The sequence below is a fragment of the Zerene cesonia genome, chromosome Z (assembly GCF_012273895.1).
Source record: "Zerene cesonia ecotype Mississippi chromosome Z, Zerene_cesonia_1.1, whole genome shotgun sequence".
Lineage (NCBI taxonomy): Eukaryota > Metazoa > Arthropoda > Insecta > Lepidoptera > Pieridae > Zerene > Zerene cesonia.
This window is the reverse complement of record NC_052122.1, coordinates 2049610-2121698: the sequence shown is the minus strand read 5'-3', so window position 1 is coordinate 2121698 and position 72089 is coordinate 2049610. Positions and strand designations below refer to the sequence as shown.

Here is a 72089-nt window from a genome sequence, read left to right as displayed (position 1 = left end):
AATTCGTGGCATTTTCTTAAGTAATTCTTAGAGAAATATAAAAAAGGTTTTTGAATGCTGATTGCCTACGCAAATAAAGCTTAAACCAATACACATTCTTAACAAATATATCTCAGACGCGCAAGAAGTTTCATAGTGTGAGACCTCATCTGAAATATATGAGTTAACTGTATAAAGTTAAACGCACATTGAAAACTTCACTGGTGTAACTGCTAATGTACACTTTGTCATGCGAGCAACAGGGTAACAAAAGACACCAACGGAGCCAATACGCTACGTGTGAATAAAGCTATTCGTACAAGTAAGGTTGCTTTGATCGTGTCGCGAATGACGCGTTTGTGGAGGCACGAGAATGGAGTGACACGTTTGGGATATGTTAACACTGTAAACGCTTTATCTACTTATTTAACCAAAAGCAATAGCAATTCAATTACGTATTCTCGAATAAGATTTGACAAAAATTGTAGAGATTTTCACTTCGTCCGTTGTCGCTTGAACTATGTCAACATCGTAATAGGTTATTTTATAGATGTCATATAAACAATTTAGCTAAGAATAGATTAATTTTATAACTATATGAATCCGATATTATATTTAAGTTCGCTATGAATCGATCAATTTGTTTATAAATGGCAGCAATATTATTCTGTCGAATCTATTTGGCGCAACATAATATCGTGTTTGTTATAATGTTATACCGGTTGTGTTTGTGTCAGTGTCTCGCCCAACCAAATAACCACCTTTACATATTCGCCAGAAATAGTGATCGTTGACGTTATGAGCAAGACAGCAGTGCTCGGACCGCGATAATTTGAAACATTGTTAGAGAATTTGATACATGCGGAACTGTTGCGCTCGATCCCTCGGTCGTTAAAGCAAGTGATGTGAAAGAAAAAGGATCCGGCGCCGATACTCCTTTCCGAGAATCCCTTTCTCGTTCACCGCGTTCTCGGAAGAATCGCACCGACTTTTTACGAACCGAATTCTGATTACAAAGATGCAACTGCGCTTTTAAAAGAACGAGCCCTTTGGCGATTCTCAATTTATTGAGCGTGGTACACACATTGTGTCAGTGAACCCTTCGCAAACCTGTCTCTCGATCGACGCTTGCGACGTTCGTATTCGTATAATTGTACTTAAATTGAAATTATCGTCATAATATTTATGAAAAAACACACACTGTCTATGTATATTTTGTTAAAAAGTAAAAACTAATAATATTTTTGATAAGATCAATGTAACTTGTAAATAAAATAAAAAATAAAATTGTTGCCAGATAAAATACAGCAGACTTATCAATTATTCATTGTCTGTTATTACTTTTCAATATCACTGAAAAAACAATCAAAATCCATTCTAGCTAGCGACAATTCGAGGTAAATAAACTAATACTCGTATCTAGAAATTACAAATGTTATTTAAAAAATTAGGTATAATTTAAAATAATATCGTATTTAAATGTGAATGTGTGACAATCAAAAAATAGCGTTATAAAATTTCAATTAAAAAAATTGTAGTAATTAAAGGTCGTATATTATGCTTAATTGTTCAACGGTTCCGGGTCTAAGTCATTGACCGAGCTCCGTCGGAAATAGATACTCCCCCCACTGTTCCGGTACCCAGTCCTCATTACACACATTCAGCTAACATCCTAAATCGTAAATAGGTACTTTTATTGCTGATACACGTGGATTACAAGCACAACATTACAGCTTGCATTGTGGTATGTAAAATTGTAGCGCGAAACAATTTCATTGAAAATATCTTTGACAGGGTTTGGGTGTAAATAGTTCTCTTGGATTGAATAATATTCATATATATTGGATTCATTCCAAGATAGTGTAGGTAATTTCGTAAAAGGTTACAAAATTAAAGGCACACAGAATCTGATGGACAAAAATCATAATAAAGTAATTAAGAAGACGCGTCAAATTAAACCCTGTTGACACTCGTTACAGCGCATTGGGATACCGGAACATAAGGGCTAACTCAATGTGACTATGCCGCATATTTCTACTTTATACTATTTTTGCAATCTTACTCTACTCGCTTTTACGGTTCTGTCTTATATAGTGGGTACACACGTCCGCCATTATATTAAAGAAAGCGATTAACATTCTTACAAAACCTATGTGTAATGTAAAGGTTTTTGACTTAATCATAATCTGTCTATTATGTGATTCTAATTTTGTTTTTTTTTTTTTTTAATTAAGAAGAAAATCAGCAGCTTTTGTCTTCACTGTCTTGTCTGCTTTACAACCTTTTCCTTCACATTTAAAACCAAAGGCAGGTGAACACCGAGTGACAATAAATCGCTGGCTTTTTAACTGCCATCAGACATTCTTATTTACGTTTATTAAAAAAGCAGACGAGCGCAAAGGTCAAAAGGCGTAAACAAGGGGCAGAGCAAGACAGACAGCGAGGCTGAAGGCTACAAACAGTTGGCTGCGGCTCATAGTATTTCAAACGCGGTCGTGAGGTTCCGCGAGTAGGTGGGTCGGCTGATCTCTCCGGCATTGCAATGCACATCCGGGCCGGTCGATACGGCCGACGACTTGCGCGCTACCGCGGCGTCCCTCATCGCCCCGCGCTACTATCGCGGCCCCTCACGTCTTAGAACCCCTCCACGACGACTCACATCGATTCATGCTTTTGATAATTATTGAACGCTCGTGGTAAATTTATAACACTAACCATGTTATAGGTGTGTCCACCTCGGACGACCTTGCTCTTCGTACAAGATTCATAAACATGTTGTTGTTTACTAGACTGACATTAATTATGGATATATGGAAATAAATGACAGATAATTTAAAGTAAACCGATAAGAACCGTAATATTAATACAGTAGGATAATTTATTTATACCAGATAACGTTGGATTTACATATACAAAAAATAATATACAGTCAAAGTAATTAGTAAATACATAAATTTCTTAGCTTTGATTCACAAATATTTTGTATTTCTTCAATAAATTGACTGCAGATTGAAATCAAAATATAGGTTTAATTTTGTTTGTTATTAGAAACATGCTGAAGAATATAAAACTTTTGATCATTCGTCCGCGAACCGTGCCATCGTCTCCTATTGTTAAGTCTCTATAATGTTACATCATACAAATGCGCATATCAAAACTACGTTGTATTGAAGTACTGAAATACCGTGTTCATGGGATAATATTTCTCTAACTTACTATAAAACAAATGAGTGAGAATATCAACCACGTCAGTACATAGTTCTATAAAAATCTTGTTGCATACATTGAACACTTGAGAAACGACAATAATATCTTTTATAGCGGAGGATTTATATTGCGACTGGAGCATTATGCATTTGTCTAACGCAGCTTCGCTTTGTAGAATCGTATTTGAATCGTTTCAAGTCACTGACTGTGAATGTTGAGAATTCCTACTATGCGAGGGGATGGTTAACGATACGTATCATCTGACGATAAGCATATTGTCGACCATAAGCATCCACAACCAACTTCTACGGGTCCAATACAAATAGGTGAAATTTAAACAGGACAAGAAATGAGAATAATGCATATTTGCAGGTGTGCTGATCAACACAGCAATAACTTTTAACTTTTGAACATGGCTTCTGGGATAAACGGTATAGAGAGTCTCCCAATTTAGCATGCATTATATGTCAACGATAAGAATTATATAAAACAAATAAAACAAAATGATGACATTCTATCGTTAAACCTGTGAAACTTCAAGTTTCCGGATATACTAAGGAAGAATCATTCACAATCCGCATTGACTGTAACAATACAACTCAATACAAAGCGAGTGTACGAAATATGCAAATCGAAATCGTTAAAACTGGAACAACCGCGAATATCAATTACAACAAATATTGGTATGTCGATCATTGGTGCCGATTGATTGACGATTGATATTTAACTGGAAGCTTAAATTCATTGTTTATCTGTGTTTCATTGTTATTTTATACAATGATGTAGCTATATATTCAGTCAAACAGTTACCTATAATGCTAAAATCTACTTAATATGTATTATATATAAACAAAATCAATGAGGCTTATTCATACGACATTTCGAAATTACGTGTTCAGAACGTGAAATACAAGCTTGAATAATTAATTCCTTATCCATAACAGTCTCTATAAGCAAATTGCCTCGTCGTGTTTCTAGTAATATTAATTAGTCGGTATTAGAAAAATATATGTGAACTAATTAAATATTTTTAACATTTCTGTTTTAATACTGATGTTACCAAACAAAACAGTCTATTTAGGTAGGTTTCAATATATTTTATGTTAATTGTAAACTCGCCACATTAAAATGTTCGCTCTGATATAGCAAGAAGAAATTCCATTGTTTTTACTAATTTTTTAGCTTATGCTAAAAAAAATAATATCATTCCAAATGTGTGTTATAAAAAAGATTATTATACGTCGCAACACAGCAGACGCGTCACCAACGTGCACGCAAAGCGCGAGTTTGTTGTCGGCCCTATATGTAATTTAATAATCCCCCTAATTTTCGAAAAGAGGTAATTTTAATAGAAATCATCTCTAAGCAAAAATATCCATAAATTGATCAAGCATGCACATGAATATGGTAAAAGTGGCTTATCTAGTTAGAAAATGGGAACTTTTCAAAGAATCTTATCAAAGACTTTTTTCTGCAAAGATGCTAATGTAATATTAAAATATGTAAATCACTGCCTCATATCGCTCATTTTTAAGCGATTTTCAAGATGGAATAAAAATTTCTTTTATTATTATCCATCTTTCGTACGTTAGTATCCAGATACATATAGAGATCAGTTACAAATGAAGCACTCATGAAGCACTCAAGCAGCATGGAGATCAATAATACTAAAATAGGTAAATCATGCCTAACTAAACAGTATAAAATGATATGTTTTTTAATATTAATAAACCTGACCTATAAATAAAACTTACATTAATTATTATTATTATATTCTGTTAGGTCATAAAATGTTATCAAGTTTAAAATTATGAGATACTTGTTGGTGTGAGAAATGTAAAATGAAGTTCATAGCCTGAGAGAAATGAATTTTTATAAGATGTACGTATTTATTCAAAACATTCAATAATGTATAGAATCTGCTGTATATAGAGCTAAATGAGTCAACCGACTATAGTATTTCGCTTAGTTTATCTTGATTTGCTTTTAAAACTGTGTTAATTTTTCGACCTTATTCGACCAATTGTAATGTTTAACAATTAAACATATTTTCACCTTTTTTTTTAAATCAGTACTCGCACTGTATCTATGAATCTTTAAAATCTTTAAAATATTATATACAGACGTGTCGCAAACGTAAGTAAAAGAAGGTACCACGTAAGTTAAAGAATCATTTATTGTAGTACATGACGTAAAGTTCATTCTTTGACTTTTCAATTTTTTATTTATCATTGACTATTAAAAATAATCTAAGCACAAATACGCAGTCATAGCCGACAGGTTAGTAGGCTAAACCGCACGTAGAGAGACACAATTTAATTAAATAAATTGATTACTTCTTACATTTAAAATTTTTGCATTTTACGTAAGAGTACTGATAGGCTAGGCACTAGTTACAATACATCGAAAATTCCCCAATGAACCAGAATACACTACATGGATCATTCCTTTATTTTAATTTAATCGAACTGCTCTTCGAGCACAATTCATATCTGGTATTATGTTAGAAGCTGACCAATGAGCGTAATCATCAATACCTACGAGATAAAGGGGCACATATTAAATATATACGTGTTATATATTGCTGTAAGTTTCCGAGCCGAACCGAACAAAACCACGATAGTAGGAGATGATGACAGACCATGTTGTCTAACACTTAAGTTTAATATAATTCATAACTTCGGTCAAAAGTTTACTAAACATACTTACAACACAGAATTTCAAGTATATGCACTGTGGCTATGTACATATCATATTTTGAAATAGAGCCGTTATATATACATACATACATACATAGGTACATAGGGGCAGAGAAAGCGACTTTGTTTTATACTATGTAGTGATGTTGATTTGCGAATGTAAACAATGAAAACTAACTGGCGATATGTCATGCAATTTCCTCTTTTATGGCGGAGAAAGCAAAGGAGCAGGTGATCCTCCTAATGTTGTCACCACTACACATAAACACTTGCATATACGAGTTGTGTTACAAGTGCCTTTGAGTTACATATACGTTCTTTTCCTGAAAGCCCCAATGCCGTAATTTTTCGTGAACATCGTAGGTGGTAAATCGGTCCAAAGCTTCAGACAAAGATGTTGCGGGTGTAGCAAACGATGCTGAACCGCCAACCATCCAGATGGTGCGGATGGTAGTATTGATTTTTACAGCGGGTAGCCTAATGCTGGAACTATGCGGCTGGTAATAAATGGAAGATTTTTCAGAGCACTCAAGAAACAAACATCCATATATACATCCATCCTTCCATTCTTCCATCCATCCATAGGCACTTACAAACTTTATGGAAGGATATGTACGAGATAAAGAACGTCTATGGTTTAATTGAGTTAATAATACCTTATCGGTAATTATTGCTAGAAAAGAACAGCTTGGTTTTGTAATGAAATTTATATCTGTCATACTTTTCACTTTTGATTCATTTGGAAAAACTTTCTATTCTCAATTGTTAATATTAGTAATATTTTGCATATTCAGGACTTGTCAAAGCAGCGACGCAACACCATTCAAAGGGTAACGTATTATACTCGTTTACAATACGTCTGGCCACAGGGATGTGATCGGATTGTCACCGCCGCGTTCAATGTCCGGCCATGCCGCAGTCCTTTCGATGGCCGTTCTAATTGGCGCTATGACACATTAATTAAAGTAAAAAAATGTATACCTCTGACCCTGTAACATTTGACAGGCAAAGCTCCATGCATATTTTGGTTCACGTTATTCGTTAAAGCTTTTATCTACAAGGTTCGCTTTAATGGAAAGTGAAATAAATAACCTTCATCAAAATAATAATTCGAAAGACACATGAAAGCATTCCATGTTACTTGTTATTTACTCTTCGAGCCAATAACAGATAATTTAACAAATTTAAAGAGATTTTAACAAATAACCAATTCCTGGGAATGTACAATGAATATACTTACATGTGTAACATGAACATTTTGAATTGAAGAACCATTGAATATACTGTATGCATTTTATTGCACATTTTCGAAATTAGCCTTGATTCGTTTTGATGAACTAAAGATGTCATGCGTAATTGTGACCCTTTTCTATTATTATGAGCTAATTTAAAACCAACCTTCTGTAAAATAAAATTTCGTAAATGCCGTCCCTTTTTCATACCGACGTCTTTTATTTTACTTGTCTTTACTTAGCCCTTATTTTTGCTAGTCTCCTTGTAATTTAAATCCAAATTTAGCACGAAACAAAATGAATTTTCGACATTTTTCTTGTTAACAAACTTCGAAAAATGTTTCTTTTAAATTTTGACGAATCTTTTTTTTATTGAATGATGATGAATTTGGAAATGATCTTACAATAGCATTCATATGAAAATCATATGCTTAATTCTTTACTCTTAAACACTCAACATTTTACACTAAAAACAAAACCAACAATATTTATCATCTGTCTGCTGGTGTGCAATATTTATTGCCAAATATTTGTAGAGCACATAACATTTAATGTATTTTATATAGACCAAGAGAGTCGAATTATTTTGTATAATTCGTGCCAATAAAGCAGCTAATCGTTATGGCAGCTGTTTGCATCTAATTCCTTTTGAACATTTCTGATGCTAGATTACCCCATTTACTTTTATTAAGTCATAATGAAACTATTTTTTTAGACCGCACACGTATAACTTAACTTTATAAATGCGGAGTTTCAAGCAAGCGATATATATCGAGCTTATAACATACTGGCTGCGCCCCGCCGCTTTCATCCGCGTAAATGACTGATTTTTGACACTCTCGTCTCAAAAACAGCAAATGCAACATTAACTTTAAAGATTCAAACGACTGAATACTTTACATTGTACTTTCATACATTAAGACTCATAGTCGAACTATACTTCCACAAAACGCAATGTACTTTGCTATACCTGAAAAATGAACACAGCCAAGGTCACAAGCAATAGCTACTCATCCATAATAACTATCATTATCGTATTGGACGGAAATTGGACGTGAACGAAATGATCAAGAATAGGATCGACAGTTTTATTCGCCATCCGACGGGGTGTAATGGCATCATCCCCGTCTTGATATCGTTAGGTCTATAGCGGTGTTATGGTCTAAATCAACTACAGCCAAACTGAGTAGAGAAACGTTTCAATTACACTCGACTTATTTTAAAAATGCTTTATACTAATATGATACCATTAAAACTACAAAAATTTGTAAATCCCCTTATAAAAGATGTTTTACATGCTAAAAAGTCGAATATATGACAGAAAGGATATCTTTTACCTACCCTTCTGAAATTACCACTTTGTAAAGGATGGGGGCTATGAGACGCTACATTGAAAGGTGATCTCTCTAAGCTATTGGACGACATTAGAACAAATAAAGCTATTACAAATTATGGCTCATTTCATTTTATTAGTTTGATTATAGTGGATGTTTATGTCCAAGATAGAACTTATTCAACTGGATGGATGGTTTAACTCTCAATTCCATCGTACAACATTTTTTTTTATTAGGTATATATTGTTTAGCCACGTAAAGAATGTCGCAAATACTATATTAAATGTAATATGTATGAATATGATATGTTGTATGAATGAATAAATTTTTTTTATTGATAACCAAAAATTTAAAACTGAAAATATATAATAATTATATAAATATATTGTATCACACTGCCACTGCATATGGCGCAATACTTTACCAAATCAATAATGTTATTCTGTATACAAATTAACAAATATATTATTTAGTTATGTTTATACTTAATTTTAAATTCACTTATAGGTTCAAATTATTCTCATTATTGAATGAATATTCTTTCATACTATAATAATTTTTGTCCTGCAATAACGTACGTAATTATTTTTCTTTTTTAAGTTTCATTGTTAGCTGTTTTTTTTTTTTTGGCAAATGGTTATAAGTAGTGATAGCAAAGCAATACGCATTGGTCAATAAACACGTTTAAAATATAGACATGCTAAACACAAGACATTTTATTTCTAAAATAACGGATTACAATTATCAAGACAAATATAGGATAACGAGGAGCAAATCGACTAGCGTACTATGTTGTCCGTGAACCACCGAATAGACTCGCTACAATTGACTTTAGTGTTTCCCACTCAAACAGAAACAGACTATGCAACGACTTTCTTGCATGCATGCATATAGGTTAAATATTTGTTTGTAAATGTATCAAGGTAAGATGGTTTTGATTTAAACAATTCGCACAGTCACGTCCACCCGGTAACATACAATTTATTTTATATTTGAATATGAGTATGACTAGACTTTTGGAGTTATATTTTAGTATAAATGAGTTATGCATGTTTTGCTTGGGGCAGGGCAGCTGATATTGAAATTATATTTGTATTGCAAAAAAGGGACATACGTTCCGTATATAATTTATGTGCTCGGGACTCATTAAGAGATCTCTTTAAGAGTACTGGTATCCTTACTGTGCCGTAACAGTATATATTTAATAACATTTTACACGTACACAATAACATCGACTTACATACAAAAGTAGGTGATAGACATAGTTATAACACGAGGAACAGAAATAAAATTGCAATGCCTGTTTTCCGGCTTAGTAAAGTAGTTAATTTATGGGACAAGGTATACGCTTATACAATAGAATTCCTCATAGTATTAAATCGTTTAGTAGTGCTAAATTCAAAAACTATATTAAAAATGTATTAGTACAGAGGGCCTACTATAGCATTAATGAATATATGGAAGATGACAATCCATGGAATGTTGTAGCTTAAGAACCACAGGTCTGTTCATTGGCATCATTGTTATTATGTACATATTACATAATATTATGTAGAATTAAAAATTTTATTACTTCAAAAGAGCAACTACAGAGTTTCTTGCCGGCTCCTCTCTGTAGGAAATGCCTTCCGAACCGCTGGTAATTGTTATAACTGTGTAATATTACGACGATTCAAAAGTGCTTCTATAACAAGTTAAGTTGAATGAATAAATGTTTGAGTTTGAGTTTGAGTTTATGGATAACTCAATTACGATTTTCGGAAACCTGATAGTTATGAGCGTCGTCGGTAGTGATCATTCCGACTACAAATCGTTAGGAAAAACAAGTTTGGGGGAGGGACCTAAGGTTCTCCAATACAGTGACTGTAGAATACTGGTAAAGGCACAGTATCCAAGAACATTTTCATATAATGTTATTTTAATTCCTGCGAATGTTCGATAATTTATGTTCGGCGCAATAAACATAACAATTGAGCTGTAACATTTTGTTGTGTCTTGTGTGACATTTTCTGCTTTTATTCGCTTACGTTACACAAAAAACACTCCTTGGTTTTAAAATCATGAACGCATGTTAAAAAACATCGAGATTTATGATCGAAGAGCGGTTCGATAAAATTAAAAAAATGTCGAATGTTCGATTTTCTGTTACAAGTAAGATAGGTGCATACTACATTTACATTTTCCTTTCATACATGTACATGTATAAAACAATTATTTAACAATTCTATTAAAATTATACCATTCCTAGGGAATTCCACGTCCACTTAACATACTTATTTCATAATATACATAAAAAATTATCAAATTGGTAGGTTTAACTAGGTAAAATTGTCTTTCAAGAGAATAGCTAGAGCATTTAATGATACACAACTAAATAAAGAAAAATAACATTATGTAACATATTCATTGTAATCAAATGAAACATTTTATTTACATAAAAAATAATTCCAAAAAAAACATACAATAGAATAAATAGATATACTTTGAGAATTTTTTTTTCCTGCCTCGTGATCAAATTTTTTCTATTCTTTCAAAATTTCTCATTTATAAAAAAGCATTTTAATGCTATAAAACTAAAAATTAAATAGATATACTTTACTGAACAATTCACCAAGGCAAGTCTATAAAATTTAATAAATATTGAAAAAAAAAATTGAAGCAGTTTAAACAATATATATATATGTATAACATTTTATTTTAGTATGTACATAGGAGATATTCATAAATGAGATATTTTTAAAACTTTTCTGCAAACTTTCAATATGATGTTAAAAGGTTTTACAAAAATGAATTTCACGTGAGATTCTTCTAATTTTTTTATGGTTGAATTTCTTAAAGGATATTTATTTTTGCTTGTAAACAATGCAAATTGGAACCCACCATTGTTTTCCAAGTTACATTCTTCGAATCCCCTCCATTGCATGAGATAGATGATTGAGAGATGTGGCACAACCCCCTCCACATAATTAATGGAGAGCTCCTTACAAATTTCTGATCAAATTGTTTTGTTAATACTTTTGAAATTCATTCATTTATTCATTGATTGATTTAAAAAGGTAATACTTGATGTGATACTTCTCTTTGTTTGAGAAAATATTTGAATATGAGTTTGAGTCTGAGTGACACAACTTTGTAAGCAATCCCCCTTGAAATCTCTGATCGCAAATTTTTTTTGTGTCTATATAATTATACATGTAAACAAAAACTAATAGCTACTTGTCTTATTTTTTCAGGTACGTTATAATTTAAAGTTTTCAATTAATAAATTTTTGAATACCAATGAAGAAAACAGGAGGAGGAGGAGGAGGTGGTAAATTTATTAAAATTATGAATTTTGGACAATGTTTTGAAACCCACTCAGGGTTTCAAATCATTGTTTCTACATATTAATTAATATAGAGTATTTAACTACTTACTGTTGACGATACGCAATGTAGAATCACCACTTTTTCACTTTTATTTACAATTTATTGTCATAATATAAAAAAAATCTGTTTTAAATATAAATTTAATTTTACTGCAACTTATAACAACAAAGTTCAAATTTGTTACATTACATGTTTGACAGTTGGCACTTGGTAGATTTCGTCAGAGTTGCCATGTTTGTTTATATCGTTGGGTTCATTTGTCACACAAATACTAAATGTAAAAAGTTACTTATATAGATCCTATTATATTTTATAATTTACTAGTTGTTCGCTCCGGCTTCGCCCGTGGTACATAGCCTATGTGACCCAGTGAAGTTGCAGCGAAGGCTGAAAGAATTTTTGTACCTAACCGGTTCAGTAGATATTTGTTGGTATGTAATATTTTTGATTCCAGATCAAACCAGGTGAAGCTGAATAAAGCGGCTAGTTGTAAATAAGTAAAGAATTGAAATAAAGATACAAAAATATTTGCCTTACATAACTGTTTCAAAATTAAAAGATAAAAGACAAAAATGAATAAAAAGCAGCAACGATTTGAGTTAATTACTATTTTACAAATGTATAAATAAACATGCAAAATCAAAAGTATATTTTTCTTTTTAAATGCTTGTTTTGTCTATGAATATTTTTTAACTGTGCTGGCTATTTGTGGACTAGGATTGGACGCGATATCCGTCACTGTGTTCCCCTCCATTTCGTAAGCCGATTTATGTTTTGATTTCAAGTGTATTATTATTTTATTTCGTTAGGAATTTATTTAATTTCAACATAACTATACAATAAAAATGACTTGGGGATTCGTAACGTGTGGTCCTAACGAGGCGCTTGTAGTTTCTGGTGAGTAGTAAACTAATGATGATGCACCGATAGAGATAAGTGTACCTCAATTATTATTTGTTTCAATTCCGTTCTGTTTCTCTCGTATTAGTGTTATATCATCTGTAGCGAATCTTCTGTATCAACATATATGTAAAGTATTATTATTTAAAATTCGTTTTCCAGTTGGCAATGCGAATTAATGTCATGTTTTCCTCAAATCCTAATTGGACTTATTAGCTTCTTCCATAATACATCTAGCTTCATGAGCGAATGTGAGTCATATCTGCGTAGCGAATTCATATTTAAGACTGTTTCTCTAAATAAAAAGATGTAAACATTCAGATCATGTCATATATTCTTATTATAGTTAGTAATATGTTACCTCTTAGAATACATATAAGACTGAAAATATCGTTCATATAACAAATATTCAACCTTTTTTTGGTTCTTAATATTTGTGTGATATAATTCTGAAGTATTGTCCTTCAAATATGTTAAACTTTTATAAAAAGGACAGCTTAATGTATCTCTTACTCTTATTTCTTCTTCTATATCTTTGGGATCTAATACATCAGCTTATTAAAGTAGTGTACATTTAAACATGTTCTTGATTATAGATTAAAGAAACTCAACTGTGTAGGCATTTATTATAGTACAAATTATATAATAATATGTACAACCCAAATATATTATTCTGGAAAAGAAATAGCTGACGCCTACATGGTGTCATGCATCATTCAGTTATGGAATATTGTTTCCAACTCCAACTTTCACATACTGTAAAGGTTCTAATCTAAGATGCTTGGTATAATTAAAAAACATGTCACAAACCATTTACAACTGTTGCATATAAATCTCAAAATACAAACTCTTAAAGATGAAATCAAAATCTTGATAATCATTTGAACATTGTGGCTATAAAACACGACTCATAATTCGTGGACTGAGGAGAAATCAGCTATAGATCTTTGAAATATTGAAATAAGGTTTATTTCTAATTAATTGATATAAATAAGGTAATTGAAACTTGACATATCAATTACTATCTGCCAAATGTGCTTCAAGAACAGTTTACAATTATAAAGAATGTTTTTCATATTATTTATTAAAAATTATAATAATTAAATATTCCTTAGTGTATAAACACATTTAAATAGTGGACTTTTAAACTACTCACTACAAATGAAAACATTGTAAATTTTGGTGGTTCAAATCCACCTTTCCTAATTCAGAATTGTATGTATATATTTTTTTAATATGCAAGACTACATTTTGGGTTACAAATAGCAAAATTAAATGTTATTAATACTGCAGCTTTCATCTAATCTTAAATTACATTTTAATCAAAAATAAATTTAGATATTTAGATTTTATTTTAAGTTTGTATGCTTGCAAAGCCACATTTGCGAATTATACATTTTGATGTACTGTGTGATCCAACTCGGAATAAGAGAACATCATAGCTGTTAATATGAACCAATTATCAATCTAAGTTTAGCGTAAAATTTTTATTTTAATTTAATGGTAGAAGTAAAAATATCATAATTTTTATGCACATTAATTGTAGCACATTGCATAATATGCAAATGAAAATTGAGTCTGTTACACCGTTAATAACTAAAAATGATTAGAAAATTTATTTAAAACTTTTTATACATATTGACCACCTCCTTGGTACAGTGGTTAATGTATTACCATAAGAGTTTGAATCCCGGTAGGGGCTCAATAAAATGTCTCGGTCTGGTAGAACACAGAAAGCAGCTCACCTACTTGTTCATAAATAAAAATGATCTGTGAAACAGATATATTTAATCTGCCCCATACACTAGGGTACATGGAACTCCATCTGTATGCAGATAATTTGCCAAAAATATTATAAATTATCTTAAAATATGTTACATAATATGTGTGCAACATTTAAAATTATTTACTTGCGTATGATCTGTGTGTTGGACTTGGATATAACAGTATTTAATTTTTACTGTTGGGTACATGAAATAAAGTCCCAAAATATATACAACTTTATATTAATCTCATCTTGCAGGATGCTGCTATTCGAAGCCGCTGCTCGTGCCAGGGGGACGCGCGTTCGTATGGCCAGCTATACAACGTGTGCAAAGAATATCTCTAAACACAATGACCTTGCAAGTGGAGTCGCCTACCGTGTACACAAGCCAGGGCGTGCCTATATCGGTGACGGGCATCGCGCAGGTAATTAGTCCAATGCGATAGTCATTGTGGTATTGTTCTGACCTTAATAATGGTGTCAATTAACCAACAAGTAAATGGATATTGCATAGAATAGGACAGTTGCTGTGGTTAAATGTATTAATTTAATTTGCTGCTTAATGAAGCAATTGTTACTAGGAGTGTTATATTGAGTAGATTTTCTCTTCTACTACATTTTCGACTTTAAATGCATCGGTATATAAAGCCGAAAATGTAGTTCTCTTATAGAATACATTCTGTTATAAAATACACTTAAATGCCTTTAAAATAAGTCTATTATACTGTTATTCTGAGTATAATGTGACTTGTTTAGGTGTAGGACATGATAACTTCAATTTCTTTTCAAAACTCCGTCCAGAAGGGCACAGGGGCTTGACCCACTTACCGTTATAGATTTAACAGAAAAGCAGTTTTTAAATGAGACATTTATTTCATCTCCTATACCTCACAATAGACAGCAACCATATTTCTATTCTCCCTAAGTTGGGAAGGACAATAAAGAGGTCTTGTTTAGTTATACCTTATGTTTATACATACTTCTAATATTACAGGTAAAAATACAAGGTCAGAATGCAGAGATGCTCTTGTCAGCCTGTGAACAATTCCTTGGAAAGTCAGAGCAGGAAATTCAACATATAGCCCTAGTGACCCTCGAAGGTCACCAGAGAGCTATTATGGGATCTATGACAGTCGAAGAAATATATAAGGACAGAAAAATATTTTCGAAAAAGGTGAATTCAATTTTTATGGTAATAGTATTAATCTTTAGGGTGTTCTTGTTCCGATGAGATATGATTACAAAATTGTGTAAAACATAACTTATCTTGATATGCATACATATTACACATTCTACAAATAACTCTAAAATATTAATTATGTGTTTATAGGTATTTGAGGTGGCATCTAGTGATCTTATTAATATGGGAATAACAGTTGTATCCTACACACTCAAAGATATCAGGGATGAAGAGGTAATGAAATAAGTATATTTACTATGTACTGTAGATAAATGCTTAATTTAATTTATTATTTACTCATATTTGCCATTAAATAAGGTTTGTAGAAATGTAAACATCATTTTTATAACTCAAACTTGATTTTTGAAAAATTATTTTGGCATTGCACTTAATTACAGTTTTAACAATGACAATAAATTTTAGCATTAGCCAATAGTTTATATGAACATGTATTTGTACTTTAGTTAAATATTTTTCTTTTACCATGGCATGGCATGACAGGAAGCTAAGGTATGTTTTATTTTAGTAACTTAGAAATATGCTCTTAGAATTGGGTTACATTTTAGTCAGCTGGTTCACTAACAATTTAAGCTGAAAGAGTGCATGTAATTCATTAATTTACAGTGAAGACTGGTACTTGTTAAGAAAGAATGATAATGAGAATGAAGTTTATTAATTTTTTATACATATATACAATAACTTATGATGATTGTCTGATGAGGGCCTGTAAATAAATGAAAATATCTATTCCATATATTAGCACATTAATCCTACAATGTCAATTTTCACCACATTCACAGTATAACATTTAACAAGAAGAATAATCGTCAAAAGTTATGTAAGCAATTACAACATCAGTCATACCATAAGTATAAATATTTTCCTTAGATATGACAATGTGTGAAAAAAATAAAAAAGGGCAAATCAAATAATAATTATTTAAAAAACTTGACATGGGTGAGGAAAACACCTTTTATCTCTGAGGGCACAAGAATATAAATAAACAAGTTTTTGAAGCGAATAGATGTTACGCATTTTGATACGTATGTAATGTTAGCCTAAAATTATTATTACAATTGAATCAGTATGGTTGCTTGGATTCTTTGGCAAAATAATTCATGGTTTTGCTTATAAAGTCCAAATTAAATAATTTAGTTTTATGCTTTTTTTGCGTTTTCGGTGGCATTTAGTTTCATTCGTTGCTTTAGAAATAAATACACTTTTTTTAATACAACAGAACCAATATAAAGAGATAATGGCCAAAATGTTGAGGGCTATTGCTACATCTATAGAAGAAATTTGAAAATATTTAACAAATGAAATATGCAACTTTAACTTGGTTTTCTTATAAAGCATAGAAAACTTTCAAAGAACCTATTCAAATACTCTAAAAAAATACACAGTTTTAATTAAGACTGACAACTGACATTAGCTTATTGAAAAATAATAAAATACTTTTAGAAATCTTATATATAAAATTCTCGTGTCACAATGTTAGTCTCTATACTCTTCCGAAACGGCTTGACCGATTCCTCTAAAATTTGGTAAGCATATTGGGTAGGTCTGAGAATCGGCTAACATCTATTTTTCATACCACTAAACGATAAGAGTAAGGCAGAACAGCGTTTGCCGGGTGCAGCTAGTAAAATTATATGATTCTTTATATAAATATGTATATTATTCAATGTTTAGTACGGATCCAATGTTATAAAGAAACACGATATTACCCAGCTTGCACCTATACAGAATTTAAATAAATGTTTATACTTGTAATACATAAAAAATAAAATACATATATTTTCGAATCAATAGAAAACAATATGTGCCTGAATTTTATGCAATCGCACGGTAATATTTGTAGAGAACTAGCTCTCCGCCCGCGGCTTCGCCTGCGTGGAATTGGGTTATATCGCTTAAAACTCCTATCATATTTTTCGCGATAAAAATTATCCTATGTCCTTTCCCAAGTTCAGTTCTGCCTTCATACCAAATTCCAAATAATTGTTAATGTCCAAATTCAGTGGTTAAAGAGTGAAAGCCTGACAGACAGACAGACAGAGTAACTTTCGCATTTATAATATTAGTAGGTATAAACATTATATTTATTACTTATATATTAATGAAATGGAATACTTGACAGGGATATCTAAAAGCGTTAGGTATGGCTCGAACAGCGGAAGTGAAACGAGACGCTCGTATCGGCGAAGCGGAGGCTCAAGCCGAGGCGAGGATTAAAGAGGCAATGGCGGAAGAGCAGAGGATGGCGGCCAGATTCCTCAATGATACTGAAATATCGAAGGCACAAAGGGATTTCGAACTGAAAAAAGCAGCTTACGACGTGGAAGTTCAAACTATTAAGGTGTTGTATGCAAATTTTGTTGAGCTTCAGATAAAACTAAAATATGTACTAAGTACTTTTTAATTTGTTATATTAGTTACTTACATAAATTTTTTTAAATCTTGTTATCAATATCTGATTCTGTCGGATTATTATAAGGCAATATATAAAACATTTTTCTATGCTTATCTATGAAAGTTTCAACAATTAATATACGAATAAAGGTAACATTGTATTTAAATAAGAAATATATGAAGATCTTGATTTTGTTTTTGCCTTTTGATTCAATCTTTATTATTCAAAATAGGCGGAAGCTGAAATGGCATATGAGCTGCAAGCCGCTAAAACGAAACAACGCATCAAGGAGGAGCAAATGCAAATCGCTGTTGTGGAACGCTCACAGGAGATCAACGTGCAGAAGTGGGAAGTGCAACGGAGAGAAAAAGAGCTAGAGGCGACTATACGCAGGTATTACTAATAACTTATATTTATAACTAAGGGAACGTACCCATGCTACGTAACGCATTTAGGAGGAATGGGAGAAGGATGGTTATGGAGGGGGGAAAAATAGGTCACGTAGTATGGATACGTTCCCTACATGGCTATAGAAATAATATTATACTGCATCTGCATCGATCTTCAAACGGACCTTAATCGGTTTACAGAGTACTGTTTACGTAATAAACTTGATCTCAACGTCTCCAAATGCTATATCTCCACCTACTCCAGGAAAGCCACCACTATCTCTTCCCCATACACTCTTAATGATACCATTTTAACACGTTTTTTCTCAATAAAAGATTTAGGCATAACATTTGATTCAAAATTTATTTTCGATCAACATATAAACGACATAGTCAAAAAAGCATCTAAAGCCTTAGGCTTCATAATAAGGATATCTTCTCAATTTAAAAATATTAAAACTATTAAAATTTTGTATTGCGCTTCCGTCCGTAGTCATCTCGAATGTAATTCACAAGTCTGGAATCCCATTTTTAATACATATGTAGACAGAATTGAAAACATACAGAAGAAGTTTTTAAAGTATATGCAGTACCGCTCAAAATGTTTTCTATCAGACTACACCAGCCGTTGCAAAAAATTCCACTTGCTGCCGTTATATGAGCGTAGGCGCATCGCTGACCTAGCATACTAGCTGCGCATAGTGAACGGATCGGTCGATTGCTCCGAGTTGCTAGGCGACATCGGGCACCGAAAACATCCCAACCCCCTGCGAGTCCCAAAGCTACTTTATATCCCCCCCAGTCATTCCAAATACCGTCAAAACTCCTTCCTAATCCGTTCAAATAGAAATTTCAACCTTCTAATGAAAGGAATGAATTTTGACCTTTTCTATACCACGGAACATAAATTAAGAAAACATATGGCTAATGCCTTTTTCAAGCATTGAATATGCGGGATTATAATTCAAACGACGTTTAATTACATTAATGTACAATGAAACGTAAAACAAATATATGTGAAAACTTGTAATTGGCCTCATTCTCTTTTATCATTTTACTACATTTGTACTTATAGCTGTAAGTTTTCTTTTAATTAAATAAATAAATAAATAAATAGTAACACTGAAAACCAGCTCTGTGTGAACAAAACTGCATCACGAATTGACCTCAGTTGGTTTCTTTTTCAAGGACTCTCTACCGTGCAAATCTCTTTGTTATTTTGTATCGTTATCTTTATTTCATTGTTTTATTTGCTTCTTTTTAATACTGTCCTTAAAATAAAAATATTTTATTTTCTTTATTTCTTTGTTATATAATTATATCTTTCTTTGTGCAGACCGGCAGAAGCTGAGAAGTTCAGGCTAGAGAAGCTCGCCGAAGCGCACCGGCTGAAGACGGTTCTCGAAGCTGAAGCCGAAGCTGAAGCTGTCAAAGTCCGTGGAGAGGTATGATCAGATGGGATTAAGTAGATTTTATGTCAGTGGGCAACCGAGCAAAGGCAAACGTGTAGCTCGCTCTTGAGTGAAAAGAAAAGGATTGATGGAAAAAAATTGAATGGGATGAGTGAGAAAAAGGCTATATAATAATATTATACGGGCATAGTCTTCAAACTCAAACTCAAAAAATGTTGTTATACGCTGACATCCATACGTAATAGCTATCGAAAAGAATACTATCTTTATTAGAGCAACTGATGGCAAAACAACAATTATAGGTTTTTTTTATCGTTTTATTTTTTTACAAACGAACAAGTGAATATAATTCTTATGATGACGATTGATGATGATGATGACGAATCTTTATAATATGTCAAAATCCTTCCAACAGTTTGGGCTGTTGTACGTCCGGCTATATAACATAAAGTAATAGTATATTGGTTTCTATTCAAACAGGCTGAAGCATACGCCATCAAGGCGAAGGCGGTGGCTGACGCAGAACAAATGGCGAAGAAGGCGGACGCTTGGAAGGAATACGGCTCCGCTGCTATGGTGGATATGATGCTGGAGACTTTACCACGGGTATGTTTCGAATCTTTTGTATCACAGTAAAGTTATTTTCCTTAATCTTAATTCTTCAAACTTGAAAAACAAAGAGCATGCATAGATGGTGCCTTATCCATGTTTCTATAATGGTTATAATATGTACTTTTGAAAGTACTAAGGAAATTCCATATGTCCACATACAAAAATTTGAAATTTATATCAGCACTTCTACGATGACAATTTTCTTAAAAACATGTTTGGCCTTTTATTTTTTTAGGTTAGGCCTTCTTCTTTCTTTCTTTCTTTCTTTCTTTCTTTCTTTCCTTATTTGCAAAGTGATCGTAATTGTAATTGAAATTGTTTGTTAGGTACATTGACAAATTGGTCAAGGACACAAATCAGTCTCGATGATAACTTAAATGTGTCAGACTTGTGAAATAACCCAATTTATTATAAATTCGATTAAATATATTGTATAAATTAAATTTACAAATTTCCCGCGCAAATCTTGTTTTCCTCATTTAAAACGCATTGTTTATAAATTCTTGCACTTTACGACGTATTGATAATGCATAAGATATTGGCTGTTATATTTGAATGAAGCAATTTATATAACTTGTTAGTCTGTTTTCTGTGTCCATATAACTTTTATATGGCAGTATTATGCAACCAGCTATGGTATATTTGCATTGATTTTTTTTTGTCTTTCGGGAGTTATGATATGTTAATTAATTAATACACAATATGAGGCTAGTAAACATACAAAATTATAAAACGACAATTTAAATATTGTTGTATTTTAAATGTTCGCCTATGACGTTTGTCTATTGCTTATAAAAATAAAATCCAAAATATCTATACTAATGGTATAAAGCTAAAAAGTTTGTTTGTTTCGGCGATCGCGCGTATCTCAGGAACTATTGTCCGATTTGAAAAATTATTTTATTGTTAGATAGCCCATTTATTAAAAGAGCGGGGAACAGCTAGTAATTCAATATTTCCGCTACCGCAGTCTTATCGCTTGAACCAGTATTACTCCAGTATTACGTCTAGAAATTCGTCGAATACATTCATTATCTAGTCCTATCATTAAAACAAACACACACGTTGTTGTGACTTATGGAAACCGTTCAATACGTTTACGGTTAGTTCCATAATGTGTGCGGTAAATTGGAAAATAAAGCTTAAAATATACGGCTGTAGTAAACGTTATCCGTGCGTTGTTTTGTTTCTTTACGTTCATTATAATACATTACACGTGACATACTTCTGATTAAATTTTGTCAGAATGTAGTATCGTTATCAGAGAGTTTGTGGTGGAAAATAGGATTTTTCAAAGAAAATTGAGCGTGGCGGCGGAACATTTCACACTTTTATTTGTTTTCATAAATAATTAATGTCACACAGAAAGGCTCGTGTTTTAATTTTCACAAAAATAATAATAATGCACACACGATTGCACGCTCAGTGAAGGCTACAAATCGATTAGTAAATAATAGTGGCGTTTAATACGTCACATGTTCACGATTTACACAGCTCAGATAAATTTAGATTTTCGTATTATTCTTGTGAGGTTGATGTTATGTAACTTTGTATGTCGAGAGATTTTGACGAATTATTATTAACTAAAATGTGATCTCATGTTCATAAATAAACAAGTGAGATTGTTGTGACTTTCTTAGCGTCAGCTGCTTTTTTATTGATTTTACAAAAAACTAAAGATTTTGCTTGTTTTGTAATTGCCATTTTCTTAAATTAAATGTATGTTCTTTCTTTATTGTATGTATATATTTAATAAGATACGTAGTTTTATTAGAAATGGGTTCACCTTTATTTTTTCTAATACTTAATATTATGAGATAGAACTCTTATTCTATTCTAGGTTATTAATTAGAGCCAGTATAATAATTCTCGGAAAAAATAGTACATCTATAATCTTCTATTAATATGAAAATGGGTTACTGGTCTAAGCATTCCTTATGAATAATATTTTATACGAGTTGTAAGCGGATTTGTATTATAACTACTAACTACTATTACAAACATTTTTCGAAAAACTTTTAAAAAATTATAATTTTATAAATTGCAGAAACACATGATAAAATGATTGAACACCATTCACAAGAACATATCCACAAATCCTTACTTATATTACAATTAAAAAGCTAGTATGAAATATCGCGTCGCACTATACATTTACTTACGCTGTTATTATGAACGTATCACAACAAAGATCTGATTCTCCTTTAAATATACCAAACATACAAGCCAAGACGATATGTGTAATGTACCTACTTCATCTACATAACTTACATCTTCGATAATATATACTATAAATTTATGAACTTTGTCTGTGTCGGGAATTTGTATGGAATCAATATTTATAAATGCCAGACACTTTGGCTCTAATCTTGTTTTTGCTATACAAACCAAGAATTTATTACCCTAAAAATAGTTCTGATAATCTATTATCCATTCAGCCGGCTAGTAGTAGCTAGTATTTATGTATTATTATTATTTTTTAAACATCGATGAAACACTAAGTACTCAATCTCGCCACCAGGTGGCAGCAGAAGTTGCGGCGCCACTGTCGCAAGCGCGCAAAGTGACGATGGTGTCGTGCGGCGGCGGCGAGGTGGGCGCCGCGAAGCTCACCGGCGAGGTGCTCAGCATCGTGCAGTGTATACCGGACCTTGTCAAGGGCGTCACGGGGGTCGATATATCCAAGATTAAGGTGAGTGTGCACCGACTTTTGCGGTGCAGTTTGATGGCAGCAAGGGTGAGAGTGCATTGACTTTAGCGGAGCAGTTTAATGGGAACTGCAAGGGTGAGTGTGCACTGACTTTAGCGGAGCAGTTTAAAGGGAACTGCAAGGGTGAGTGTGCACTGACTTTAGCGGAGCAGTTTAAAGGGAACTGCAAGGGTGAGTGTGCACTGACTTTAGCGGAGCAGTTTAAAGGGAACTGCAAGGGTGAGTGTGCACTGACTTTAGCGGAGCAGTTTAAAGGGAACTGCAAGGGTGAGTGCTCATTCTGGGATTGCATCAGCTATCCTATGATAATGTTGTGTACCGGACGGGCGACCTTGTGACGGGCGACGGGGGTCGATAATATGACCATGATTATTGACTTCGGTAGTAGTAAGAGCGATTTTTTTTTTTATATATTATGACGGGCAAACGAGCTACTGTTTCGCCTGCAAATGTGTTGTCCGGGTCGTATGTGAAGAGAAAAGCGAGGAAAATGATACGACCCTCTAACTCCCCCACTCACCGCACGAAACAGTAAAACTCATATTCTACCGGTTCACGCCGATCTCCTGTGGGGGTGTGGTACTGCCCCGCTGCGAGCTTGCCCAATTCGTGCCGCAACGATCAGTTCAATCTACTTTATTTATTTTCATAACAAATGAATTGCGTCCTTCAGTACTTTAGAAGATTATATTTGACCTTGTGAAGGACGTTAGGAACGTTACTAGAAGATATCGAAGATTACAAGGTCAATCTGTAGCTTATTAGGAAAATGTTATGTCTTCATTGATTAGTTCCATTTACACCATTCAACTTTCATAAACTAGATCTAATCATTATGATAAGATCTAATATTTTGCTATGTTACATTAAAGATAATACAAACAATGTTAATCTATTAATTGATTGGAGATAAAGGCTACTATAAATGTGCTGTTTTAAGGGTTTTATAATATGGGAGGATTAAAATATTCAATATTAAAGTAATTTTTAACCCACAACTAATTTTTCTTTTTTTTGCGTTTTGATTACGAATGATTATATTAATAAAAGCATATACTTATCCCAAAGTTTCAAAATACAAACAATAAAACTTGCTATAAATAGATCTTAAAATACTTTTGAACGAGGTCATGTAAGAGCTCTGAAATACATCGCGTTAATATATTGGTAGAATTATACAAATTAAGGTGAGTCTATAAATGTATTTATTTGTATATTGCATTATATATGAAAACGAGTACAAAAATAAAGATGAGTAGTATGCCTTTCCAAAAAAAAAAACTTACAATATAGGATAAATATAAGGTGAAGATAGCATTATAATATGTACTATAACAATCATCAACTTCTTACTGCAATCATAAGGTATGTATACACATTTATACGTAAACTAAAGCTATTTATAGATAACGATTATAAGCTAACAGTATAAAAAATCAATAGCACTTATCTTCCTCATAACAACGTGTCCAAAGGAATAAGTTTTCTGTAAATGAATTTGAAACGCCACACAAATCATTGGCACGTAAGAATAAACAGCGTATCTATGTCTATAAAAATGCCACAAAAAATTCTCATTGAAACAGGAATGTAGCGATCCAGTAATTATTCCTTTAACATTTCACCTTATCCAAAGTCAGTCATTGTTATTCTTGATAACAATGTAATTACAGTATATTGCGTGTATTAACAGGTTTTCCTCTACGACTTGTATAGGCTAATAGGTAATTATTTTTCGTATAGCATATCAACGATAACGAATAATACCTAGGATATTTTCTGATGTTCATTACTGTATTACAATATGAATTCTTAATCGATCTACTGAAATTTAATATTTTGCAATATTGGTAATGTGATAAAATAACATAATATCTAGAGTAAGGGTTATCGTAAGGTTGCACTAGTCGTGGACGCGAATTATATGCGGGCGAAGATAAAATGCATGCAATCGCTCGTTAAATTTCCTTTTTTTTTTTTTGATTTGACAATTTTTTGACGTGACAACGTCTTAAATTAGGTTGCGGCTCGGAGTCACTCATGAAAAAGTGTAACGCCCGGTAACGTTACGATGAGTCACCGAACTATGATCGGTCCGCCGCGCGCGCAGCACTAGAGAATTAGGCGCATTGAATCGGCGCGTGCTTGTGTCTCTGTCTCTGTCTTTTTAGTAAACAAAATATATTTTCTATAGTTAAAATTTGTGCAATTCTTATTTTCATTCAATTCCTTGTTCCTATTGTGCAATTTAATAATATTCATATCGATAAATACTCTACCGAGAAAAAGACGTTGTCACGTAAAATCTTCGCCCGTAAAACCGACTTTACAGGCAACCAATTTTCATAGTATCCTTATATAATATATATAACAGAAACAATAACGACGAAGTAGGTCCAGAGGATATAGCATCCAGTTCACACGTGATGCTATTATCAAGGGAAAGGTTTTAATTGTAGAATGCAAAAAAAAAAATCGTATATAGTTAATTAAAAGATATGTATAATTAATTGATTAGGTGGTAGTTGTAATTGTTGAATAGGTAATATTATATCGGTAGGTTATATTTATATTGTTTTTAAGTAATATGACACAGATAACGTCTTGTGTAAATGGCATACTTAATTTATTTGAATAATAAAATATGTTATTACCTACAACTACTTCTTTTATTGTTATCTAGAGTGATTAACAGGTGAAAAAAAAAATTAATCGTTTACGCAATTTTTTAAACACAATTAATAACTTCCGAAAATAAAATACTTCTTCTTTATAGTACTTAAAGCTCAATATAAGTGTCTTATTTATATGAAGCACTAGATGTTCGCTACGGCTTGGTCCTAGTTACATATAATATATCCTTTGTGACTCAGAAAAGTTGTAGCTTTCTAAAGGCGAAGGAATTTTTGAAATCGGTCCAGTTGCTTTGCGTGAACACGTTACAAACATATAAAAATACAAGTTTCGTCTTTGTTATATCAGTGTAGATATCAACTTTATTTAGACACATTAATTTATTTTCCTTAAATATTTCAGCTAGCAACATCAAAATATACGACGATTTTTATATCATAATACCGACGGCGCTCTCGACGAATCTTGATGTCAAATGTTATCTATGAAAAATCTCCTAGAGATAACCTAACAAGTGCTATTCAAATGAGAATATATGAAGCCACTACTTAAGTTCGTTAAATAACAAGCTAAGCAATTTATTTTCTTGTGTGTCATTTTTATGGACGTAGAAATGTATTTGCATTTTTAACACCTCAATACTAACTTTACTACACCAATAAACTACAGTAATTAATTTGCCAGATATAAAAACCTGAAAAAGATAATGTTAGATATAATATCTAGAGTATACTTAACATTACAATTAATTTATCGTAAAGCTTAACGACTATTTTATAATTAATTCACTTTCATTATATTTTATTCAGAAGGCAAATGCACTGTGAATAACGATCGACAAACTTTCGCTTGATATATGTTTTGGATACTACAAATTACCCCTAGTTCTCTGTACATCAGTAACAATATTATAATATTTCTTATTAATTTATTTGTGTACGTCTAACACCTCACACGGAAGCAAGCGGCGTTTACGGCACGACAAAGTCAATGTTAATTTGTCTCTATTATCTTGTTCAATTGTTCGTTAAATCAGTACGCAAACGTCGGTTGTGTTATAATATAATATTCACAAATTCACTAACGCTTGATACTAACCCGGTTGGCGGTTAGGCTATATCGGAACCGACGCCGGTGCCGACGCCCACAGCCCGCGGCGACTCCGCGAGGAAGGTCCGATAACTCAACATTGGTCACAATTAGATAATGCTCGTCGAGGTAAATATAGCAGCTAACTGCATGGATACAACTAGATATATAACTATCCACATATGAGTTTAAATATCGAACTCTGATAGGGAATCGCTGCATTACAAGTAGCGTTTTCGAACGCGTGGTAACTTTTCATCGATCTCTCTTTCTTACAAATTTGGCTAATGAGGCGATGAAAAACAATCAGCCCTAATCTGTAGATTTGGGTTGATAGCTTATATTAAAATCCGGCCATTAGTAATCTTAGTGTATAACTTTGAACGCTTGTTTGTTGATATAAGATTTCTTCATTCATTCATTCATTCGCTTGGCAGATGGCAATACCACAACAAGTACGTACGTACGAGATGAAGACTGTACGATAATCTAATATATAAAATTCTCGTGTCACAGTTTTCGTTGCCATACTCCTCCGAAACGGCTTGACCGATTTTGATGAATTTTTTTGTGCTTATCCGGTATCTATGCGAATCGGCCAACATCTATTTTTCATCCCCCTAAATGATAAGAGTAAGGCAGAACAGCGTTTGCCGGGTCAGCTAGTATGCATATAAATATCAATATATAGATATAAATTCACAGATAATTATTATTATCTGTGAGTAATTATTCAATATCAAATTTGATATTTGATGCTATCTATGATAAACTTTATTAAATAATGATCAATTATTCTTCTCTACGATTAACATGATCGCAGAATATTTGATAATTTTATTGTACAGATTTAAAGATAATGTGGATAGTTATGTATATTTTATGTGAATTTATTAAAAATTCGGTTTTGTGTGCTTTGTAATACTAGTGTCTAAATAATAGATCCATCTTATAAAATAGCTGTTGTAAAATATGTTCTATTAGAACATAGCTGATGTCGATTCTCAAAATATGTCTAGTCATACGTAGCCTACGCTTGTTCTTGTATTAGTAGCTTTGTGCCAGTGCGAATTCCCTAAAAACTTATGTAGTTGTTTCCGAGGGCAGATTTCTAATTAAATTTTCATATAAATATTGTAATTGTAGCTGTTGTTTGTTAGATTATGCCTGACCTTTTTGATGCTTTTGATACGCAATTATTTACGTAAATCGTGTAATTGTGGTTTTATCTTATGCAATATTTCGTTTAATCATCGTATATATGTTGCATTATTTTGTCGTTGTTATTTAATATAATTTTGCATGACGTACGAGTAGAAACCTACCAGGCATGCGTATTCGTTCGGACACTGATTCTTTATTGGTTTTTCCAACATGATCAAATATAAAGTAACCTTGTTGTAAAAATAAGAGGAAATCAATATACTTTCTCATTCATATAGTATGCTTTTCTGTTGTATATATATATGAATGTTTTGGATTTCCGAGGGCCGGAAGCAAAAATTGAACACAAAATATATTGCTAACAATGTTTTCTTGTTCTCAGGGTATCAGCGCCGCATAAGCAGTCTGTAAGTAGAAGTAAAGAGTGTGTACTAGCTTCGAGTGACATAAACGTACCGAAATAATATATTCTACTTCCAACGATTTAAGTGCTACTTCCTACATAATATGTACAAATAAATTATATTAAAATAGATCAGGTTATTTCGTGAATGTTTTCATTATATAAGTACATATAAATATTTTGCAGTAATGAAAACAGTACAAAGATATGGCTAAGCATGCGTTGACAGCTCGGTGGGCGTAGGACAAATGATTTGTTGAATAAATTACGACCAATCGCCTAAATGTTCTCAATGTAGTTTACAAATGACTGTTATACTAATGAAGAAAAAAATAAACTTATATTTTTTTATTTAGCTAACTGTCGTTAGGGTATTAAGACAATTTGGTGTTCATAAGAGGCAGTTTAGAAACTCATACGGTAACTGCATTTGTAGACATATTTTTGTTTAGATTTTGTAATGAGATGTACCATAATAATTATTTTTTACTATTAATGAAGTAGTGGAAAGCGCTAGTTTAGGCTATGAACTAGGTAATTGGGAAAGATCACGTTTTACGTAATCTCGTATAATATTTCAATAAAAAAAAGCTTTTATATTAGTTACACGGAGATGGCATTGCAAAATTATTACTTAGGTTTTTAATTAAATACAGTAATATCGGAAAAGCAGGATGTGATTCAGAAATGCATCGAATCGAATTTTAAATGTTTTATATTACGTGCGAGCTTTGATAGAAACTAAATAGCGGAAGATACGACACGTCCTTATATCTATATCTAAAAAGTGACAATGCACAACGTGTACGCACATACATAACTATGAGTCAATTTCAAGATGTCGACCTGACTTATATTAGTATTTATAATTATAATTTTGTCTTCTATTATTTTTTCGTGAATTGGCCGACTGGTTAAAAGTAATTCCGCGAAACTACAAGGAAATTGTGGCTGAATTTCATTAGGCGAATTATTAAAGGGTCTTGAGTAATCTTTCCATGAGTTATACCCTCGACGTGCTATCTTCCGATGTTTTGATTTTTACAAAGCGTGCGAGTGAACTAGCGCTTTTAATTCCATAATTAAATTTTTGCTAATGTAACATTTTGATGTAATAAATTTACTACTATATATTTATCATAAACTCGACGTTTTTTTCCATATTGTCGAATTCGCAGATTTTTCCTTTATTATCAAAAAAATTCTCATAGTTTGTAGGATAGATACATTTTGCTAAAATCTCAGTACTAATTAACAAAGGAATAATTTTGTAAAAAAGATCGCAACAAATAGGGTACGCTTGGTTTTCTCCTTTTGGCTATGTTTTTAAAATTATAAAAAAACGAATCTCCAAATTTATTCAACCCGATCTGAGCGTGTAACTAACCTTAATAAAAAAAATATTTGATTTCAAATGCATATATACCTACATAACAAATTGTATCAGTTAGATTGACTTATGTTCAGTAGGTATATATGGCCAAAGAAAACACGAAAAATGTTTATGACTACATGCGAATGTATGTATCTACGAGTAACTTCTTACCTAACTCGACTTTTTTTTTTAAATTTTAACTTCGCCTAAACCATATAAAATGAATTGTGCGGATACAAGCATTTTTTCGGGATCCGGTGCCATATTATGAAATATATTATTATTTATTCATTGTTATTTTTCTTTTATAGCTTTAAGGATCATTTTAATATTATATTAATTTATTTTGAGTAGCACCTGTACTTTGTTTGGAAACAAACAATTTATTGAGGTGCTCGTATTCGTAACTAATTAATATTTTTGCACAAATTGTTTTCGATTACCACCGAATGTATTAATTGAACTTACGAAATTTGTTATGCGAATTATTGTTTTCCACTGAACGAGTTAAAAATAATTTCCCAACGTGGATTGTATGCGATTGCAGGAACTTCGCAGAGAATGATGTGAGGTGGAACATAATAATTAACTTGGCGTGTAAAAAACGGTTTTGCTAAATAATTTTCCATAGATGTATGTACGGTGTTAAGTACTAAGATATTGTTGCACTGAGAGTGGCACAATTCTTATCTGTGTGTTTCACATTTTTATTCATGTGTATGGACGTGTTTTCTATTCGTATTATATTCAGCAAAAATTGCTTTTCTTTTGTTTTATTTCACCCACTCCCACTCAACCCTTGTCTCGTCATGCTATGATTAAATAAAATGTAAATTGCCAAAAATATAGATTTTATTTACATAGTACAGGTATTATATTAACATGTATTATTAATATTTGAATTATTAATTATGCAGGATAACGCAATTAAAGAAATTACATATTTTGCTTAAAACTAGTTGCACTAATTTTTTGTCTTCTACAATATGAGATTATTCACTGGTCGAATCTTCAAAAGAACTTGTATCATAATCGTTGTTCAACACCTCCTTCTAACATTAGTCAAGCCGCCATATACCTGTAAAATAAAATTGAAATTATTTACATATCTAATAAAGAAATGTATACTTTTTTACCATTAGTATGTGGATAACCTGATTTGATTGATTATAAGTTTCTGTCTAATGTTGGACAACAATAAGCTTAATAAATTGTAGTACACGATTGTTTACATTATAATTTGAAACATGCAATATAATGCGATCAGCTGCATATCGATAAATATATTGAGTTGCTAGAAGATACCTATATTATTTACGGTTCCAAAAATACCGGAATACTTGCGAATCGATCGCGGGAAATTATATCGTTCTTTATAACATTTCTTCATGTTAAATTTATAATACAAATATCTAGTCCTAATAAATATTTAAACTATGAAAATGTAAGCAGTTACATATAAGATGAATAATAATAGCCAAATGATAAGTATTTGGGATGAAGGAATGTAATTTAATTTTAGTTTAGTTAGAATCTGAAGAGTATATAAGACGTTTATTCATAAGCAACACCAAAGCAATAAACACTTATGTAGGTAACCGTAGCTCTTGCGCAAGCCAGATAGAACAATGAGCATATAAGCTAGATCACATGTATGACTAAACAATATGAGCGTGACCATTCTTGTAAAAACAATTACGAAGAAATTAGTTTCAATTTTAAACTTAATATCTTAATTAACTTTAAAGTGGATATACTTATTTGATTTGTCTTTCCAATGTCGCTAATTTGACCCTCCACCGATATTTAAAAAAATCAAAACTGACCTGACTCTAGTTAAAAGACGATTCTCTCCAGACGCGATGAAGCAAACTGCTTAAATTAAAGAATAATATTAATTGGTCTTTAATTAAAACAACTATATGAAAATAAAATATTTAATATTTATAAACTTCTACAAGGGCAGCTTTAAAGTCATTAATTAGCGGCTATTTCAGTTACCTATGGGTAAATTAATAAACCGAAAAAGAGTTGACATCAATCAACAGCAACAAAAGTTGCAGAACGGTCATGGTATAACCTAGTATTTATCTAATGTTTACACATGATATGTTAAATCACAATACGGAATGCTCACACGTAGCCACGAATGTCAGTTGAAAGAAAAATTAAAAATATTTTTATGGTTTCAAATTTATTGAAACATTCAACTTGGAATGAAATCATTTAATCTTGTAATGAGTAATACCTAATATTAACGGTTCATTAATAAAACTGTCCTTATTTGGTAGAAAATATTCACCAAATATTAATAAAAAAAAATTCTTAAGGTTTATTATATAAGACCTAATATTCAATAGAGTAAATAGTGTACATGCTACTGTTGATCTCTAAATTCTAATCTCTGAATACAAGAGGGACACGAAGCATATCATAATATAAAAATCCTCTTGTAAGTGACACTACATTACATATAGATAAAATTGTTTGATTACTAATTTAAATTTAATATTGAGCCGTATGATAACAATACTTAATTAAAATTATTCTTTGCACAGGTACATTTGAGTATCCGTTCTACAATTGAGCTACAAATGTTAAATAATTAATCCCGCCAAAATGTCAATATTGACATAAAGTTAATCATTTAAATTAAAACAATAAATATAATAAATAGTAGTTGTATATTATATATTTTTATGTTAAATTTTGAAATCCAATATCTTAAAAATAATATTAAAATTTAGTAATGTTTTGTACAGACTTAATGATCATGTTTGCCAATTTTTCATGGTTCAATTGTTTTAGTTTAGTTTTAAAGCTTCATTAAAAATTCCAGAACAAATTGTATTTCAAAGCAATTAATGTAATTGCTGCACATATTATGTACACCGATTGATAATTTAAATATTATATCTATTGTATAAAAAATATATATCCACACTATTAATATACATTATTATATCACGCTATCTATAACAAATTACAAATTTATGCTTATTAATATACATTTATGATCCAACATAATGTTTGGATTGGTGATGCTCTCCTTTTTTTTTTTCAAGGCACAAACTAGACACTAAGTCTTGTAAAGAAGGTCAAAATACATGGCTAATAGAATTATATGGAAGTACGAAAAAAAACGTTATATTACATAATGATAGCCAATTTCAAATGCAATTGAGAGATAATGATTTAATGAGATCAAATAGTAGAAATAATATTGTTGAAAATACTACAGAATGATGATTATGTAATGAAAGATTAGTTAGCAACAAATAAATATATATATATATAAGTAGCTAGAAAATTATCAATTTGAAAGTTGAAATAAACTTTCACCAAGTAGCATAATTTTAGCATTAGTTGTATAACCGGTATGTTCATATTAATTTAATTGATTCAAGATTATCTTTAATTCAAGATAAAATAAAGTTAAATATTAACAAAGAATAAAAATGAAATGACTAATGGAAAGACATTAAAGCACATAGTAACAAATAAAAATTCTATAAATGCATTATTCTTTTCAAATTAAAAACTAATCAATAAATAATTTATTTAAATTCTTTTCATTCCTAACATGATGATATTATTAATGTCAATAGTGATTTTATGTACAGAACCTGATGTTATGATCATGCATATATCTCACTCATATATTTTACTAATTTGAGATGGGCTTGATTTATTCAATTGTAAATTTATACTTTACCCCATGCATGCTTATAGCGACGTTTTCTAAAAAATCGTTTAGATAAGAAATACTTAATAACTAAAATGAGAATAAGAAAAGAAAATATGTACAGAAGGCTTAGCATTCCAATATCCAGGTTAGACAGAGGGCTTTGTGCGGCAGCTGTCGATCTTGCTCTTCTAGCGTCTTGTATTTTGTCAGCTCCATACATCCTTTGCAAATATTGATACACATTGGGTAAGTTCCAGGCGCCCCGGGTCTGTCTGCATTCCGGACACTTAGTAGCACTTGGGAACTGTATCTTGGGGTGTTCAGGATCTTCAGTGACATCTCCTGCCAACCTTAAATTCACTTCATTGTGTGAAATCCAAAGCCAAAGTACAGCTTTGTCGTTTTCTTTTACATCAAATATTCTATTCCGAGCAGCCATACTTTGGAAATGCTGAGAGCATTCTGTGCAACCAAAGAAATGTTTGACATAGCCATGCATCGCTCTCAATACTTTAGGGCCTTCTATGCCAGGCTGTTGTGCAGCATTTACGGTTAATGTATGGAACAAAGCCCACAAGCCACAAGTATACCCTCTATATTGTGGCTGGCTTCCTCTACATCCTACATATTCTAGCTCGGGTGAAAATACTGTATTATAATTATGTTCCAACCTTTTAACAGTTTCATATATTTCACTTCCACTCCATTGAGGTTTTTTGCTCAGGTTATTGCGTAAGTCTATTAGGTATTCTTTTAAATTGTATCTAGCTGGGAATGATACAATAAGCACATCCAAATAATCCAGGAGCGCTTGTAAAGGTTCACCACTTAGTACTTTATGTCTAGTAATTTCGGTATGTAGACTCGTCTTGAGTGTTTTCTCTAAGTCTGTATAGTAAACAACATCAGGATCTTGGGCTGGATTATCTTTAGATATGAAGTTTTCATTGTTGTCATCAATTTCTACATCTCTAGCAGGCAATTCATAATTTTTAGACCTTAAAAATGCATTAACAGCCTTTAGCAGGGTTTGTCTAGTAGGATTCTTAGGTGTGAGCGGAGTTGGTTCTAGAGTTGATCTTACTGCAACTAATCCAGGAAATCTTGTGACACCTGCTACTGTGGCCAATTCACTATTTTCCTGAACTCTTAGAACCTTTATATGCTCATAGTCATTAATGTCTAGAGCCAGCTCTGAACCAATAGTAGAATTCTCATTTTCAAAAACTAGGAAAGTATATGTGACATCATTGGGCATAGTACTCAAAGCAGTAGTATAAGAATCATAAGAAGCTATATTGAGACGAGGAGCTGATGATAGACGGCCTAAAGATTGTTCAGATTGCATTTTAGCAATCAATTGAGTTCTTAGCTTATCTGCTGTATCAGCTAGCTGAAACTTTTCCCCCACAAAGGCATTTCCTTTTTTGTAAAACTCATGTAAGTAGCGTAAAGATGGATATGCCATTACTTCAAATTGCCTACATATTTCATTATTTTCCTCCACAGAACAATCTATGACAGCCAATTTTATAATGTTTTTCCATGCTGAGACGTCAGCAGCTAAGTTTTTAAATTTCGGTGCAAATGCGCGGCAGTGTCCACAATAGCTATTGTAAAACTGGACTAAGTAAGCATTTTTTTGGCCATAAACTTTTCTATTAAAGTTTTTGTTGGTTAATACAGTTACATGGTCCGACTTACTATATAGCCCTTGCTGCTCTACATCATTACTTTCCGGTACAACAGCCCCATCAACAAATATCAGAAGAAAAACACCTATGAATAGAAAACACCAGTAGTTCATTTTTAAGCACCGATATTTTTATTTTTTTGCAAAACTTTCAATTCGAAACGAAACAAGTTCACCGCACGTCTGTATAGTTTGAAAACTAATTTACTAATTTATCAACACCAATTTATATTTCCCTCTTTTCATCCGTGTTAAATTAATACGTCACAGCTAGTTTACTATCGCACCATTTATGTTTTTTGATACCTAAGTGAGTCGTGACACAAGTCTGAAGTCGCAAACGTTTAAAAACGAAAGACCACAGATTAAGATGTATGAAATCCAAAGCCAATGTACAGCTACACACAGACAAGCAAGATAAATAAAGCTAGGACATAAGACCCACAGCGGAGGTATGAACTAGTTACGAGCTGCTCACTGTGACTTAAACCCTATGGAAATAATATAGATTATTTACATTTACATATAAAAATATTACACGTAAACAATTCATCCCCCACTAACAGGTCTGTAGCGACTTCGTCTAAATAACTCTTAAAAGGCTTTTATTTATAATACAGTAATTTTATAATACTTGTTATTTATATTTTTAATACTTTAGCGTAAAATATATAAATTTAATATACTCAGCATACAAGGAAGCGACATTTCTTTAACACTTCAGATCGCGTCTACAGGGACCAGTTTTGTGGCGGTGGTTTTTAAATATTTTGTAGATTACTAGCTGCACCCGGCAAACGCTGTTCTGCCCTACTCTGATCATTTAGAGGTATGAAAAATAGATGTTAGCCGATTCTCAAACATAACCGATATGCACACAAAATTTCATAAGAATCGGTCAAGCCGTTTCGGAGGAGTACGGCAACGAAAACTGTGACACGAGAATTTTATATATTAGATTTAGCTATAGGTGTTATAATACTTTATGATGTACCAAATAGGGCGCCACATATTATGGTGCATGATTTAGGTGCATATATGGTAGGTACATGCACGTTGGATGCACTTATGAAAGGGTTCGAGCGTCTGACAAAGAAAAGAGAGAGTCGTTGATCACTCTTTATTGTGAGAGCACGTGGCACAGCATGGAGAGACAATTGGCACAATAAAACAGTGAGTACAACAATAAGACGCACGCGGATACACGTGGTAGCTAGCGTATGCGCAGTGCACTACATTGTTACGAGGGTTGAACGCGGACTACAGAGCTGTAACATCAAACGACGCGCATGCGGTAGCCTACCTTTGAGTCGCGCCGGCAAGCAACCACGCGATTGGCGAATGGGATAACGGTTGGCTATACTGTATATTTGCCAAATACGTTAGACTCCCCATTAATTAGACTTTGCACTGTGCAATACTGCAAGTGAATTTTTAGATGCTTGAGAAAATTAGAGGACTTTATGCACACACATGCATGTGCGTTCGGGCAGCGACTTGTTGTCACGCACACACAACGAGCAAACAACTATAGAAGTAATGACGCTCGTTGGTCTATTCAATCTCAGACAGATTTTTTATGCAGTTACATTTTACAATTTTACATACAACATAATATAAACAAATATAATTTAAACAAATTTTAAGTACAATAAGTAGCGCTTACTGGCGACCCAGTGGGAATGGAGCTGCCATTGTCGATGGTAACAAAAAAAAAATTAGAGGAAATATATTCTGTTTTTTTTTTACTTTTTTATAATTAATAATCTTATAACTACCTAAGTCATGTTTGGTAAAGGAGCTCTTTTTCTTGCCTTGGATCGCCTAGGTTTCCATAGAATATGGTGAGAATTAATGAGGGGAATATGGGACAAGACTAGGAGAGGCCGGGAAAAGTACACGGGTCTACCACACAACGAATTCACCGTATGAAACACTTTTACATACATCGATCATTTACATACGTCGATCAATACATCGATCGAGTGTAGAAGATCGACGTGTAGTAGCCTATTAATAGTGGCCTATTTCATGTCGACGCATGTTCAACTCCCACAATTACTTAATCGAATTAAAAATGATAATTGAAAGTAGTATTGTTTACTTAAATTACCAACTGAAGTATGAAATAATTATTAATAAGTAGTAAAGCAGATTATTACATACACAGGGGGTGGGGATAGTCTGGTATTACATGGGTGGAACTCATGTGGGACTAAGACTGGGACACATGCGTAAACCGTAAATAAATTGGGTACTGACGTTGACACTTGACATTAGGTACATTATTGATCCCGAGTTGGTGTTCAATAAAAACTGTTTCGGAATTCTTGGTTTTATTAATCTGCTCATATAAATTATATTCTGTATTTGATCATTAGGGATATTTTTAATTGATTATGTGAATCTGTGAATAACCCAATTTCAAGTATCGTTACTACTGGTCAAATTACTAGAAAGCAGCAGCAGTCAAGTAAGCTTATTTGAAATTCCATGTTTTATAATATATATTTTAAGGCATATAACATTGAAATACCAATATAACAAAAGGTATATTTTTATTTATATCCTTCATGCATTAACAGATTAAATTAGTGAGTGCAACACGAGTCATAGATAATAATTTAGAAATTAAGAATTACATTGCGGGTACTAAGTCTGTTTCGTAAAATAAATCAGTACATCGGACAAGTCCGTTTTTCTTCCGTTAACGAAAAGAACAGTTAAATTCTGCAGAATGTCTACTCGCAACATGAGAAAACTCTTTGGGACAACAACTCTTCCACCACCTGATGATGAAAACTCTGATGATGATTTCGTACCACTATATACAAGAAAGGAATCTTCCAGTGCGGCTTATGCAGTTGTGAGTTTAGGTTTCACCTCTATTATTTTTAAGCATTGTTCAAATTTTATTCATAAAAATTTTATAAACAGTGCCTAATGTATAAAATTTATATGAATATAACTTGAACCGCATCTATCACATGTGGCAGTTATATTTCAAAGTAAGATTCATTTGTTTGCTATTTGTTGCGGCTTCTCCGGATTAATAAAAGAAAATGATGAATCATAAAAGAACACATTTGAAAAAGTTACAAACTCTTTATGCCATGTATATTTGTTACTTGGTTCAGATGTAGTGTTTAATTGTTACTAACTAACTGAAAATGTAACCTCTATAATTTTTAAATATAAGTAGGTTTGCTATAAAAATATGCACTGCATTTAATAGAATTTGATGCATTATTTAGTATTACATGAATTATCTTATAAGCAAAAGCAAATTTAAAAGTTTGTGTTAGTTTTAAGAGTATTATGCATATTGCTATTGGGTTGATCTGTTTTTCAAATAAAATGTTCTCTTATTATTATAATGATATGTGGCTTGGCGAATATATAAATTATGCAAAAAAATTATATTATTTATATCATACGTACAAAAGAATTTCAAACATGTGGTTTGATATTTTTTGCCAGTTGGAAGTCAATTCCACATCAGAACCAGAAGTAGAACCAGACAGTAAGCAAGAAGAAGTTGAAGTTGAGCATCTTCAGCAAGAAAAAAAGAAGAAGAAGAACAACAGGAAAAAGAGGAAGGGGAAAGCAGCTACAAATACATTTGATGTAAATATTTGCACTGATTTCGCAGCAAACATTGTTGGACTGTTTTATTTTGGACTTATATTATATCATTTTGTTGTTATTTTTGGTAACAGCTCATCAATACATTGAGGAGGTCATAAGACCCCATTTCTGTAATTTGAAAATTCCCTATTTACTATTTAAGTATATTATTAAGTAACAATTGGAAGAAATTGTTTTAGGTTAGTTATTTATTACACTTTTCAAATAAATTTACCAACGTCCCAACCACAAATCTAACACAAACCATGAATATCAAGAAAAAAAAACATGGTGGCTTTTATTTTCTTTGGAGTATCACGTAATACAGAAGTACAATATATCGTTTTTAGAAGTCTAGTTAGATATGAGAATTAGTATTGTTACATTTAGAAATGACATTTATAGAAAAATTTAACCTTTAGGTGATAAGGTACAAATAGTCAAGTTCTAGTAAAGTATACATATATTGAATGTATTTTTTAATAGTTATTTAAACATATTTAGCCACATCTGTTTCATCAATATATTTTTGCCAGTTTTATAGTAGTTTTACCTCAAATCGGCATAATCATTGAACATTGTTCATATTATTGATTTTATATTGGCGTAGAGTGTCTTTATTTCTTTTTTATTTACTTTCGTTTCCTACAAAGTTCTTGATTTTAAAATCAAGTAATCCGAGATCGTACTTGTAATATACCATTAATCAACCATTTGGAATCTGAAAATTTTGTTGTTCTAGATGGATGAAATTGATAGATCAGTTCGAGAGGTAAATGCATTGCTTGGGGAACCGATACCAGTTGTACAGATACCTGTAAAGAAAGTTAACCCCGAAGCTACACTATTTGCCGTTCAGCAGAAACATCTTGATGCTAATAATGAACTGCGCAGAATATTTGGTCCGGAATCAGAGGAGGAAGAAAGACGGTGTGTTGTGATTCCCTGTGTACCTTTAACTATAAAATTATCATACATTTGCTTATTACTCAACAACTGATGTAATTATATGGCCTAACATTAATAATGATATACATTTAATAGTTATTATATTTATAAAGGGTATTACAGGAATTCTTCTAGATACATTTCACAGCTAAAATTTCTTGCAGGCGTCAGCGGCAGCATAATGTTAAACACCAGAAAAATATTGTCATTCCCAAGGCCTACACTTTCAATAAATTGGGTAAGTAAGCTCTTTTCTTTATAATTATCTCTTCGTTTTTCAAGTAAATTGGGATAATACTCATTATGTATTTGTTACTTTAATTGTTTAAAATCTTCCCACAGGCCTTTCCATGTCGATAAAGAACCGCGAAAGCGATATTACCTACTTCACGTTTGATCATAACAAGGAATACAGGAAGATGTATCAAACATTCTTGGATAATGTTGCAGGGTTAGCTTTCATTTTATACAATGAAATAAGAATAATATCTCTCATATTAGAACTATTGCTTTACTTGGGCTACATGCTGGGAGTTTTAGTTTGATAATAATCTTACAATGCTTAATAATATGAGTGGCTTCCTTAGATCAAATTCTACTATTTACTATTCTACTATTTACTATTCTACTATTTAGTAGTTAACTGTTTATAGTATATTTATCCTTAAAAAGCCTCGTTCATAGCTAGCAATTGGAATAATCAAATTTATAGCCCAATCACACCCAGTCAAATTATTATTCTTTTATTTATTTTAAGAAAATCTCAATGCATTGATTAAACGTGATTACAATTTTAACAGTTTGAGGGCTGCTGGTGTAATGCCTCCATTAGAGGATTTATTGAAAACCATGCATGTTGAAGCTCTTTTGGAGGTAAGTTAGATACTTGGAAACTTTAAATTATTACTATAATTGATATTGTACGTATTTTATTAATGCATGAGTATACACATATAATACATAAGGTAAAATTTGTATCCATTTTACAGTCGGCTGATATTTTCTTCCGCATGGAGAATTACAATTTGGCGAATGATATAATCGAGCAATGCATCGCATACTTGCAGTATGTTGCCCACCCCTGCTTCACTCTCACTGGTGTAAGTTGAATCGTACTTCTTCAGTATAAACTTTGGATATAAAAATACGCTAATCATAATCTATATTTCAGAGACGATGTCGTCTAGAGTACAAATACATAGAGAATCGTCCGTTCCACGTCGCCCTGCTGAAATATCTACATCTGTTAACGAACAGAGCCTGTCACCGAACCGCTCTGGAGATAGCCAAAGCTCTTCTGAATTTGGATCCCAGCGATCCCTTGGCGGTGATCTTCATAATAGATACGTTAGCGTTGCGAGCCCGGGAGCACAAGTGGTTGAACGAGGCAGTGGAGTATTGGAACACCACTAGGGAGGGGGAGTATCTGTTCAACCTGCAGTTCTCCCGAGCCATGTGCTGCTTCCACCTGTCTAAGTCAAAGAATAAAGAGTGTAAGTTAAGTGGTGAATAAAATTTGATAATACAACGTCATAATTATATTATATATAACTTACTTTCTGACCGCAGCTTCGCTTGCATAGTGAAAGGAAGAGATAGACAAATTTTCCGCATAGTTCCCTTCCCGTAGTATTTCCGGGATGAAAATTACCGCATGTCTTTTCGGATCTCAAGATCAACATCATCATCATCATCAGCCCCTATATGTTCCCACTGCTGGGACACAAGCCTATGAGGGTTCAGGCAAAAATCCAAATTTCAATAGAAATGGTTTAGGCTTAAAGAAGAGACAAAATATTAGTTCGTTGTAAAATATAATTATTGCGGTTTTAATTCGAATGCACTGATGCTATCCTTACATGGAAGGCTTTTTTGTAGCCAGAACTGTCAATAGTCAATGATCACTAAAAATAATTGCATAAAAATGTTTATTTTCCAGTCGATATTGAAGAAGCGAACAAAATATTGAAGGATTGTATGTTGAAGTTCCCCTTCGTTTTGATGAAGATCCTGCAGTGCAGCAACCAAAGTCTGTCCGCGCAGCTAAAGAACAGCTATTTGTTTAATGGCTTTGCAGCACAGAAGTAAGATGTTCTATGCATAATTAAGTGCAGTAGACATTCAAAAGAGCCTACGGTAGTCTTGCAATATTTAATGATGTAGTATTTGCTATATTTATTTTTTCACTTGGAGGGCCAACAGCTTAAACAAAAAAGATAGCAGTTATCGAGAAATACATGAAGCCAATTGAAGCCATGAAGAAAAAATACCGGGGAAGTACCATACCCCCACGGAAGGCTGGCTTGAAATAGTAGCTTGCTATTGTGTTTCGTACAGTGAATGGGGGAGCCAGAAGCCCGTTTCCTTTTCCTCATCCATCCCCGTTAATACCTTCTTTACAGTCGTCAATCCTTTCCATATCCCTTACCCCTTAAAGTAGGCAACACACTCTTCGAAAGTTCATGCCGGTGGTGATCGCTTACCATCAGGCGAACCACCGGCTCAGTTGTCCGCTATGACATAAAAAATATATTTCACACGATATGCAGGTATCATACATTATGTATATAGTTTGGATTGTGATTATTACATTTACATTATATATTTCTTAAATACTGCCATCAATAGTCAACAGAGGCGTAATATCCTGCACAATACATACATTGGAAATATTCTTCCTCTCTTTATCATCCAATAAATACATCACAGTACCTAAGTGTTACGGTTACAAAAATATTATCCAGTACAGAGATCACATTTACATGAATACTACATGAATAGATTGTAATAATTTGTCGTAAAGGATACGTTGTTTTAGACTACAAAAGAGGCTGTGACTTTTTTATGATTACCAACTTTAATAATTTGTTGTTTTTTTTATCTAGTACGCCAAAATCACTACAAGACCTAATGTCATTATACGCAAAGTTCACTTGGTCCCGCTGGCGGGAACCACCTGTAATGGAATGGCTGCTAAAGAATGCCACAGAACTATCTATTAAGTATGATACTGATGTGAGGGAACAGGTGTGTATGTTTTGCGTACTGAGCTTCAAGGTAAGTACCGCTTCGGGGCGCACGGGTTATAGTTGGGCCATTACTTCTTTTTTTTTAAGTTTTTTTACACTGAGTTTTAATTAAAATTTAATACTGTAATTAGTGTTTTTTTTTGTTTTTAATTTTTATCATTATTTACGTAAATTAATTATTTATTAGTAAATTTATAAAACTAAAAAGGTTTTCTTTATATTTGTTTTTGTTACAATTTGTTTTTTAAACAAGATTGATTTTTATTACTATGCATTTACATTCATAGAAGATTAATGGCCCTTCTATATCAGCTTACTATTATACTTTAATTAATTTATGTTTACAGAATTTGTCATGCAGGTTAAGAATAAGCTCTAGTTTCTCACAAATATAAAAATAACGAGTTTGATATAAATATTAAAAAGGTTGACAATTGAAATTTGAAGTTTTTGAGGCTTGTGTCTTGTTTATTGCAATAAGGCTTGATCAATTTCTCCATGGATGCGAATAACATGCTTAAAGCTAATAACATTTGGTTTGATTGAGGGAATGCCGAATCATATTATGGAGATGGCGTGTGTTATAAAATATGACAATTTTTCAGACTATAGCGTTGAAAGAGGTACAGAAACAGTTATCGGTACTCCAGAAGTGGCCAGTCGAGGTCGTGAGGCACCTATGCGTTATCACACCGATGTCAGAATTGCTCGTTGATGGCGTAAGTATTAACTACTAACACTTTATATTCTCGAATTTTTTTTTTTTTCTACAGATTGCTTAATTTATATCAGAGGCAAGGATTATTAATATAAATTAAATTATGGATTTAATTACTTTTGGCGGCTAAATTTTGCAGTACAGAATTTTATATTATACTAATCCTTATTTTACCACATTTCTCCTCAAAATCCAGCTAATGAGACATGCGAAGGAATTTCTGTTTTAATGGACTAGTCATTCAGTCAGTGAAGTCATTGGGTAGACACAGCCAAAAAATTCAACTCACCTCTCTTTTTTCGGCATTAACTTCTTGTCATCCACCTACTTCTTGCTTTATACTATTTCTTCATACGGTGGGTTGCCTGGTAAAGATCACTCTTTTGTGATAAGGCCTTCTGTGCTGGTATTGTTTTAAGATATTTTAATTAAGGTCTTTTTGTATGCCAACCCAAAAAAGTGAAATAAATACGACAAGAAAAAAAAAACGCGAAGTCGGTTGATACATTTGGATTCAAGCCTCCTTTCATGAAGTCGGTTAACATCGCAGGCGGTGCCAGAGGTGCCGGCGTACCTGAGCGCGGACCCGGTGCCGCCCACCGAGAACAACATCAACCGCTACGGCTACCAGCAGCAGCGGCAGGTCAACCGGCAGTTCCTGCTCGAGTTCCTTCGCACGCTGCAGCCGTTCTTCGACGACAACGAGTAGACGACTGGTCTGCGTACACTGCGGTAGTGTGTGAGTATAAGGGAAAACAGGCTTGGTGACGCACAACTAGATACGACTACTTTGTAAGACTTTGTGACGCATTTACGGCTTTGGTGGCTTACTATGTGTTGAGTATCGCTGGCAGTTTCCGCGCACGACTATAGATACATTTGTAAGACTTGGTGACGCTTTCACGGCTTTGGAAACCACGCACGATAGAAACTTAAAAATAAATAATAAAATATTCAAAAAAAAAAAGAAATAATAGTTAATGTTTGAGAATTTTAATTGATTTTGTTTTTTCAGGTTGTCCACGGGTGAATTTTACACTTCACACTTCACGCTGTGGTTATAAAAACTACTTTTGGTGTTACGTTAATATTAGAATATCTTGATGTTCTAAATAATCTTTACATATATGGAACCTATCTATCTATGTTTCTTTTTGTATAATAACTTGATATTGTATATTAGGCCTTATAAGTAACTCCTGTTTTGGATTTTGAATTGTTCCTCAACTGTGCAAAGCACGTTAGTCTATCGATACTTTTTCTACTTATTAAGCTGTGTGCCTTTTTTTATTTTTTATTCTTTTGATCCTTGTTATTTTCATCAAGTATCATTTGTTTATCTTTACACAGTACATATATATATGATATATATCTTAATATATGATGTAGACAATATTTCTCATCGTATTAAACGTTGTATTTAAAATATGAACTTAAAATATAATATGATCATAATAAAGATAATATCTGTTTGTGATAGTAGTTTAAATGTCTAGTACACAAAATATATTTTTAGATTCGAGCTCTTGATGTCTATTATCTACGTATTACTGAAAAAAACTTAGAAATATGAAGTATTCTGTATATTTAAATTTAAGGTTACTTTTTTTTAAATTACTAAAATTTTTAAATCGTTTGCATGTTAAAATTCAGATTTTATTTGAGAATTTACGAAAATGAATTTACGTGACTGCTTTTTAGTCGGTAATAATCTATTTATTCTACACAACATATAGAAAGTTGTAAATAGAAATATCCGTAGCGTTTTTACCCTTTACCTCAACTTTACATGAACTGTTTATCGACTAATAAGTATTGTAACTAACTGGCAAATGACTAGATCATTTCTGAGAATATCGTATTTGTAAACAAGCTGCATGCCATTGTCCTTTTTCTTCCAATTTTCTCCACGTGTTTTCATTCAACGATCTAGATATTCGCCGTGGCCTGTAAACCAAAATGTAACCCTATTTTCTATTATTACATGAGGTTTTCATAGCATAATATTTAATATCTCAAAGTAAGTCATCAAAGTTAATGATTATAGTACAGATCTCAATGTGTTTTATGTCTATCATAGATGTTTTATGAAATATCTAAACGTGAACCGGGTTAAAATATTAAAAACATGTAAAAGAAAGTCTCATTGTGAAAAAGTATGAAATAAAGAAAACTCCATTATTTTAGTTTTTTATTCGTCCTAAACCTCCTTCGATTGTAGAATACCTGACACGTTTTATAATAACAAGATGAACTGAACATCATCACGTAACGTGTGAAAAATTTGGTATAATTGGAAATACAGGGAATTTTTATTGAAATACAATGACGACGAGTGACAAGTTGGTTTGAAAAAACCTCTTTCGTCGTTTTATTGCCCAATAGGGCAATTTGTTTGTAATAACGAAGTCCTAATATTATTAGAATCGTATTTTCTTTTTCGTGTTGTAAGTTTGTACACTTCTGTTTAAGACTCTAGATAATCTTATACGAAATGGCACCGAGCGTTAATAAATTATAATATATTAATTAATGAAGATCTATACAATAAAGAATAATTAACTCTCAGCTTCACTGGACAACACTTAAATATTGAATTTCATTTAACCCATGAAAATCTTGGTAACATACTGCATCCTTTGAAAAGTCGATTGCCGAAATCTCATTCGATTTCCCTAATCTAGTATAAACAGACGCCTTAATGTAAATTAATTATTTATTTCTATGAATACGAGGATGTAATTATAGCGCATCGAGTTGCTCTCTCCTTCGCCGCACTAAATAGAGAGTTATAAGTAGGTATTGCGATGGTTTGTTTATATCTACGATAGCGCTACTGTAGACGGTAGAGTACGAACAGTTAGTATTTACGTACTATATATATCCTTGCCTCTGATATAAGAGCGGATTATAGTGAATCGTTACTAACTATAGACATAAGTTAAATTGTCAATAATAATCTGTACTGTCTTGACATGGTTGTGACTTCTTCAGTCCTATTATGGTCATAATAGCTTTCAAACAACGCTTTCATAATATACAAATCAATATAACTCACTACATACATTAAAAGTAATTCATTTTAAAAATATATTCCAGCATAGTATACACAACACAATAGCACAATGTTTCATAGCAATCCTACATCGATATTTTGTATTATAGCAACGGAATTTTGTGAAAGATTCTCATTTTGCGGCCTACGAAGTAAGTACGATATGTGGGTATGTAATAAATTGTAATGAATTATGTGCGTAAATACAAATAAACAAATTATTTTTACTCACAATTTGTCGTTCATCAGCTATATTATCCTTATACTTACGAAACGTCCTGTGCCTTCATGAAAATGCCGCCACTGTTGTATATCACATTTTTATAATGATGTGCTATACGATGCCTCTGGTGGGAGCGATATTAGCTGATAATTTTATTGGAAGATATAAGTAAGTAAAGTAAATATGTTGAACTTGTAAATGAATGTTATATGTCTAGTGTTTTTTCGTTTTGTTTTCTATCATGATTACGAAGCTTAAGAACTGCTATTACAAGTAATGTAACTGACTGTTTTAGTTTTGTTATGAGTAATGATATACATATTTTGAGTTATTAGGCTACAAATAATAATAAGGTGTGGTAATAGGTTGCAATAATACCTACCTACCATCGTCCTTCGTAGCTCGCAATAAAGTAGGCGAAAGTTCTGACACCGTTTGATCGAGGCAATTATATATAATTTTCGTTTAATTAACTCTTAAGTTAAACGTATTTTTTAACCTTTATTTATAGTAGTTATCTCATTACTAGTCCAATTTTATGACTTTTGCTACAATAATACCAACATGATGAACATCTATGAATACAAAAGCATCGTGTTTAACCAAGCAACTATAATCTTTTGCGACAAGCGTTATGACGTCTTTAACGATTCGACACCTAGCAACCGCCTAGCAACCGCTCCACCCGCTCTTCTGCAGAACCGACACTGCTACCAACTTACTATTTACTTTAATTAACTAGAAAAAGCTTCCCACTTTTTATTTTGTGCAGCCAATAAAAAAGCACTCTGCAAAGTACCCCTTCACTATTCTAAATGCTAAAGGTACATATACAAAGGTAAAATATTTTGATTTACTTTTGTATCTTCGGGCGCCGTACGGTGTAGTACAAATTAGACAGGTAAGTATCTGCCATGCTGCAACTATCTGAAAATCAATTTAAGAAACACATGCTTTTGTGTACATTTTTGAGACAATAAACACATTTTATGATACGCGTAAAACACTATATCAATATCTACATACGTTGTCACATATATTGTTTCAGAGTTATATTGTATTTCTCCATTATATACCTCTTCGGAACAATATTGACGTGTTGTTCTGCGATACCTCCTCTCATGCTGCCACCCACGTGAGTGTCATTATAGCTCTATTATCTATTTCAGATTAACTTTGATCCGAGTCATCTATAATAAATTTTATTTAGTTCATTTCATATTATTGAAGTGAAACTTCTTTAGAATCGTTGTGATTTCAAACCTGATGCAACGGAAAAACGACAGGTAAGAGACAGAAATACAAAAATGTGTAGAATGAAGCCGGCAAAGAATGAGACAGAAATATACATACTATTTTATTCATTCTTTTGACGATTTATTGAAGTTTCACTTCTATCATGTGTGAATCGCACACACACCTTTTTTACATGTTAAAGCTTAAGTAGCTTTTTAGTTTTATTTATCGTACTAAAAATGCTTTATGCTAAAACTTTTCAGTATTTTACATTATAAAAATAGGAATGACTCTTGAAAAACTAAATACATCTTCATATCATTCGTTAGCTAGATTACCTTAGCAACCAACTGAGTTTCCTAGCTATATGTAGCTATACGTTTAGAACCTATGTTTGGATTGTCATCCACAACAGAATAGCAGCAATCGAATGCCCAGATTGCACGCTCTAGATCAGATCTATTGAAGACCGTAATAGGATTATCTGCATGTTTGCTAAGGTTTCACGGTTCACTTTAATTTTCAGAACTACATCAATGATCGGCTTAGCATTGATTGCTACTGGAACAGGCGGCATTAAGCCGTGTGTAGCGGCATTTGGTGGAGATCAGGTAATTTAACTGCTTATCTTCGCTGTAAGCTTCGTTTGATCTTCGTTAACAAGGATAAAAGCTATGCAGGATGAAGCTTGCTTGTTGGAATAAGCCGGATGTATTCGACGATGTGTTTATAATATAAACGAAAGTTTAGAATTCTGCTAACAGCAAATCCTTCTAATTTTATGAAAATATTCTGGTATAGACGTGCATCTGTATGAGCCTCCACACACGGATTCACCAATACATATATTCTATACCCAATATATTTACAGTAATGAAAACATGAGTAGGAGAGCTCAGAGTCCATAAATATTATTCTTCCCGAAAGTTAATTATGTTTGGTATTTACAATTTTCATTTTCCATATAAAATTAAATAATGAACCAAATATACTGGTATGTACGATTGCATATCTGATAAATACAGATATAAATATATATTAATTAAATATGAACCTGTCGAAAATTTGTGATCCATTAAAATATTACTTGCAATTTGACGTATAATTATTTATTTAGATTATATTCTATAGATGTGCAATCGTTCAATAGTGAACAGACTCACAAGCTGCACCTGACGCATGTTTGGAAAAAGTAAATTCTTGGCCATAGCCTAACAATCTTTCCGCGATATAGAATATATATGGATTAAAATTAGTACTGGGATATAGCGGACTCCGGCTATGCTCCAGCTGGCAATGAGCTGGTGGTGCTGAATATATGACCAACTAAACTTCACAATCTTCCATTGTGCCCTTTCACGGGTGGTGTCACGGGTAGATGTTAGTATTGTAGTATTCATGCGATAACTTATATTAGTACCTACATTTCACTTGTCACTGGTCTATTATGCTAATTTAACTAATAATGTGATCTTATGCTATACTTACTTCTAGTTCCGTTTGCCCGAAGAAAACCAGCGTCTGCAGCGTTTCTTCTCCACGTTCTACTGTACGGTGAACCTGGGTGGTTTCATGGGCACCATAGTTACACCGACCCTACGCCGCAGCGTCATGTGTTTCGGCGACGATACCTGTTACGCGCTTGGATTCGGCTTTCCTTCGCTCCTTGTTCTAATTTCTATTGGTACGAATATTAGTTACATCGACATGTGAGCCTGACGCGTTAGAGCGTATTGATTGAACACTATTTAGATGAGAACATTATGTATTTACAAAATATTTTATTTGGTAATAATACGACAGCGGATGGAACTGTTTCGCTATTAATTTTAAGACATTTACATCTATACTAATATTGCGAAACGGTTTTATTTGTTTGTTTGGTTGAACGCGCTAATCTCAGGAACTACTGGTTCTATTTGAAAAATTATTTCAGTGTTAAACAATAAATTTATTGAAGAAGGCTATAGGCTATTTACCCTATACATGTATATGTACCACGGGCGAAGTTAAGTGATATAAATATAAATTTTACATTTATAATTTTAATTGAAGCCCTTATGGTTATGGAAGTAAGGAAACATTAAATTGCGCTATGTTATCAATTGTATGAGTACAATAAAATGTTTTTACAGTGACTTTTATTGCGGGAAAACCATGGTACAGAATAAAAAAGCCACGTGACACTATCACTCTCAAGTTTGTGGCGTGTGCTTGGGTTAGTAGCTCAGTTTTCAGTTTTGTTATTAAGAAATAATTTAGATGAAACGAAAAGTACATGATTTTATTTTATTTTTTTATTTTTATTTTTTTTTGTGACAGTCGGCAATGGATCTGGTGGGACGCCTGATGGTAAACGCTACCACCGCCCATGGACATTTGTAGAGGCGTAAGGTCGATTGCAGACCTTACTCCTCTACAAATGGATTGCCGACTTTCAATTGGGAAGGGATTAAGAATCCTTTCTTAGGATAAAGGAAAGGATTGGATAAGGGAAGGAAAAGGATATGGGCCTCCGGCTCCCCCACTTACCGAACGAAACACAGCAGAATGCTATTTCACGCCGGTCTTCTGTGGGGGTGTGGTACTTCCCAGGTGCGAGCTGGCCCAATTCGTGCCGAAGCGTGTTCGACTACCACATAATAAATTTGAGCTTCGGTATTCAATTTTTTTTCACACCAACTCATTCTTTCAGTTTTTAATTATATAAAACTTACATGTATTTAAAAAGTACTTTTGATGCCTTCCCAAATAGAAAAAATTAAGAGGAATATTGAAAATTATGCTGAACTTGTTGAACGAAGTTGAACCTACTTTGGTTTAATTTCACTCAATCGAAATTTGATTTTAATTTGTTTTCTGCATACAAATATATGGGTCTTACATGCACCATACGACGATATAAATCATTGAGTAGGCATACAAATGACCCGAATATACGTTATAATGTTTGACACATCGCATTTGTCATTTGATTGGGGATGAGAGGTGCTCAATCATATTTTATTATCACATTGTAACAATTTAAGATAATCAAAGGTTCTATTGAATCTTGTAGTATCAAGTCTACAAAAATACCTTTTTGTGACTAATTTTTCTTGAAAAATAGAATAATATTTAAACCAGTCTTTATCTAGAAATAACAATATTTTATAGTACCTACTTGAACTTTTTTGAATTGTGTTGTGTTGAATAAAATTGTGTTGTGCGAAAATTGTGTTGAATAAATAAGCCACAGTCGCCGTTCTTATATCAATTAATTCACCAGGGTGTAGTAGAAAGTTTATTCCATTTAAATACCTGTTAATATTGGTGAAATTGGGGAGACAGTTCATCCGCGGAAATCAATCACCCGCGACGTACGCGTGGCAAATAGGGTTTCACCGAAATGGGTTGCTACGCCGCAAACTAATTTTATTCTATCATAAGATACTATAAACGATGTCGAAATTATAGGCAATATTACGCTACGGCAGTTAGTATAATCATTTAATACTAAGAAAAAAAAATTAAACACGTACCTACGAGAACTCTCGGGAATCCCCTAGTAAAAGGCAATTTCCATACTGGTAACTAGTCAAATTAATTGATATTTCATTAATTAATCCAAATCAACAATGAATATTAATATCATAAAATTATAAAATGGCATTCGTATATTCTTCGACGTAGAAAGTATGAGCAAGGGTGAGTGGAGTTTATGAAAGGTGTACATAACAGATCGCTAATATATACATCCTCTATTTGCTCTCTGGGCAAATAATCCTCTTACCAGATACTTAGATCCTTCTAGTAATGTGGCCATCTTGCGGGGATTGTTACTTCACTTGTTGTATTAATCTCCTTATTGTAACTGATTAATTATTTATTTATGTTCTCCAACACCCCATTTGTTGCTGCCCTGCGCTCTTGAAAGTTTTTGATGGTATTTTAATGAGAATTTGACATTCTTACAAACATTTAAGCATTACGTAGTTACTTTATTACTATGTACATGATCGTGTGGTAATCTATATGATATGGATATGGAAAGGAATTAAATATTGTATCGTGACAAGATTGGTCGATGAATTTTGAACATAAATAGTATCAAAACTAATGTTAACTTTATGTATTTTTAGTACGCTTTCAAAAAAAGGATACGGCATGATATCAATGTGGATGGTCCGCCATGTCACCATTGGCTTGATTACGCCATTCATAAATACGGAGATAAACTGGTGTCTGATATGAAAGTCGTATGCTCCATACTGTACCTCTACCTCCCGGTCCCGATATTTTGGTCCCTTTTTGATCAGCAGGTTTGTCTATTTTTTATTGTTTTAGATTTCAAAAAGGAACAAAGGACAATCCTTATGATGTAAATATGATTTGTATTGTTCCACCAATTGCTTTTTATTAAATCTTTTTGAGATGGAAGCAAGTAGGCGTAGATTCATATGTGAGTACCTAATTTATGATCAGGTACGTGATTATAATATTTTTTTATGTAAGAACGGGCAACCGATCTTGAATGTCTAAGGGACAGGAAAGGATTGACGATGGACTTAATGGAATGGGTGGAATGAGCTGGCAAGCGCGTGGAATAGTATACGCACTATTTGCAAATTTTGTCTGTCATTTGTGCTTTGTCTTCATTGAAGGCAAGTCGCGAAATGTTGTCCTTTGTGATCATTTTTTCTGTGGCCTCAAAAATTTATCTCGATCTCGACATTATGCTACAAAAGCGTGCAGGCTTAAATTCGAAAGTAATTCTGTCTGTCTGTTTGTGTCTTTTTCACGCCTAAACCACCGAACCAATTTGTATGAAGTATCATACACATATGAGTGACATGACATAGGATATAGTTTTAATATCACTGGATCGGCAACTTTGCGGGGAAAAAGCCGGGACTATCTATGCATATTTTCCTTTGGCTATGTAGGTAAAGACGTGGGAGGAATGTCATATAATGTTGTGTATTTTATAATCAGTATTCGATTAGTTGGCTTCAGAAAACAACGCGTTCATATGCAACTTTAATAAGCTATCACAACTCAAAATAAACCAGTTATCTCCCTCACACTGATATGATGTTCATATGGAAACTTCTTTGGTAGCATCTGCTCTAATTTCACTGGGCGTATTTTTTCAATTATACATCAAATAACTATCTAAGTATATATATATATATATATATATATATATATATATATATATATATATATATATATATATATATATATATATATATATATATATATATATGCTATGGTTCTGCGAAATATAGAATTGTAGGAATAGGAAATCCAATTCCAGTTAAAACAAATATTACATCCATCCATTCCAAGATCTGTATTCATTGAAAATGAGTAATAATGCGAATTATTAGTCCTTTAAAGTTTTAAGTGTGAAATCAATGCTCAGCTAATACAAAAATGAGAAAAACCAAACGATGCGGAAAGTAGAATCGGTACGTATGATGCTGAAGTGCAAATTTGATTTAAATGAATTTCTAAATGCGGTATTCATTTATACAATACGTGGCTAGGGGGTGGTTTACTCCCATTTAAGAGAATGTTCCTACATATCATTCGGTTGACAGAAAATTTTACTTAAAGAAAACGTATATTTACATAGATATACGTTGGTAAGATTTCGTTAAATTTTTAATAGTCTAAAACGGTTTACGGCCTGTATACGGTTGATCTTCACGTCTATTATTGCTTTCCTGATGAATGCTAGTTTCTTTTTTTAGCGCATCCGTAAATGGAACCGATTAAAATGTGTGAAACTTACTCCCTGTTTTGCATTGATCGTTAGACGTTTTTAAGCCAAGAAGGCTTTATATTTGAATGCTGTCGTTAACCATCGACGTTTTAGGGATCTCGATGGACCTTCCAAGCTTCGAGGCTGCGGAGTGAAATATTCGGTGTGACGTTGATGCCAGACCAGCTGCAAGTAATGAATCCGGCGATGGTGCTCCTTATGATACCAGTCTGTCCGGGAGGCGCCTGGCCAGTGCTACCTGACCTTCCGCCACTGCATAAGATGTTTATAGGCGGAATTCTTGCAGCAATGGCGTTTGTTTCCGCTGGTATCCTGCAGATCGGGATTGAGGTATGCGATTTATGTACGATAAGATATTCGACCACGATTGACGTAAGATATTCCTGTCATAGGTGCATACCTTCGCTTTGATGATTAATTATGAATATAAGTCGGTTGACCATGACAAAGGTACTAAGATTATAGGAATAGAATAGAATAAAATAGAAAAGAAGAATATTAAAGTTGTCTGTATTGGATTATCTAAATATTGCTACATAATACATTATTAATATTAAAACACAATCTATATTAAATATTCTCTACTTTAAAGAGTCTTAACAACGTGTGCGACAGTCTCGCGTAATATTTAGTTTGAGCTTTTAATTACGGTGGTTTGATGTTTCCTCTTAATATTATTAATTTATAATAAGTACGATCGCGAGTAAATTTGCATAAATCAATGTAAGTATACATTAACCTAAATATTAGTTCTAAAATAAAATACCATGCAAATGAACATATTCCTTATCATCAACACAAAAAATAAATTCTCATAGGAATGCGTCTTATTGTGTCTTGAGTCTTATTTTCCTTAGTTACGACCTTAAATATATGTATTTGCTTGATATAATTAACAATATATGTGTCAAAATTGACATTAAAGATTAATAAATTTAAATTGATTGTATATCGTCAATTAATCAGCAAAAAATTGTATGTTTTATCTGTTCTCGATTCATCTATCTCCAAATAAATATATACTTAATAATAATAATTGTAAATGTATTAAATGTATTACATTTACAATTATTATTATTTTTGAATTTAAAATTAATTGTATAATTACATTTACAATTAACAGCGATCCACTCTACAAGCCCCATCTCACGATCAAACGGGACTTGTGCTATTGAATACATTGTCATGTCCCGTGGAAGTGGGTGTGAGGGGGGAAGGTATAGCGCACATTGAGGAGCAAGGCACGGCACTCATGACTTCTTTAGTGCATCAAACTTATCTCACGTCGGCCAGCAGTACGGTAGTATGTGCTGGACGAATCATGAAGCGCCATTTGGTTACTGCGCGAATAAACACTGTGGGCGGAATGGTGAGAGATTTCAATATAATAATGATGAGAATTTCAATGCGGAGAGAACTGTCCATAGCCTTGCACTAGCAGTTTTTTTTTAGGGGGTACTTTTACTATACATCTTTATATTTTATTCTCAGATGTTAATATGTATGGTTTATATAATCTCTGTTTATGTCGCAACGCTCTATCTCCAAACCCAATACTAAATCATACCATAAATATGCTCCATTGCTTCGTGAAAGAAAAAGAAACATCAAACATTTTGTATGTGGTAGTCGAGCACGCTTCGGCACGAATTGGGCCAGTTCGCACCGGGGAAGTACCACACCCCCACAGAAGACCGGCGTGAAATAGCATTCTGCTGTGTTTTGTTCGGTGAGTGGGGGAGCCGGAGGCCCATATCCTTTTCCTTACCCTTCCCAGTCCTTTTCTTTATTCCTTCTTAATCCCTTCCCAAAAAGTCGGCAATCCAATTGTAGAGGCGTAAGGTCTGCAATGGACCTTATGCCTCTCCAAATGTTCATGGGCGGTGGTAGCGCTTACCATCAGGCGTCCCACCAACTCCATTGCCGACTGTAAATTAAAAAAAGAAAAAAAAAAACGAACACACGCATTAATGATTTTACATAAATTCCAAAATACAGTATTACATGATATAAACCACTTTAAAACCCAGCTCCACTCAAAAATTTGAATAAAAGAAAGGACTGGGAACATAGGAAAAGGATACACATGAACGAAATACAGTAGCATGCTACTAGCTGGTCAATCTTCTGTAGGGGTGTGGTACCCTCGCCGAAGCGAGCTGGTCCAATGCGTGCCGAATCGTTCTTGACTCCCACAGATTTTCATAATAGTATTAATTTTCTTTAATATATCAACATTAACATTACTTGTAGTATTCATACCAAATGAGGAAGACGGAACTTTCCTACTACGTTTTTATTAATTTATAAAGAAGTTCCAAGTTTATAAGTTATACCCATGCTGCCATGCCATAAATAGATTAAATGTTTTAAAATTATTTACAGTTTATGCCAATTATCATAGGACAAAACTCTGATGATGAGATCTCTTTTTATTTCATGGATCCGAATCCTTTTATGAAGTCATTAACAGGAAAACCAAAACTGAAGTATGCTATTTCATATGACTTCACCAATTAAATTCAATTAGTCAGCCGCCGCTTACTTTATGACGTACTTTTTATTTAAGGGTGGTATACATTGGTGACACGGGGCCGAATAAAAATGTTTCAATAACTGTGGAAACCGATAAACAATTGAGCGATATTTACTACGTATCGAATGCACCGATCGACCACATCGGCGAATCAGCTTACATGTGTTTACAGCCAGGGAGGTGAGTTCGATATTCAATTGTACCAAAGCCGGTGATATTATATTCAAAAATACTTCTGTCGGTATATGAATATGTGCTTCGAATTTCCAGAGATGTAAAGGTCTGTACACAATGCTATGTCGTACAAAAGGGTAGACTTGATGTAGAGAGAGGTTGGATAGCGTTAGTGATATTGTGTGAGGTACCTATAGAGTGCAGTTGTGTAGTTGTGTGTGCTTCACCGCCCTCCTCCCGTTCATGTCTACACCTTATCGATGCATAAAGCTTTGATACATTTTGCGGGCTCTTAAGTTCAGACCTACGTGTTGCTAAAGCTGTTAAACTTCTACATGCGGGATAGGTATAAAAGTTCCAAATGATATTGCCCTGAAAGTTTTAAAACGTAGCTCAATTTATTTTTTAAACGTGTCATTATTAGTTTATAATCTATAATTTTATGTACGTGTTGCTACGGTGTCAATGTTTCTTTATTTGTCTTTCATGCATGAAAAATTTCGTCAAAAGCATTGCAGATTTTATTATTAACATTTTATAGAACTATCGAATGTTAATTGTAACAACTCACGAATGGACTCTTATTTAAGGTAAATCATAGCTTCGTAATAAGCGGACCAGTCATTTATTACTATTACTACAATTATGTATTTATTAATTTCCAAGTCTTAAAACCATAAATCATATATAATTTACCATTATAAATAATATTACATAATAAATACTTTTTAAAATTCCAGTTATAAGAAAGTATATTAGTCTATTAATATACAGTTATTTCAATAACCGAAATCTCATTTAAATAAAAATGTACTCGAAAACCTGAGAACTTTTATGTACGGGAAGAATGGAATTCAAGTCTAACTGACTCCATATATATTTTACTTTATACATATAATATGCCTTTAATTTTCTAGATTTCGATGGCGAGCTAGCAGCGCAGGCGGCGAAGTGTCCGGCTCAGGGGAGGGCTACCTCAGGGCTGGCGGGGTGTACGTGCTCTGTTTGCGAGAGAGGCTGGGTCGACTCGACACAGCGGTACTCCATTCCCCCAACCCTCCCAATGAGCTACATCTAGCGTGGATCGTACCCCAGTACTTCCTGATATCAGTCGCGGAGATAATGTTCGCTGTATCGGGTCTGGAGTTCTCGTTTACGCAGGTTCATTGGAGAAATAATATTTCTAAGAATTATATATTAATTATCCCGTAATTAATTATCTGAAACTTTGTTACATTACCCTGAAAGGTATCAGTGAAGGTTTCATTATTTTACTGGAAAAACTGTCCGATATTTCCACGAAAGCATAAGTTGTTATTCGCTACGTTGAATTCTCAGAAAATACAAATAATATGAATGTTTTTGTTATATTTTCCTTTAAGTTAAATACAGCTGCTTTTTTGATATTAATGCTGCATAATATTTTCTACATGCATATTTTCTTAATCGCTTATTTAAGACTGTTTTCAATTTCAATTCATTTTGTATAGAAAGATCATATTATAGTTCCTTAAAATGCATTAATTATTGTGTCAAACGTATTAAATAAATTGTAATCTTATTTATAGGCTCCAAAAAGTATGAAAACCATAACGATAGCTGCGTGGTATGTGTCGGTGGCGATCGGAAATCTCATTGTTATATTAGTGGCACAAACTAAGATATTTGAATCACGAGTAAGTACCTACACCAAAAAACGATTTATGTGTAATTATATAAATGCAAAATAGGCATTTTGAATATGATTGTTTATGCAATAATCTATACTAATATTATGAGGCTGAAGAGTTTGTTTGTTTGTTTGTTGGTTAGAACGCACTAATCTCAAGAACTATTGGTCTATTGAAACTCATAAAACTCAGGAATTATTAATTAATAATTATTTGAAAAAAATTTTCAGTGTTAGATAGCACATTTATTGAGGAAGGCTGTAGGCTATATATGTACCACGGGCGAAGCCGGGGCGGACCGCTAGTGTTTATATATAATATGATTCTTTGGGATTATTTCAATCTTCGTAAGATTTTCTTTTTGCACCAATAAATTAGTAAAATATAAATAACTTATAGTAGTTTGGGATTCCTTGTTACACTACACTACACTAGGACCATTACTACTTTCTACTTTATATTTTTACAGGCTACAGAGTTTTTCGTCTACGCCGCTGTATTGACAATCGCAATGCTCGTGTTTTTAAAAATGGCCCAAGGCTATTGTACTCGAACAATGGAGGGTGATGGTTCATCGACTGAGAGCCACCCTTTGCTACGTCATCATTCTAGGGTGCGAAATGTATCAATTTTTAAGTACAAAACGTAATATGCTCCGTGTACTTTAGACGCAGACACATGAAAACTGTTATGCTTCTGTATGCGGGATCGGTATAAAAGATGTAAATGATTTTGCAATGAATCGTTTAAAACGTAGCTCAATTTTTTTCGTAATGAGACATTATTAGTTTATAATTATATCTCTGAGATTGGAATATGCATACGTTGCGAATACTTTATTCAAATGAATGTTTGGCGAGTTATATTGAACTGGGAGCGTTAGATTTTCACCTCAAAGCGTAAAGCAGGCTTCTTGTTCTAGGAACTTTAAAACAAATACGTAGCTTTTAAGCGAGGAAGTATTTTCCGAGTTGGTTGGCGAAAATTGCAAGCGGGACGAATTCGCGCCAGTATACAGTTAGAGTCACATACAAAAATTAATTTCAGAGTGTCGCAATTGAAACTGTTTTGACGCTAATGGATTTTCTTTCATAACTGGCCATGCGCTGGAGCTCGTTATAAAATTTCTTAGTTTCATTATATATTTCGTCTAATGAGTCTTGAAAATATAGCTCATATAATAGAGTTTAATTATTCATGCATATTTCAGATTTCAGAGCATTTGAAAAAACTGTTTCATTGATCAATTTTGTTTACCACATAAAACACTATTGCGTTTTTGCATTGAATTGAGAAATAATTGCCTGAAATCTCAAACCTTTAAATTTAATTTCAATAATAATTAAGGCATATCTGATCGCTTTCCCTAACTAAGCAGGCATTAATAACAATTACGTCGTTTGTACTGTCTAATTCAATTAGCATTAATGCGGTATACATTACAATTGATCAGGTTATATCCGTCCATTCGTTATCTACGAGTACTCGGCCAAGGACGTACAGCGGGCCCGCAAGTAGTGCAGCGTCTTGTATGGGTCTCATGGAAAGGGCGAGGCCCGCTGCGTGGCCAACTAACGCCTTTGTCCATCTTGCAACACCAAGCTCGAGTGATGTGAAAGCCACTACATTGGCTAAGGACTGACGTGAATGCATTGTAAGCGCTACAACATAAAAGCTTATAATTACAATGTTATTGATATACCATAAGGACTTATCAACGCACACATGTCTTAGATTGAGTGTGATTGATTTAAGTTTTCATACTAGGTATTAGCTTTATGTATTTGTGTATATAGCACAAATTATTTATTGACCATTAATAACAATTTATTTTATTATTATTTCTAAGTTTATTGTATCTGCTTCTGTTTTATTCCAATTGATAATTATACCTTAAGTTTTAATAAACGTGTTGTAACTGTTATAAAGACGTGTATTATTTCTACAGAAATTTCCTTTATTCTTTTGTACGAAATAGAAATATATATAATACTAGCATTCCACCCGCGGCTTCGCCCGCGTGGTATTCGGTTATATCACTTTCATTTATTTCAAGTCCTTATATAAATATAATCTATAGCTGTGAATGAATTTGACATTTGTTACTCGCGTTTTTTAAAATATGCAAAATTAAATGTACATTTTTCAATATTTCTGAGAGATTTTCTTAATATTTTTTCCGTAAGAACCTTCTCCTAATAATAACAAATACAACAAAAAAAGAATTAGTGAAATCGGTCCAGCCATTTACGCGTGATGCTGTGACCAAGGAAAACGGGTTTCATTTTTATATACATAGATAAATATAGATCTTAAAACATTTCTATTTGCAAAACTTTGTTATTATTGCGCTCACTAAGGTCAATGTTTAAATAATTTGCATACCTAGGAAGTTGGGGAGTTGTCACATTTTATTTTTTCACAGGAATTACCAGTTTATACCTAATTTATAGTAGGTATGACGTTGGTAGTCGCTATTATACATCAATCTTATCGTAGCCACGTAGATCCAATACTGCACGTCGATGCAAGCGCAATATAGCAATAAAAGATGCTATTCGTATTCATCTGGACTTGTAAGTAGATTAGTTTTGTTGTTATTCATTTGATATAAAATATTCCACTATTGTTATTTGTTCAGTAATCTGGATAGCGCATGGAGCCGCGACCCAATCAACCAAACCTTACAGTTCACTTTTTAGCGAAACTGGTTACCCACATCCAGGGGATATTCCTCTTCTTAACAGAAAAGTAAGTTGTGTTTATGTTTGCAGAAAATATTTAATATTTAAATGTTATTTGTTAAAATTATCTGGACATCTCTCATTCCAGATTTGCATTGCATTTTATGAATATTTACTATAACGAATGCGTGCGTTCGGTTCAGGAAATAATAAACATTTACATTTTACAAATACAATAAACATCTGATAAATTATACAGCTACCCAATAAAGTACATTTTAATCATTCATCATTCATGTTTGTAATTTGAACAATTAAACATCCAAAGAAAACATTTTTCCGCTTACAAAATTAAAAACAAATATAAACATTAAACACGCGCCTAAAAGCAATTAATTCGCAGCAGCTTTAGCATAGTGGATGTACATCAATTCAGTAAAAGCTATGTTTTATGGGACACATAGACTTTTATCATGTAATTATTTTTTTTTAATTAGTTTCATTTTTATAGTATGTTTTTAATTTAATCGAATTTAGACCACAAAAGGAGTAATTATTTCAACATTTTATAAAAAAATTAAAGGATGAAAAAAGAAAAATAAAAATAATCCTGAATCCTGTATATATATGCACTGATATTTTTCATCATCCATACCTAAATAATTAAAAGAACAGCATGCATGTATATATTATTAGATGCTGTTATTGTATTGTTCCCCCTTTTTCTGCCTTCCGCGTCTTCACCCGCGTAATCAAAGAAAACACAGCTCCAGGCCTATACACACGTAGTTCCAGATCCCGTGGTATTTTCGGTATTGAACTACTATATGACCTCGTTGGGGTCTCAAAAAAATCGTTGCACTAAATTTCATCCAAGTAAGTTTAACGGTTTACGCGTTAAGAACAGACAGACAAATTGAGTTACTTTCGCCGCTTTAACAGGAATTTAAGAGACTCTACGAGGTGTCTACGCAGCGACTACGCGATGTATTTGTATTGTATTTGTAAAACTTATATATATTTTTGTTATCTTACCATATAAGAAGTCTTACCTTGTTTTATGATTTTATGTTAATAGTTAAAAAAAAACTAGAATTAAAAGTGCTTCTAATAATTTAACACTAAGTTTCTAACGTTATTTCATGAAAATGAGAGAAAAGAGGTGGGTTCAACAACTCAGACTATTGTTACTTTACGCCTGTAAATTATACGTAAAGTATTACGCCTGTGAATTTGATAGACGCATTTATACGCATAAAAATGCTTTTTTTACTATTTTTAATTATTTATATGAAATATCTCATAGAACAAGTATTGTTTATATGTCATTGTGAACGTTTTGACTGAGTGTCACGGAAAAATAGTTATAGCCATTCAAACAGTCACGCTGTATATATGTGTTATTCTAAAACGCTTGATAGAGATTCTGAATAAACTCTCAGTGGGCGTCGAAAACCAGCCTTATACCAGGAATATTCATCCCAGATAACAAATAATAACTTATATTTAATATAATACTGCATGCATTAAGAAGACAGTATCTACTGCAAATTCATATCTGCAAAATTCGTATCTGTTTATGTTGAATAAGTACATGTATATCTATATGTGCTCTAATGATTTGAAAAATGATCACGAAAACATTTTGAAAATCATCACGGGATTCGAACCCGCGTCAGTTTGCCAAACCGTAGCAAATTTTAAGCAAACATTTAATTGGAAAATTCTCAAATAGAATATATTTATTGTATTTCAGTTTAGTAATCTTGCTTTATGAATATATTTCATTTAAATGCCAGCTACTGAAATATAAATAGCAATTTTGGTTATTTGCAAATCAAGTGAATTTTGGATTCGTTATCCTATCCCGATTGAATATTGTATTGAGTTAGATTCACGATAGGGGAAATAAATGATTTCATGACATACATACGTTGTCGCTGCGAATGACTATTTACTTCGTACTACCAACCAACTAACGCCTTTGATCTTTTAGTCAAAGCCTATGTAAGTCGTAAAATGTCTGTACAATATCGCGGTTGTCAAAACTTAATAATACTCAATAATATAGTAATGACGACAATCCGGTCCTTGTTAACACGAGATGAAGATTTGCAATCTCACACAGCACAACTAGTACCAGTATGTTAATTTTTACAACGTAATTACGTAGTAACTACTACTAACATCAAACATGCGCGCGGTACCCCTAAATAGTGACCTGAGCTGCATAACGTATGTGGCTCGGGCTCGTTCCTACGCGTCTTCCCCTTGTCTCCCGAAATAGATTCTAAAACTAGCTGCTCACCCCAGGTATCGCCATATTATTCAGCGTAATTGTGATACAAAAAATTTCATCATTCGTGATAAAAAACACTGCACATAGTATGCAAAATGTTATATCGGTTCAGTAACGTACTAAGCAGGTAATTTGAGATCACATATAAATAAAGATTTAGAAACGTGATATGCATGGGCATATTTACTATTTACTTACAAGTATATGATAGTATATATATGTATATCTTTCAATGTCCTGCGGGTTTCATAACTTCTACCTACTTGTTACTGTATAAAAATTTCAATTGTTTTAATTACACTAGTTCATACTTTAGAACTTCCCACAATCCTCGCTTTCGATAGAATATGTAGTATTGAAGTATCTTCAGGTTTACAACTTCACAACAAGCTCCGGCATTGTTTAAAGCAACTCCTCTCACAACCTAACAAACCACGCGGCAAAGATGATTGACTCCAATTGTTTACCTGGAACTTGTTTATTGAATCCCTATAGAGTATATCATTAATAAATTTCACTTCGCTTCGGATCGAAGCTACCTATTCGATGGATCCGTTTTAAATATGTCGTTTTTTAATATCCAAATAAAAGTTAATGTCGCATATATTCTGATTTGGGATTCGGGCACGCTTCCGCACGCATTGGGCCGGGTCGCAACGGGGAAGGTTCCACACAAATAGAACTTAAAAGCAAGCAATAACACTGTGTGAAAACACAATGAAAATTCAGGTAAGCCGGAGATCCATATCCTTTTCCCTACCCTTTCTTTCTCCCATCCGTCCTTCCTTATTTCTTTCTTTCGTCAGTCAAAAATAAACTAGTTACATTATAAAGTTAACTATAGCCCCCTTAATTTTTGTTTCATACATGTTATTCCACCTTTTATATATGTATTTAAAATAAGCCTTCATAGATTTCGTTCTAAATGTCTAACAGTTTGGATGTAGTGTCGGGTGTATGTCGGTGGGCATGTAGAACACAATATGTTGGCCGAACTACGTGTGCCGACTGCAGACAGCACTACATACAGTGTGATTTTATATGGTTTTCGGCTTTTGCTTATTCAGGAAATATCAGTAAGCTGCTACAATTTCAGCAAAGGACCGAAATCCTGTCTTTGTGAAAATCATACGTTTTCATGATATCATCTTCAGTCGTCTGTAATGTTTACATGATATATGTATATTCATTGATTAATTAATTATTAAGTGGGAATACCGGCGAATTTTAAAATAATAATCTTGTTTATAAAATTATCACGCTCATTTTCATCATAATAAATATAAAATGTCTTTAGATATATACTTATGCGTAAAATGTTACGTTTAGGATTGTTTAAATTTCAGTTTGCCGACGACGAAGACGGGATGAGTACTGCGTCATATTTTAGATGTACGTGGATGTGACACAGTCCTTGATTGGAAAATTCAAACAAAATATTGATTAAGTTAGATTTGTTTAGGTGCGTTGTGCTCGTACATCAAAAATGGTTTATGAAAAACCCAACACAGATTACCTGTAGCGCTTTTAGGGGCCTATAATGTAGTTAACGCATCCACGCAGAGGACATTATGCATAAATGAAAAACCATACAAAACTAACAGAAAATGGCTCAACCAGCAACCTTCGGCGTTTTCGTGCGAAATAGCATTATCAAACTCCAACAAACGGAAATCAAAATTTTAGCCTACGCTAAAAACAATAATAACAAAAGACAATTATAAATAATAATTCCTATGAATGATTTACCTAAAATAAATAATTTATTGGCATTGTCTAGACGTTTTCAACTTTTACTGCGACATCAAAGGCGTTGCACCACGGAGTAGCTCATCTTCTTTTCTCTTTATACCATGGTATTAAGTTTCAACCTAAGTACATCTTATGAAAAATAATGCAATATTTGTAATATAAATATCAAAACAAACAATGCGTGCACTATGTTTAATTAATTCGTAATGCGTTTAATTTCACAGCTTTCATATTATACAATAAATTAAAATTCAATAATCATGAACTTCATTCTATACGTAATAAGATTAAGTGTAGTTCTATAAGCATTATCACACATGAACACTTTATCAATAATGAATAATTATTGTATTTGTGAGGCGCGTGATAATGGAATTAATATCGAGCGTTTTACGTTTTTGATCCGCTCATTTTGAAGTATTGGGGAGAAGTATCGAAGTATAGAAGTATAAGTTACATTTAATTATTGTATTTGTTTATTTGGTTACTGTATTCAACGTGGTTCTCAAGATTTTTAAATACTTACTAATGTTATAAATGGCCGCCTCCTTGGTACAGTGGTTAACGCGTGAGCGTAGAACCGAGGGGTCCTGGGTTCAATTCTCGTTGGGGACGCACAAAAAAAAAATGTCTCGGTCTGGCAGGACCCAGGAGGCTGATCACCTACTTGTCCCTAAAGAAAATCGATCAGTGAAACGGATGTACATCATCTGCCCCATACCCCACTAGGGGACACGGGACTTCACTTTTTAATGTTATAAATACGAAAGTGTGATTGTTTGTTTGTCTTTCGCGTCACAACGCATTTATTGTATAATATGAATTTAGTTCTGAACAATGAAGATAGGTAGGAGGCTAGATAGCGGTATATTTAGTATCTTTTTATCGCCGTGGACCATCTGATACCCTTGTTAATTTTCTGTGCCATTTCAAATGGGTGTAAAGATAGCTAAAGCTTCTATTTTTCAACTTAAAGGCCATGCAAACATTTTTGACTATTTTTTATTTTTCATTTTTAATTGGCTATAACTTATACATTAGAGAAAAACAGAATAACAGAATTTTTGACAAAAACTTATAAATAATCTCTCTGTTCAAAACCCAATTATATAAATATGTAATAAGGTCGTACTTCGCAGTTAACGTTCGCGAAGTACGACCTTATTAAGTTTGATTTTTCAGATATTTAGAGGAACTCGCGTCACAATTAGAGAACATCCATACGTCGTCAGTATTCGTAGAAATTATGTCTATTACCTGACTGGCAGCTTAATAACGAAAAATGTTGTATTGACCGTAGCGCATCCCCTTTATCGGTAATGAGTGTTTGTACGCAGCGGAAAAATATAAATCTTACTCAATCTCGAATCTAACTGAAACTCAAAAAAAAAAAAAAATTAAAATCGCTCCAGCGCTACAAAGGAATTCAATCAAAAACACGGGCACATAGAAAAATTTTAAAATTATATTATAATTTACGACATAAGAGATCCACCAGTCTTTTAGTTTTCCATAATGTTAACATTGGGGAAATTTATTTAGATGAGTCCTTATTCTATCGATACATTATGTGTTCATATAGTAAACCTAAAGAAAAAAGTATTCCATATAGAACACCGTTTTTTATGAATAAGATTCTAATAAAACTCTCTTTTAGAGTACCAATAAATGAATTGTCTGTTGTCACCGGAGAAAATTATTCAGACCGTGGCACGATTGTTCTGACTGTGGTGCTTTTAATGATTCATAAACACTTTGATCCATACACGCTGAAAGGGGATTTGGCGTTGATTAGATTTTACGAAGATCTTGTTTTAAGGTACCTACTTGTATGGCAAGGAAAATCTTATTATTAATTATTAAATGATTTTCAACTGTGGATTTTTTTCCAAATACTTACCTATAAATAAATTAGTTACTAGTAAATAAACGAGTTATTTCGTGAGTTCGTGGTATCCCCAGAGATTTCGTGAAATCTCTGGTATCCTCATTTTCCTGAGACATGTAGATTAATCCGATTGCCGCTAAGTTTGGAGCACTTTCAATGCATTTAATTCATAAACAAATTAAATGACATTGTAGGAACGCTGGAGTGATTTCAAAAGGGCAACTTCAGAGTTTTATACCTGTTCTTCTCTGTAATAACTGCTTTCCGAAACGGTGGTAAATAGCAGATATATGTCTATGTTAGAACGACTCAAAAATGCTTCTATAAGAAGTTTAATTTAATAAATATATATTTGAGCTTGATTGTGATATACCTACCCAGCTGATAATACTCAATATTGTGCACAAAATGGGCCTGCTATATCTCAGATTTAATAGAAATTCGCTTGATAATGTAACTGTTAAATCGTATAAAACATTTTGATATAATTTGTACAATCAAATTAAAATAGTTTATGTTGCTTGCAAATTGTTCTAAACTTTCTTCATTTTATCCACAGGTTGGTTTGAGAACGGAGTTAAATGGTAACCAAGCTACGTGATTCCAGTCAGGTTTTTCTTTTACGTATAGCCTTTCACAAAACGTAGAAGTTAAACTGTTGGTTTATTTTGCGCTTACAATGATGAAGTAAGGTGAAAAATATATTCAATGTAGAAATACATGAGACACGTGGTTTTGCTCGTTCTTTGCTAAAACGTGCACGGATTGAATCTGTTAAATTGTGTACTCTAAAGCTCTAAAAGTAAACGCGAAAATATAATCTTCATAGGTTATATTTGCCGCTTATTATGCATACATATATATTTGTGGCGCGGAATTATTATAAAACCATACTGGCTCAATTAAAATAACGGTGGGTGAAAGTCAATAAAATAATGTCAATAATGTCAATAGGCCATTGCGTTCCTTTGTTGTCATTGAACCGCGCGCGTGTTGTGGAAGCGTGTGAATAGTCTAATTGGTAATTAACTAATTATAACACGTAATGCACTAACTAAATAATAAATTACGTATTAATCCACGCAATGTTATGGTTTAAATATATTACATTGTAATGTAGTTGTATTTGAATTATCGATAAAATTTCATTTTGTCGTTTTTAATTAAAACGAAGAGACATTTCGTTTTTTTTTTATTTCCTCATAAATTTGCCTAGTGAACCTTATAAAGTGCAGAAATTAAAAATAAGAATATCAGTTTTGTCCAACAAAGCGTTGGATATACCTACATCATCATGAAATCCGCTAATGGGGACAAACCAATACTGTTTATAATAAAATCGGTTTCCTATTGGATGCAAAACTCGTTAATGGAAAGATTATGATTCTGTGTTTGCAAATTTTAAACAAAGCGTGTACAAACGCCAAATAGACTTGATTACAAAGCAATTGGGTACATACTATTAAACTTTTCCTCTTCATATGGTATATTCCTCAACTGATAAAGGTTTTATTAAGCATCTTTCAGTTTTATTAAATAGCATGTGGACTCTTTAGTTATATATCTGTATTCACATTTACAAATCACATTTTTCACTATAAATTACTGTACGTACAAGACGGATACCACGTTTGTATAATCAGATTAGGCGCCGGCATACTACGTCATGCAATGTATTTGCTGTAATAATTAAGCTCATCTGACCAGTCATCGCATCACTTAGTACAAGTAACAGGACCAACCTCAATAGATCGATTCCAGGTCATCCACAAAGACGATCGGGCTAGTGCCACCGACGGCCTCTCTATTTGGTAGCAGGGCCTTTGTAACCGGCTGGGGACGATGTGATTTTACGGTATGACCCTAAATTGCGTTACTAGCTATTGTACGGCGTCATGTTGCTAAGCTTCTGATATGTCACTCTTGTTTGCGTTATGAAACAAGCTTGAAATTGCCATGTTCGGGTATTATCTGGTAGAATGTACTACATTTTAGTATTGCGATTATGAAGCTAAACTATGAACAGTGAGATGACCGTGATTTTGGTAAGCCTGTTATACCTACTGTAAAACCAGGGAATGCATGGCATCTTGGGTTGAATTCCTAGTGAAAAGTTGTAGCTCTGTAGTAGGCATAGGGGAACTTTGGGATATAATTGAAGAAATTATTGTTACGAAACCCTTCTTAATGTAATAAATGCGGAAGTAGCTGTGCCTGCCTCTTCTTCACGCCTTAACTACTGAACGGATATGGATGAAATTTATTTTTATCCCGGAATTCCCTCAAGAGCTATGAGCGAATGTCTATCATTTTGCGAGACTACACAAGCGAATCCGCGGGCGGTAAGCTAGTAATAAATAAAACACTGTGATCTCTTTACATGTTTAACTTCATGTTTTCCTTTTTTAACCAATGCTACTAAATTTATTTATTCAAGAGTTCTGAAAGCTATTAAAAAATGCATCAATGCATGGATTTTCTTTGCAAAAAGCAGTTGTTTATTCAAGCAAACTTTAAAGTAAAGTTAAAATACTGTTATCAAACAAAAAGAAGATGTACAAAATTAGAAAAAACAAATATTGAAAAAAAAAAACAAATAACTTTCCACTCAGACTTTTCCGGTAACACGCACACCACACACACACACACACACACACAACAATTCACACACACATACACAATACTCAATTATACTCCGCCGTGTGTGAAAATAATTGACTCCTAAACTGATTGCTCCGGAATTCCCGAATATATCCTCTCCGAACACAATAAGTCGCTTTATGTTGTGTTAAAACTTATTGCTATACCTAATAAAGCAGAGATTAAGAATGCTGCGGTTGAAGGGTAATACAGAAACGCTGCATGTAGTTAGATTATTCACCATAGTTTTATAAGCGCTCTTATGTAAATACATCTATTTAACAAATATTCATTATGTATGTATTGAGATAGGAAACATATATTCCATATGGATATAGACGTATTGATATAGATTGGATAGTCTAATTGTTACCGTCTACTGCTGTAGTTATAGATGATGTCTCAGGTTTAAGTCTCGGCTTTGGCTTCATACACTTCTACATCATAATATATCACCTGTCTAGATGGCCAGTCTAAATTGAGTTCGTCCGTCGTTAACGAAACTCGATCAGGAGTACTATAATATTGTTATAATATGGTTATGGGTTGGAATGTTTCATTGCGAGACCATAAGTAGAAAGACAAATCGTTTGACAAAATGATATGTGTATATTTTTATTTTAAGTAGCAAATTTTTTATTACTTACCATCATGTTGTATTATATATCTGCATTGTTGATTACAGCTCATAGAGATTAAAATGACTAGAACTGACAAATCAGGGAATCATGAAATATAACTAATCTTCAATTCTTACGTAGTTGTGAAGTACCTAGATTTATTTCCGTGTTTTCATTCAGGGAAAGGAGTTATGTTTGCCGCGCTCGTCTCTCTACACGCCGGATGAAAGGTCGGACCCGATGCTTCGTACGATTTCCTTTGTTATTGCAGAACGAAATGTTCATTGCGACGTTTATAATCAAGTTAGTAATCAATTAATTTTACATACTATATAACTATGAAGACTGTGCTTCGGAGGATGGTCATTACTTGTGTGGATTATATTTGAAACTTAAATTTGAAATAATGTGATGGCAAAAAATAAATAGTCGTTCATTGCTTCATACACATTGCAAAAGTGGTAATCGAGCACGCTTCGTCACGAATTGGGCTAACTCGCATCGGGGAGGAGGTACTACACACCCACAGAAGACCGGCGTTATAAATGTTGAAAAATGCGTATGACAGCTAGTTACAAAATATAAAGGCAGCACAGTTTTAATTCGTTTCCAATAAAAAAAATAAAAACAAAAAACAGGATAAATACATTGTTGAAAATTCGCATAAATTGCATGTTATAGTAACCATCTGCTACAGTGTTCTAATTGATGTTGGCTTGCTAATATTAACAAATAATTGAACGATAACAACTAAACCACTTCAAAACTCTCTATATAGCCGTATATTACATAACAAGGCATAATTAGTTGTGTATATAATATAGACTTGCCGAGAAAAGTATCTGTATCACAAAACATAAATTTTTAGATAACAAAAATGTAATAAAAATATATTTGCGCAACGTAAATGGCACAAAAATGTATTATTGATTTTAATTTTACTTTATTTTCAGACGCAATGCGAGCGAGTAGGTTTCAATTAAAAAGCTCAATCAAACCGTTAATGATGTTATTGATTGATATTTGTGCCTTTATAATATTAAATACGCAAAATTATTATTGCAACTTAATGAAGGTATTTTCCAGTAAAATCTTTTGAATAGGGAAATAACAATTCAGTAGAGGGATAAAAGACAAAATATACTCGAATTTTCTGTTGTATTTGTAATATCCTCAGTATAAAATAGTTAATGAATACCATTATTAATCTTCTGCTTATGGAAAGTTCAAAGTTCCTAGACAATCATTGACAGCGCTATGATGTATTTAATCTATATATATAAAAGAAAGTGGTGTTAGTTACACTATTTATAACTGAAGAACGGATTAACCAATTTGGCTGAAAATTTGTGCAGAGGTAGCTTGGACCCAGGAGACGGACATAGGATAGTTTTTATCCCGGAAATCCCACGGGAACGGGAACATGCGAGAAAAACCCCGGGTCTAAGTTTCCTGCGACTACGCGGGCATGGCCGCGGGCGGATAGCTAGTAAGGTATGTATGGGAGTCGAGCACGGTTCTGCACAAATTGGACCAGCTCGTACTGGGGAAGGTATCGCACGGCACCCCCATAGAATATCGGCGTGAAATAGTAGTAAGATACTGTATTTTGTTCATTGAGTGTGGGGACCGAAGGCCCGTATCTTTTTTCTTACCCTTCCTTGTCCTTTCCTTTATTCACTCCATCAATCCTTTCCTTATCTCTCTGTCCAGTAGAGTTTGCAATACAATCGCACCGGCATATACCATCAGGTAACCCACAGGATCCTATGCCAACTATCACATAAAAAAGAATAATATGCATTTTATACGAGTAGTAAAAAAGTTCGACATTATTTGTATTTTATACGCCTTCCGAGCTTCTCAGTAGAATTTTCCTGGCTTGAATGTCAAATTAATGAAACATAATGGTTATCCATACCGTGTCTCCGCCAGGACACGTATACTATTCCATTAAAAAAACTAATTTAAAGT

At 33.0% G+C, this 72089-nt stretch overlaps 3 protein-coding genes across 7 annotated transcripts; 2 read left to right on the top strand and 1 right to left on the bottom strand.

The window, feature by feature from the left end:
* The first annotated feature begins 12525 nt into the window (after positions 1-12525).
* Positions 12526-30627, top strand: LOC119835580 (flotillin-1). Of its 3 annotated transcripts, XM_038360490.1 has the most exons (11): positions 12526-12716; positions 14743-14909; positions 15479-15658; positions 15815-15898; positions 17805-18023; positions 18310-18470; positions 19803-19911; positions 20359-20484; positions 23012-23182; positions 26948-27052; positions 28470-30627. In XM_038360490.1, the coding sequence occupies exons 1-10, from the start codon at positions 12665-12667 to the stop codon at positions 27014-27016; spliced, it is 1338 nt and encodes a 445-aa protein (XP_038216418.1). In that variant the 5' UTR covers positions 12526-12664; the 3' UTR covers positions 27017-27052; positions 28470-30627. The 3 variants fall into 3 exon arrangements, with proteins under 3 accessions (XP_038216418.1, XP_038216419.1, XP_038216420.1); XM_038360491.1 differs by lacking the exons at positions 26948-27052; positions 28470-30627 and adding an exon at positions 26237-26373; XM_038360492.1 differs by lacking the exon at positions 26948-27052 and having other exon boundaries at positions 12527-12716.
* Positions 30628-30709: 82 nt separating this feature from the next.
* LOC119835518 (sulfhydryl oxidase 1-like) lies at positions 30710-35648 on the bottom strand. 3 transcript variants are annotated; one of them, XM_038360400.1, is made up of 3 exons: positions 33673-35648; positions 31692-31740; positions 30710-30943 (listed from the first exon to the last, which is right to left on the bottom strand). In XM_038360400.1, the coding sequence occupies exons 1-2, from the start codon at positions 35358-35360 to the stop codon at positions 31698-31700; spliced, it is 1731 nt and encodes a 576-aa protein (XP_038216328.1). In that variant the 5' UTR covers positions 35361-35648; the 3' UTR covers positions 30710-30943; positions 31692-31697. The 3 variants fall into 3 exon arrangements, with proteins under 3 accessions (XP_038216328.1, XP_038216329.1, XP_038216330.1); XM_038360401.1 differs by having other exon boundaries at positions 31692-31737; XM_038360402.1 differs by lacking the exon at positions 31692-31740 and having other exon boundaries at positions 30711-30943; positions 33673-35643.
* Positions 35649-37514: 1866 nt separating this feature from the next.
* LOC119835705 lies at positions 37515-59874 on the top strand. Its single transcript, XM_038360681.1, has 28 exons — positions 37515-37719; positions 37970-38112; positions 38727-38873; positions 39616-39803; positions 39986-40059; positions 40164-40272; positions 40622-40694; positions 40811-40921; positions 40993-41323; positions 41773-41905; positions 42707-42848; positions 43456-43569; positions 44119-44273; positions 46690-46775; positions 46873-47014; positions 47895-47981; positions 48609-48693; positions 49577-49766; positions 50218-50300; positions 52204-52383; positions 53946-54182; positions 54976-55221; positions 56238-56341; positions 56422-56568; positions 57480-57723; positions 58131-58238; positions 58702-58845; positions 59686-59874. The coding sequence occupies exons 2-28, from the start codon at positions 37984-37986 to the stop codon at positions 59872-59874; spliced, it is 3978 nt and encodes a 1325-aa protein (XP_038216609.1). The 5' UTR covers positions 37515-37719; positions 37970-37983.
* Positions 59875-72089: the final 12215 nt, after the last annotated feature.

Excerpts from the sequence above, each read along its gene's own strand:
- LOC119835580 (XM_038360490.1), top strand. The coding sequence starts at position 12,665 with ATGACTTGGGGATTCGTAACGTGTGGTCCTAACGAGGCGCTTGTAGTT. Across the intron at positions 18,024-18,309 it reads TGGAAGTTCAAACTATTAAG|GCGGAAGCTGAAATGGCATA; the intron begins GTGTTGTATGCA and ends TATTCAAAATAG. Across the intron at positions 18,471-19,802 it reads CTAGAGGCGACTATACGCAG|ACCGGCAGAAGCTGAGAAGT; the intron begins GTATTACTAATA and ends TTCTTTGTGCAG.
- LOC119835518 (XM_038360400.1), bottom strand. The coding sequence starts at position 35,360 with ATGAACTACTGGTGTTTTCTATTCATAGGTGTTTTTCTTCTGATATTT. Across the intron at positions 31,741-33,672 it reads ATTGGAATGCTAAGCCTTCT|CAGTTTGCTTCATCGCGTCT; the intron begins GTACATATTTTC and ends CTTTAATTTAAG.
- LOC119835705 (XM_038360681.1), top strand. The coding sequence starts at position 37,984 with ATGTCTACTCGCAACATGAGAAAACTCTTTGGGACAACAACTCTTCCA. Across the intron at positions 47,015-47,894 it reads AATTTTATTGGAAGATATAA|AGTTATATTGTATTTCTCCA; the intron begins GTAAGTAAAGTA and ends ATATTGTTTCAG. Across the intron at positions 58,846-59,685 it reads TGCTACGTCATCATTCTAGG|GTTATATCCGTCCATTCGTT; the intron begins GTGCGAAATGTA and ends ACAATTGATCAG.